Source organism: Vidua macroura, chromosome 3 (assembly GCF_024509145.1).
Source record: "Vidua macroura isolate BioBank_ID:100142 chromosome 3, ASM2450914v1, whole genome shotgun sequence".
Lineage (NCBI taxonomy): Eukaryota > Metazoa > Chordata > Aves > Passeriformes > Viduidae > Vidua > Vidua macroura.
The window spans coordinates 55,511,705-55,572,652 of record NC_071573.1 but is presented as its reverse complement, the minus strand read 5'-3'; the positions used below and the strand labels follow the sequence as shown (position 1 = coordinate 55,572,652).

General features: G+C 37.9%; 1 protein-coding gene across 1 annotated transcript; it reads right to left on the bottom strand.

Annotated features, from left to right (window-relative positions):
* Nucleotides 1–9,914: 9,914 nt before the first annotated feature.
* On the bottom strand, nt 9,915–48,861 carry NOX3 (NADPH oxidase 3). The gene is made up of 13 exons (XM_053973711.1): nt 48,817–48,861; nt 48,050–48,145; nt 47,737–47,847; nt 45,876–45,960; nt 37,143–37,288; nt 33,943–34,124; nt 31,072–31,201; nt 27,828–27,920; nt 26,539–26,792; nt 22,914–23,076; nt 15,698–15,844; nt 12,286–12,410; nt 9,915–10,041 (listed from the first exon to the last, which is right to left on the bottom strand). The coding sequence occupies exons 1-13, from the start codon at nt 48,859–48,861 to the stop codon at nt 9,915–9,917; spliced, it is 1,704 nt and encodes a 567-aa protein (XP_053829686.1).
* Between the last annotated feature and the right edge of the window lie 12,087 nt (nt 48,862–60,948).

Here is a 60,948-nt window from a genome sequence, read left to right as displayed (position 1 = left end):
CCTCTCCTAAATCACTTTTGTTATCTACCATGATTCCCAGTGTGTATGGACAGAGAAAACTAGATCCAGTTCAGAAGGAGGGACAGCCTAGAGGTTCAAGAGGGGTTGACAAACTGAAGAGCTCAAGACCTTAGGCTTTTGACTCCTTTGGTTGTCTTGAATCCCAAATCAAAATTCCTATCAGTTTTCTACATGTTATATAATTTTTCCAGAACTAAAGACATTGCCAGAAGCAAAACTTTCCTTTGTGTGACGCCAGATAGAAAGCTATTTCAAAATCAATGATTCATCAGGGGAACATATTTCTGAGTGAGCTGTACAAACTCCTGAGCTGCAGCGATGATGTCCTGAATGTGAGTCTGAAAAGAATACTCCCTGCTTAAATTACCAGTAGACATCTACAATCATTTTTCTACGGCCAGGCATGGCACCTCTATGCCCTGTGCCATGCACAAAAACAGCTAATTCACATCTGGGACATTTATGGGCCTCAGAGATCACTCTGAAACATCTGTAAAGGAGCTGCTGCCATGTTAATACTCCCTCTCTTTGTGTGACATACCTGAAAAAGTACTATTGCTCCACCTATTTTACAGCCTCCCACAGCTCATGTTGCCCTACCACCCATTCTGCCACTGAGCAAGACCTTGTTGTCCATATTTGCTCCACTAAGGGACTGATCTTCATCTCTTCTAACTATGACAGAGGATTGCCAAAGCCATGCTTGTTTTAATCTCTTAAGCTGGCTCAGTTTGCTTGTCACAATAAATGCAAACACCAGGAAGAAGACAATAATCCCACAACGCAGCCTGAGTAAGACTTCCAGCTACTCCTGGTAGAAGGAAGAACTATACTTTAATGAACAATGGTCTGTAGAAATGCTGTGCCCCCTCTTGCACTTCCCCTGCCTCTCCCTTTCCTTTGACATCTTTCCAGTTACAGTTTGCTGATTCCCAACACCATGAAAGCCCTCATGCCTTTGACATGGCTTAGTATTGAAAATACTAATCTATATATGTCACATATTTATGTCACATGGATGTCTGCATCACATTGAAAGTCAATATGATTTAGTCTCTTAACTCAATTCCTTTTGAAATGTTACCTTTGATGATCCCATGCATTTGATGAAAAATCCAGTTCTAAATATAATTTTGATGTTGATAACCTGGAAAACTAAATGTTATGATTTTCAGCAGCTGTAACATCATTTAGAGACTTTAGCAGATGTGGGTTTTATAACCATATTCATCTGATCATCTCCTCCCAGCCTAAACATACACTGAAATCTTACTCTTGTCTATTTCTCAAAGCAAAATATCCAAGTAAGAGCATCAAGGAATGCAAATGAAACATACAGGCTTGTGAAAACACTGTGATGGACAATGTCCCAAGTTAAAGTCATTTTGCTAAATGTGAAAATAACTTGCAAATACTGTAGATTCATAGTTATCTTAAGAATGGTCTATGCTTTTTCCTCCTCCTAAGGTGAAGAGGTCTGCCTGGTCTAGGCTTGGTTTTTATTTTAATGTTTTCATATTTATATTCTTCCAGACATCTGCACACAAAAATCATTCTGCTTAAAAAAATGGCATAGTTCACACTGTCAATGCTGTTTTTGGACTTTGATACTTGGATATTCAAGTCCTTTGCTGAAGCAGCTATATAAGACTGAGCTGACAAAAATACCTTTTCTAGATCTTCTAAACAGGGATGTACAAGGAATAACTCTGTGAAGATAATTAAAGGATGTTTTTTGCAGAAAGCGCTTTTGCAATATAAAGTCATTCTGTATTTAAATACCTCTGGGTTTAGGGAGATTTTTACTTTAATTGTTTATTTTTTTCCCTTCCTATATCACAGTTTAATCGTGTGCTCCATCCTTTTAAAGTGACTGGGTGGAATTTTAAGTGGCAGCATACTAAAAAAGTAATTCAGCTGTGGAGCTGCTATAATTCTGATGGTTTGGGTTCAACCCTACATGCAAGCATTAATTATCTTCAGTTCATGAAGCAGGCTTTCAATGGCTGAATTTCTAGATTGATATTGTCTTTTGGAATAGTTTTCATTCTTCATCTTAACAGTATGCTCCAGTGTTTTGTGGCAGCTAGTGGAGTTGAACTTACTATGTAAGGTATGAATGACATTCGCCTCCCTCAAATTTATTTTATTAAAAGTGAATTTTGAAAATGCATAGATCCCTTTCCTCTGATGAGCCTTGGATCTTTGTACCCTAGTTAACACCAATCAAAAGAAATAGGATAAAGTCAGCATAATAAAATGTCTTCTGTTCTGTTCTCCCCATCACAACTGCAAATGTTCATAAATGTTTTCTGATTGATTCTGCAGAGGATGAAGTGTTCTAAATCCTTCCTTCCCTGGCATTAATATAATAGAAAATACTAGAGAATAGAATGAGAAGGAATGAATTTACTCTTGTAAATAATATTATTGAAGACACAGCTTTACTATACTTTTAAGTTGGGCAATAACCAAATACACCAGTCTGGATGACTGTGGAGCCAACAAGTGAAGTGATAAAGAGTCATGATGAAGACTTCTTATCTGGTTATGTTAGAATTTGTTTTAAGCTGTTAATAGAGAATAGACATAAAAAAATAACTGGGTACCCCTTTACAATCCTAGAAAATTATTGAAGTACAGGCAAGGTGACAGAAATCAGAAAGCAAACAAATGTGGTGTTGCCTCAAAATGGTCATAAAGATGATGAGTGCATCCCAGGAAGTTGAAGTAGAACATTGCTTATTTACTTAGCTTTATTATTTTTATTGTATATTTTTGACAAGAATTGTTTAAAGAGGAGGTTTAATACTTGAAAATTTTCTGATATGCCCTACTTGAAAATGAAATCTTGGCTCCCCTGACAGTGCAATGCCATCCTGTCTGATATTTATCTGGATCCTGTTATGGAACGCATCAAGCATTTTCCTGTGTTCTTTGCTCAGAGTAGGATCAGGCTTGGGTCCAGCATCAAAATCTATGTTCAGATATTTAATAATATTTTTTAGTAATAACCCCAAACTTTGTTTCTTTTCTGATAAATATTTTTTGTTTGCTTTAGATCTCCTATTTTAACACAGAAATCATTCATTGTCTGCCAGAGGATCCACTTTTCATGTGCATGCTTTATATCATAGATAGAATTCTTGGACTAAGCAAGTATGAATCATGCTGGTCCTGACAATCAAGACACTTGCCTTTCAAACCATGCTGCTCAATAACAATAGAACAGAAAATAATTCAAATCAGTTTTGTGTTCATTCAGAAAGCTCACAGATATTTTTAAGGGTTATGTCAAATATATGTAATACAGTCTATAGGAGAGGGAGATTGCTGTAACAGTTCAAGCTATGGTCTTTGTCCTGAAAGCCTGTTTAATCCTTGTCCTGATATTCTTTTGAGAGCTTGAGGCAAACCACTTAGCATTTCTGTGGGTCAGTTCCTCAACTAAAACTGGAAGTAATAAATTTTCCACCTGCTAATGACATTGTGAGAAAACATACATTCAAAGCATTTTGAACTCCACTTAGACTTTATTCATGGCTGTCTATACATATAGCAATAGGACAATCAGCATGTAGCAAAGCAATGGGTATTTCATTATAAACAAGTCAGACAGTTTAGAATTAATTTTTTTTTCTTTGAAGTACAGTGTTCAATATTTGCAATATATCATTCAGCACCAGTATTGACTAACACCCAAATTCTGCTGTCCTCATTTTAGCAAAACCTCTTGTTAATTTTGTTGTCTGTGTTCTAAAGTTTTGATTCTGCAGAATGCTGAGCAGATACAGTTTCTTTTAGTTTTGCTAAAAGTACTTTCAGTTCAGCACCTCCCAGAAGCAGACCATTTTAAAAGCATTTTCAGGCTCCTTTATGAAAGCATAATGTTATAGAAGGATGGTAGACTTGCTTAGATAGATGTTGGGTGGCCAGCATTTGTTATTATGCTTGATGTTTCTTACTATAGAAACATCTTCATAATGCCAAACACATAAGAAAATAGTTGATGTACTTTCCTGTCAGAGAAATTGTACTTGGGCGTGTTTGTATTACACAAAGTCCAGTTTAGTCAAATCTATCTGTTCTCTCCATGATTTGTATTTGAAGTAACTTCAGTGTTGACCAGTATCACAGAATACATTTGTTTGTTTTGTTCTCAAACCTTTGATATTAAATTCAAAGTTGTCCAACTGTGCCTCTTAACTATCTTCTTCTTGCCAGTGTGGTAAAGAATCTAAAAAAGGGTGATCTTAAATGGCTAACTCTGTATTGGTATGCATTCTGCATAGCCCTCTGAATTTTCTTCGCAGCACAAAAACTCAGAAAATTACATGGATATTTTACTAATATTAATGAGAAAATAGTGGGCATTCTTCAATCGAAACAATTTTATCTAAATGTAATGTAATTGTATGGTAATGTATAATTATATAATTAATGACTGTGATATGTTGCAGGTTGATTACGTGCCTGAGACCTTTTGAATTCATCTTTCCTTTTTTAAACCTTGATGAATTCCTAGAAACATGAGAACAAATACATTGTGCTTGTTACAGTAAGAGGGAATTGTGTGTGTGATATCTAAAGCAGATAGGTATCTGCAAATTTCCTGTGTGCATCCACGCTGCAACTACTGTGTGTTAGCTTGGTCTTGTGCACACATCCTTATCTTTGCTCACAAAGTCTCATTTTGTTCAGTTTTTTAACAGTAATGATTTCTGTGAAGGTTTTTGCAGCCTTAGACAGCAGCAGGAGGAAAAATGTTGCTTTTGTGCAAAGAACCTGTCTCAAGCAAGGACACAGGAGGTTCAGTGTTTAAGGCAGTAATACTGGGGAATGGTCAGCAGTACACTGAAGACCAGGAATTCTGCCTCAGAGAACAGGCTCTTATTTGCCCCCTCTCCTCCTTATTTGCATATATCCACAGAATAAAATGTTCAAATGTTCAGATCTCCATATTCATCATTTGGCCAAAATAAAAGAAAAAAGCTCTCCCCAAGCCCACTTTTTTTTTTTCTTAATAAAAGCTGCAAGACCAATAAAAAACAGGCCTTTTATTAGAGTGTGTAAGTGCAATCTTATCTGTGTACCTTAAGGCGAGCGTGATTGTAAGTTATCTTTCATATTCAGAATTACTGTACCAGAGAATTGGTCTCTAGACAAGTATCAAGACAGTCTGGTAGTGAAATAGCTGAATAATAGAGATCAGCCTTCAGGACCCAGCCTTGAGCCTGACATCAGTCCTCTGTGCATGATCTTCAAAGGAAACCATATTTAGTCCTCTAGGATAGTAAAAAGGTTGTTTGAAGTTAGTAAAGCACATGTGTAAGTATTGGCAGGCTCAGGGCTTTTATCCTCAATGAATACAAATGTCTTACCATGTTAGAAGCCATTATTGTTTAGAGATAATAGATGCAAATATTTGAAGCTGATAGCCTTTGAAAAAATATGCTGGTTAAAGTGGTTCATTATACTATACAACTTTTGTTTCCTTCTGTGTATTCTGAAAGGATGCTAATATATCTTTTAAAGAGTTTAAGCTTTTTTTGTCCTTTCTTACTTTTGAGAAAAAGTGTGTTTCCATGTCAACTAACACATTTGTTCCCATATATTAAGACCCATTGTGTAATTGAGATTTTTTTCACTGCAAGATATGACTTGTTGAAGGACAAGTAGACTCCTGTTAAATAGACCTAACCGGTTAGAGTTTTAAAATGGAAATCATCAGCTCACTCTCATTTGAACATATTTAGTAACATGTAAGTAGACATTCTTAAAAAATGTGGCTGCAGCTTTAATGAAACGGACACCCTGTTTTATTCTGCAGAAATGGAGGTTTTCTCAGACAATTAAGTGATCACACAGGAAGAGTCAGAGTTGCTGCTGCAGAATAGAGGATCTGACTGAGGTGGGAAAGCCTCAACTTAGCCAGGTTCCAGCACTAGGAAGGGTTAGGACAGCCAGTCCTTGATAGGGTGTCTTCCACCTTGTAAGTGGTCACCAAGGTGACTTCACACGTAGTACATGATTGCCTGAGAAGTGTCAGGAGATGCAATGAAGTATTGCACCTTCCAGCCCATCACCTGCTATGCTGCTTTGACCCTCAAAGGTTTGCGTTCCTCATTACTTGGTTGACTATGCATGTTTCATTTAAGCTTTTTGTGTTTTTAGAGCGAGCTGGGTGGAAGCATTGTCACTTTTTTCTTTTTTTTTTATTCTGTTCCTGAAGAAATTCAGGTAATTTTCCATCAAGAAAAAAAAAATCACTGAAATGATTAACCAGTTGAGATTATAAATCTACCATATAATTTAGTTTATTACTTTTCTGAAGGCAACTAAGCTGCCTTTAAGGCAGTTCTTATAAAATCTCCTGCTAATCAGAAGCACTCAAACCTTTGAAAAGTTTGTCACTTTTTTGCAGTTAACAGTATTTTCACTAAGCCATTTGATTATACCTAAAAGCAGGAAAGAAGCAGGAGAGTCCTTGTAATAGTGTTGATATGGTACAGACATCCTATGATGGATTTTCTGTTAAGAGTGACAGTTTCTCTTCAATATTTTAGTGTAAACTAAGGAAAAAAATTACTAAAATAATTTCTACTACAGACAACTTAGGAGAAGGGGGAGAGGGGGGAAAGCCAGAACATATCAGCCCATGTATTTCAATTTACAATTCCTAGTGAATAAACTTAAATTATCATAACAAAACTTCAATCATTATAACAGCAGTCTTTTTATTGTAAGAGCCAAAGTAATTAATCTGTATATTTATGATCCTTGTCTATGATTAGTTTTCTGTCACAGGATGTGGTGAGTCTGTGCTGTTATGACTATATTTTATTTAATAATATTTTCCTACACAGTGCTGAACACTTCCTGCTGAAGCAGCTGAATGGACAAATCCATGAAGATATCTTTCATTTTCCCTGACAGTGAATGATGTTTCCATATATAAACATAATAATAGAGTCGTTACATATGCACTCACATTATCATAGCTGCTGTGTGCTCAGTGTTATTCAAAACAAGGCAGGAAGCCAAATTTTTCTAGTTCCCATTTTGATTCAAATTGTATTTGTAATAAAGGGATTTTCATTCAACCTAAATGCAATTTCATCCTTGTCCAACAAACCTCCCCACTTTTTTTTTTATTATTATTATTTTTCCTTTATTCTAGGTCACTCAGTCTTGATGCAAGAGAAATTCTCCTCTGGTGGTGATAACAGCAGTGCTACTCAATGAACTATAACAAGGGCTCTAAATGCATCTCCTGCAGCATACCACAGTGATTTGCAAAAGTAGGAATAAATCAAAGCAGTGAAGAGATGCCATGTTGAGCCAGAAGCTAAATGTTACATCTTGTTGCATGAGGCTGGGGGGAGAACAGATCCTGTTTTTCTGGCAGCACAATATCTTTGTGCTTGTTACCTCCGATCCAACCCCATTAAGACAATCATTCAGAATCTGCAGGAAATTGTCACCTCTTTCTTTTATGCAATGGCAGCTGGTATTGGTGCCTACACACATTTCTCATTTCCTTCAAGATTTTCAACACACATTAAAAAAAAAGAGCTTAATTTATATTAGAAAATGTGTCAGCTTACCCTGAGGCTCAGCATGGGCACCAGGGGAAAAAATAAAAGATAAATGCCTCTAGGTGAACTGGCAGAGGCTCTAATTCTCTCTTCACTCTACTGCTAACACAGTATGCTCTGCATTAATCATTTCACATAGGCAGACATTTAAAAAAACTTCAACTATTTTAAAACAAAGATGCGTTGCCCTAAACTTAACAATAATAGAACTGTGTATTGTGGAGCAATTTCAGTTCACACATGCCATATCCCCTAGTAGAAGGCGTATAAAACAATATTGGAGTCTTCTCTGTCATAATTTTTATTGTTCTATTTCTTTTGTCTATACAGTTATGTCCCCTCTAGTGGGTATTTTTTGTCTTTGCGTAAGGATACATATATAATGTTGTCCTCTGTCATTCAAATGCTGACAAACACAGGATGTTTCCTATCTCCCATTTTTATCATGTGCCTGGATAAATGCATTATGTGGTCCTAGTGAACTGTTACACCTCAGTCCAGCTCAAATATGGAGTGTTTTTACTCTCTGTGCTGGGATAGAGGGAAATATTTTTTCTTCCTTTTTTAGCTTATGGGAATGTTGTGTGATGGGGAGGGAGTGGATGACCAACAATCAAATGAGGAGGTGGTGGACTGGAGCAACAAATAAAGTGTACAGGATGATATGAACAGGAGAGATGTCACAACCAAAAAAACAGGGCAGAAGGGCTCTCCTCCTAGGTATCCACACAAACTAGAAAGTGTCTACAGAAAAGGAGGGTGGGGAAAGCTCTAACACCTCTTTTGGAAAATTCACATGACTGGATGCCTTTTTGAAGTGCATCTACACTAAGACACATGGCATGGAGGGGACACAGGAGATATTCAATGCCTAGAAGTTTCTCATGCAGTGTGGTCCTAGAGAGAAGAGGGGTCCAGGGGAACTAGAGGATTTTCAAGAATCATCTTCCGCAAGTTCAAATATGATCCCTCTTGCGTGGACTAAGCCAAAGATGGTAGGAGATCCATATGGTTGAACAATTCCCTCCTGACAGAACCAAAACACAAAGGAGGCATACAAGAGGTGGAAGCAAGGACAGATGATGGAGGGAATATAAAGACAATGAGTGTGCAGGGATGGGGTCAGGAAAGCCAAAGCCCATTGGGAGTTAAATCTGGTGAGGGAAGTGAAGGGTGATAAGAAGATCTGCTGTGCATGTATCAGTAGCAAATGGAAGGCCAGGAAAATGTTGCTTTGCTGCTGAATGGGGTGGGGAACTTGGCATCCAAGGCCGTGGAGAAAGATAGAGGTATTCAATTCCTGTTTTGCTTCATTCTTTACAGATAAGGCTGACATTCAGAGATGCCTGGCTTCTCAGGCAAATGGGAAGATCTGAAAAAATTCATGCTTACCCTCAGTGAAGGAAGATCAGGTTAGGGATATTTTAAGCAAGTCCATGGAAACTGATGGGATTCATCCAGAAGTGCTGAGGGAACTTGCCATTCTTTATTTTTGAATAGTCATGGTGATGGGAGAAGGTTCCTGAGGAATGGAAGAATGCTAATGTCGCTCCTCTCTTTACAGAATCAGCTCTGAGCAAGAGGTTTGGAGTAGAAGCCAGGGGTGCCTTCCCACCTCAGTCATTCTATCATGAAACTTTTTTCCACAGTTACAGTTGCATGTCTCACGAGATCCATTTGCTGAGTGTAAAAAATTTCCGTAGTTGCCTTAGCCTATTAAACCTAAGTACATATTAGTTCATGGGATACACAGACACCATTCCCATGGAAATGTCAGGTTTAAATGGTGCATAACTTGGTAAGGCAAAACAAATTTGCTCCTTTGGAATTTGACAGAGTGTATAGAAATAGTATTACTGTGGCACAAAAGGTAATGCAGATATGGATGTGTGTGCAGTGGGAATGTAAAATCAGAAAACCAGGAAGGAAATGCTTTCAATGGGCATGATTTAAACAGCAGGGATGTATTGCCTGCAATCATACACAACAGCAAAGTACAGCTCTAAATGTCCATTTTACTCATACCTTTTTCTTCAAAGGTTATGGTTTGTGTGTGTTTTCACACAGGTGTAGAGGGATTCACAGCATCATTAAGTCAGCAATGAAAAGGCTAAGGAAGGGGTCCAAATCTTTAACTGGCAGAGGATGGCATTTTTCTACTGAAGTCAATACACCTATTTCAATTTGCAATTCTTAATATCTGGCCTGAATGCTGCAGAATGAGTAGAGGATGGGAGAAGATGGGGAAAGAATACACAGCCTGGTAATATCTATTATACAGTTAAGAAGTACAGCCTAGAAACTTTCTTTGTTGTAGTGAAACTGAACTCCTCTTGGATCAACTGATGAATATGAGTGGCAGGTCTTCTGCAGGATCTTAGAGAGAGCCTTGGGTCCACAGAAGAATACACCAATACTGCTGCTGGAATCACAATAACAACAACAAGCATGAGAGTAGCAAGGGAAATGGATACACTGTGCTTTTTAGCTGCCTTCAGCTTTGCATCTTTTCAAATGGTTTTTTGAGAAATACATTTGAAAAATCTTGTGTTACTGTATACTTTGTGTTATGTACTGTATAATTTGTGCTGCTATATTAGAGTATAATAATTTTAATACTTTAATATTTATTATGTCTCATTACATTATTTATTAGATTGCTATATTAGAAGACACAAAATGTTTTAAACGGTAGCTCTTTGGTTTTGATCGTCATAGCTTTTTCAATCAGAGGGGCAAACATACTGCTTACACTGAAAATTTTAAGTGCTTTTTCTCCAGCTGAGTTGATTTTTTCCTAAAAATTATACAAAATGCTGATTTACTTCTGAGTTTTTTTCTCCTGTCCTCCCCCACCCCCCCTCCCCCACCCCCCTGCCACCTAGTCTAACACCACCTAGTCTAACACTTTTCTGTCCACGGCCAATTTTAAAATAGCTGATTTAATAACACCATTTGTAAATAGTTACTTCTTATAAAATAAGAACATGACTGATGTAACAAACAATTGCGTTTATACCTGCACAAGCACGTAAGGAGCTGGTAAACCTGGTTGCCTGCTAGAAACTGCCTAAAGGGTTTGCCTGCAAGTACACTACACATATTAAAACACGTATGCAGACACAGATTCAACATGCTCTGCTGCTGGGGAAAGCTCAATCTGCAGAAATGCAGAGGAAGTGACATGTGATAGAATGAGTTTAAAAAGGTTTGCTCATGTAAAGGAGGGGCTGTGGATATGATTTTGGTGCTCAAGCCATAGCCCCCAGAAGTCATGCCCAAATTGCTCTGGTGCTCAATTGCACCAGGGTTGACCTGAAGTGGTGTATTCCTGCTAATCTGCTAAAAGACATTGTTGCAGCCAGGGGGAACTGTCAACCTAGGCACAGGGACCCAAAATTTAGTCAGATCCTAAAAGCTGATTGTTTCATCACACAGTAGAAAGTCTTCTTTTTGACTCTTGGATCTTCTATAATTCAAAGCAAGAAAAATCTTCCTTTTTCAAAAGGAATCCTTATTTCATGCAAGGTTTTCTTTAAAAAGTTCAACATTGACCATAAACATGGGCATCTAGGCTCACAAAAAAAGTGGAGATTTTTCTGTCAGTTTAGGACAGGCTTTCTATGGAACTACCTCAAGATCCAGTAGAGAAAGCTAATGCCCATATCCCCCTTGAGCAGCAGAAAAACTTTTTTGTCTCGTCTGTACTTACAGTTGCAGAAGTAACTAGTGTTAAAAAATAATGTTTCAACTATAACTTTAAAAGCTCTGTTTATATAGTAGAATCCCTATGAAAGGTCTTTCAAAAGTCATATTTTCTATTCTTGGCCTTTTTATGATTTTAATCTTCCATATTTCCTGATTGTATTTATTTTGACCTCCATCAAGTGAATTCTCTATTACTGTTATTTTTGCAATTTTATGGTATTCTTGTAGCTTACTGTATTCTCTTTGATCTCCTCCCTTTCAGCTTTTTCTTGGGTCTTTTTCATCTTTTAAAAGAATTTTTCTCCTTTTTCTTTTCGTATCTCTGTCTTCCAAGTGCAAGCCTTTATTTTGCATTAGCAGTTAAATGTTTGGAAATCACAAAGTCACAAAGATTCTGGAATTTTCTACTGCTGAACACAAAATATTTCAAATTCTTGCTTCAAAGGCTTTCAGGAACAAAGAAGCTTTTCTCAGACCACTAGCAAATCCACCAAGTTCAAATGAACTGTCTTTGCCAGCAGAGATGAACTAATAACAGAACAGCATAGTCTTGCAAGAGCAGCCAAATATGTTAGGGGAACAAACATATCCTTGACATCATAAGAAAAAAATCACAGTTTATCTCTTTAATAACCATCTTCAAGGGAAATTAATGCTACTTTGTCCTTTGTGCAGAACAATAATTGGATTGTGTGTTTCAATTATATCTGGACAAAGGCCAGGATATTGAAATACTTCTAAATATTAGATTTTCTTGTCCAAAAATTAGATTTTATTGGCATTCTCTTTCCGAGATTTCTTCATTAAAATCTTCATTAAGCATAAATCTTCTTTCCACACAGCAAAAAAGAAGAAATTGTTTTAAAAGGGTCATTTAGAAAGGTTTGCTCTCCCCTCCTCCCACTGTTTATGCTGAGAGAAGAGTTACCTAACAAGGTTAGAAACCAGCCTGCCTTACCTAGGATGATTTTCAGCTAGTTGCTTGAACTCATTGTCCCAGTTTGGCCTTCCATAACAGGTTTTCTGTCTCAAACCAGTAATTACATCCATCTTGTCATCACAATGCAGGGCTATGTGAGTAGCCTAAAGGCAAATTTACAAGATAATAATTTTAGTGTCAAAAACATATATTCCAAGTAAGAGGCAAAAGCAATAATGCTGGGAAATATGGAATGAAGGAAAGGACACTCTGCGATTATCAAATGGGAGGAGAGGAGAGAGAGAAAGAGAAGGAGAGGTAGAAGGAGAGGAAGAGAGAAGATGAGTATTTGAGAGTTCACAATATTACTAGAATTGTGGAAAGCTTTTCCAAAAGCACCTAAGAGCCAAGTCCAGAGCATTCTGGTGCTGATGGAAAACACAATGGATATACCAGCTCAGCAGGGGTAAAAATAGGGGTCCAGTGGAGTATCTCAAAGATGATGAAGGGTCTGGAGCACCTCTCTTATGAAAAGAGACTGTGGGAGCTGGGCCTGTTTAGTCTTGAGAAGAGAAGACTGAGAGGGGATCTCATTAATGCAGCTGTCAGGAGGATGGTTCCAGACTATTTTCAGTGGTGTCCAGTGGCAGGATGAGGAGCAATGGCCATAAACTAAAACACAAGAAATTTCATCTCAACGTGAGGAAGAACTGCTTTACACTGAGGGCAGCGGAGCACTGGAAAAGGTTGCCTAGGGAGGTTGTGGAGTCTCTTTCTGGAGACATTCAAAACCCACCTGGGCAAGTCCCTGTGTAACCTGCTCTAGGTGACCCTGCCTTGGCAGGGGAGGTTGGACTGCAGGATCTCCAGAGGTCTCTTCCATCCCTAACTATTCTGTGACTCTGTGTAAAACCCTCAATGCTTTGAATTTTCTATTCAGGTAGAGGCAGGTGCAGAAAGTGGATCACCTCAGGTGAAGTGAGCTTCTCAGCTCCCAAGTGCCAGGAAAAAAATCCTTATTTTCATGGGCATTTACTGTCCTTCAGTTCCTATACTACACCTATTACCATGCTATCTTAATACTTCCCACGTGCATTTAAAAACAAAAACCACTCTCACTCCTAATTGCTCTTGTGTAGGAGTGCTGCTCTTGTGTAGGAGTAATATGCTTGTTTCCACTACAGACTACCATCATTGCTGTCACTAACAAGAAATTAACAGAGGAAAGTGAGTTTAAAAATGGACTTTGCATTTAGTCCAGGCCTTAGCATGAACTAAGTATCATAATCATCTTTTGCAGAAGTGGTTGCTAAAATTTAGATCCATTTCCTAGGAATACTGTATATTTCTTCTTCTAATGAGTCTTACATATTCCTTACCAAAACAATTACTCTTGTCAAGCAAAGTTGTCACAAGAGGTCGTGTTTCTAAAAGCTTCTTCTTGTTAGTTTGAGCCATTTTCATGAAGGATTTGGAATAGTCTAAGAAAGAACTTAAATTGTTTGGTAAGAGTGGGAGGTAGAAAACCGTGGAATTTTTGAATTATTTGCAGCACAGTTGTCCCATTGAGAAGATGGGCTGTTCTCATTAAGTGGAAATTTTGCAGAATTTTTGGTATTAGCCTTTGCAATAGCTCACAGTGCTAAGGGTGCCTAGGAGTCTCAGGGATATTGCAGAGAGCTTGTCCAAGCAGAGATAGATCATGTGCTTTATCTGCTTAACCATCTGTTCCCAACATGGAATCTGCAAAGAGCTTAAAGCATTGAACAAACATGTCTGAGGAGTAGACATGTGTCAGTAAAGGAGGGTGTACTAGAAGGTTTAAAATGCCCGTTCTCCTTGAGTTCAGCTTCACTTGACTACTGGTCATCTATATAGTGAGATGGAGAGAATGCTGAGAATGTTGCTTTGTTTTTTTTGCTAAGGGAGAAGTAAAATATCATTCAAATATTACTGGTGCAGAGTGATGAGGGAGTGATGAGGATTTTAGTAAATTCCTGTTCATCACTTGAGGAGTGATGAACAGGAATTTACTAAAAATAAGTAAGTCCTGTAAGACTAGGGAGCTTTGCATGTATCTGAAGAAGATGATTTTACTCAGCATAGTGCCCAGATCAGAGTGGGAGAAATAGCCCCTGAAGAACATTCCTCTGACAGGGATCAAGAGAGATTATGGGGTTGAAGAGAGGAAGTCCCTTCAGAAAAGTGCAGGGCACACAAGTGAAGTGAGACAGACACCCCAGCAAGAACAATTGTCACCCTACCTGACTTCTGGCCTGATGTTTGCCCAAGAGGGAAGTGAGGTGATAGTTGAAAGATAAGGGCAACTTTGTGGTTTTTAGGTTCCCCAATAGCTTCTTTAACAGCAGGTTTTAGGTAATACCCTGTGATATTGCTAATGCAGAGCAGTAGTTTCTATAGCTGGCATCTACTTCACAATGAGAGTAGATTTTTCTGAATACAGCTTTATGCACATACCTCATTACTTGACAGAAACTCTAAGGAAAGCAGAAAGAAACAGTGGGGGTTTTGTATCAGCAGAGGCAGAAAAGGAAAAGCTCTATGAAATCTGTATTTTTTTCATCTCTACTAGGCAGTCCTTCATTCAATAGAGACAGCAGGAAATAAAACAGTAGAGCAAAGATTTCCCTGTTAGAGTTTTTCTGGCAGGTACCTCACTTACCACTGCATGATCTGAGTGATCCATTAAAAAGGGAAGAGAGAGAGAGAGAGAGAAAGAAAATCAACACATTTGTATTTAAGTAAAGACCTCCTTAGAGGTTGAATAATATTGACCCAGTCTAAGAATTAAGTGCCTAAGGTGGTATGATCCAATGAAATTATGAGATGGCAAATTTAATGTCAATCAGAGAAAATGTCTTTTCAAACAACGTGAATTAGACCATGGAGTTGGTTGCCAAAATTTTCCAAGTGGAGTACTTTTAAAAAATGCACTGGATATATGTATATATATATATATATATATATATATATATATATTTATGTATATATATGTATATATATTTATGTATATATGTATGAATTACTACAACAGAAGTTTTATTAAATAATAAGAGTAAATGAAACCTACATTTTTTAGACAGTCCTCCACATTTCAGCACAAAAATGACAGAATCTAATGAAAGACTGTTCCTGAGACATAGACAAAATATCCCTTGATGAGCTCCTGAAAGCTCTATGCACTTTTCTGTGAGATACCTGGTAACCATCTCTGCCCAAAACAAGATATGATTGGAGGAATCACTGGCTTGATTTCTTCATTCCTGTTTTCCTAAATGTGAGATGCAAACAGACATCTTAGGATCTTTATATTTACAGTTCTTTGTCTCTCTGCTTCATCCATCATTTATTCAGCTGTTCCTGTTCCTTGTGTTACCATACTGGAAAAACAAGGTACATTAACTCTGACTTTTAACAGTTTCATTATTACCTGACTTTCATCCCAGCCAGTAAGAAATATATGATAGCTCAGAAAATCATTTTTCCATTTTTCAGCCATTTTTGTTTCCAAATGGTACAGAAGATCAGCAAACCACTCAAATGCTGATGGGTCTCGACAAATCCAGTAAAAATAAACCTGTCAGATAAAGTAAAGAGATTTAACAAGTAGCAAACTTTCAATAAAACTTCCTAATTACTGGCTCAACTCATTAACCATATAGTGTGTGATTCTTCTCCACACTAAATTTATAGTAAACATAATTGAATATAATTTTGACATTTTAAAATTTTGATTGTCATCTTAAACTATGAGTGAATATATTAATGTGCTAGTGAAAGCAGGCAGTGGATAAGCTTCCCATATATCCCTACCAGTGCATCTCTGCATTGACTTGTAATACCTAGCCCTTCATTTCTTGCAAATAATTTGATGATTATTTGAAATTTTGTATTTATTTAACTTCAGTTTTATTCAGCATCAAAGCAAGGAATTCCTTGTTTCTCAAGAGTTTATGCCATAGGCTAACTCTTGATGTTGCCAGAAAGTACTTATGGTCTTCAAATCATATGCCCTGTATAAAACAGGTGAGAAATTTTCCCTATTTCTTTTTCAATGTATTTCATGTTTAATTTGGAGCATCTAGTTCCTAGAGAAACCTGAAACTAAATTTGCAATTGCCAGAGGGGTAAAATGAACTGCTATCCCATGATCGGTTTTCTATTGTTTGAAACCCTCCTCTCTATCAAAAACTAACACAACTTCTCTCATCCGGATTTTGCTAGTTTCACTTTTCGTCTTTTTTGTTTCTTGTCTATTGGGTTGGAGAGCCTCTTAGCAAAGTTTCGTTTTACAGGTAGAAGTTAGAGGATGGGATCGAGTCATCCTATAATTGTGTCTATGGCAAACCAAATGCTCCTGGGATCACTGCCACCGAGAGGCATCCTTTAATCATTCCTATGGCTTATTTTTCCTACGCTATTGCAGTAAATAAAAAACATAGCAGAGTTTGTTGGTTTTTGCTTTTTTTTTAAAGAAAGAAGCTAATTTATTAATATCTTGGCATAAGGTAATGCTTGCATAGGAAAAAAATCTTTCAAATAAGACTGTTAGTTATTGTCCATATGATGATGAGTTTCTATTTCAAGAGTCCTTCCTCTGGCATCTACAGCTGGAACAGTGGGAGTCCACAAGAACCTTTTTGTGCCCAGTTTTTATAGCCAGCTGGCCCAGGGATCATTGTGACCACTCCTACATATGCATGATCTATTGTGATCTCTTGTCTTAACTGCATATAAAGTATCTTCTGACTAATTAGCTATTTCTAGAAGGCTGTCCTACACGACCACTTCTACAGGAATGGTTTCTGATGACCATTTGCAAATGTCTTGTCTGTGTACAAGTTAATAAAGTTTGCAACAGAAACTGCCTCAGGACTGATGAAATTCCCTTGTCAGGATCTTATCAATGTACCGAAACTCAGTCACTCCTAGGCCCATCAGGAATTACCTTAGGGAGTCTTCAGCACCATCATGATTTCCCAGTTGGAAATCTCCTCTAGCAATGCTGTGCTGTGTAGAGGACTGGGACCAGTCCACCCCCTGGTTCCAGCTCAGTGCCTTGTATGAAGCCAATACAGATGTGGAGACAACTCAACTGTGAGTTCCTGTACAACCCAGAGGATGAATGTCTGAAATGCCCAGACACTACCCTGATGGCAGTCTGAAGCACAATTACAAGATAAGTCTGCAATTCCTATTACTCAAATTCTGTATTTCTTGCCACACACTCTACCATTATTTTGACCAGATGATGCCAAACCTCGAATGGGCCTCTGCAGGCTGTGTATTTTCATAATATATCCAAAGAAGAAATTGAAAAACATAGAGGAATTCTAAAAATACACAATTTCAGATGTGGAAGGAACAGCAGGAAGGACAATGTATGAGTTTATAAAAACAGAATGGTTGGAACTTATTTTATTGTGACTGGGATTCTGATTTTGTTACAAAATCCTTTTGCTTTCTCCAACTCATCTCCTTCTCTGCTCACCAGGCCCACTGTCTTTTGTTGTACTGCAATATCAGAGGTGATATGGAAGTTATGTTCCCAAAGCAATCATTAACCCTTTTCCACAGGATCAATGAGGTAAAAATGCGTATTGGACGCTTCTGAAATGAAAAACCAGAGAAAGAAACCAGAAAGCTATAAAGAGATTTCCCAAAGATATATTATATTAGGTTGTCAGACTTCTGGTAAGATGGTGGGAGAAAAATGTGGTAATACCATGCTTCAGTGGAGATTTGGTGAAAGACAGTAACAGTAATTTCAGATGTTTCCTAGATCTGAGTGTACTGTAAGAGACCATCTGTGGTTTATGTAAGAAATATAAATGATGTATGATCCCAGAAACAGAGATAAGGCATTCAGGGTTAAGCAGGGTATTTTTACAGCCCAGTAATAAGACTGTCTATGGAACTTTAGTACTAACCATCTTGGCTGTTTGCTTTTTCTCCTTCTGTTTCAATATTTTGCCTTAAATATGACCTCATTGCTTTATGGAGGGGGGCTGGTGCCGATTTACCCTGGCATAGGTTATGAGGAAAAAGCAAGCCCACTGATGTTATAGAATTTCATATTTGTGGCAAACAACAGCATTATTTTAAATTACCAAAACTAAGTAAGGTTTATAGCCTTAACCTCTATGTAGCTTTTTTGTGTCTGAGTCCTAAAGTCCCCATTTGTTCTATATACTCAACACCTCAAAAATCAGCCCACTGAGTGCTGTCAGTCTGTATCACACCATAGCTGTTGATTTGTAGTGAGAAATTTCTTCCCCCAGACTCTACTTGATCATCTTATTTCTCAAGTTTTTTCAGCAGTTCATTTTATGGAAATGTATATTTAGTACATGTGTGTGGAGCGGAGATATGTATTTCTAAATGAGTAAAGAATTGTTCATCGGGTAGCAACTGGGAGCATGTGGGCAGGACTGGGAGATTAGCACATTCAGGGAAGAAGGAAGAAAAGCTAGCCAATGAGTTGAGACAATACAGTCTTCGAACCGGGGAACTGGTTTCCAGAACATATTAAAGGAATGCTTTTAGCTGTTTACACGCCTGGCTGTCACAGGAACAGCCAGTCCAACTGGTTGGAGCAAGTCACCTCTGGCACACTCCTCTAAGGAAAGGATGGAGCTTTCTGAAGCTGCAAAAATTCCTTAAGCTCATCCCATGGCACCCATTGCATTGCCTCTGATTTTCACGTTAAGAGGTGGCATGCATTTGGTGATGAAGAAAGACTGTCATTATTAGAAGTATTTTTGGCTGTTATAATCTTAGAAAGAAAAGAGATAGTGAAGAAGTATGGCCTATGGGTAAAAGGAATTAGTTTCCCTTAGATCAAAGAGGACTTCTAGTCTAATATGTTAAAATAAATGGTGTTTACAAAAAAGTCTTCCTTTCTTTACACTGGCTGCCCATAACATAGCACAACATATTACATATATAATTAAAATACAATGAATGCACCAAAAAATTAATCCTTGTTAAAACAGTAGAATAAAGTAGCTCCAGTGTATTTTTATAATTAAATATTATTCTTAATCCTGCTTTTTTCTTGTAAGCCTCATACTATTAACTGACAGCAATTATTTAGGACCCTTAAAAATCTGGTTTAGATTTATATTTCATTAGTCTCCACCCACCCTACTGCCATCAATTGCATTTATCAGCTTGATGGCTTGCCCAAGTAAACTGTCTTAAATTTTCCAAATGCTCTTTTTGCAAATTGAGTTAGATGCAGTATTGCTATTAATCAGATCAAAGAAGGGGTTTGAATATTTGCTTATTTCTGCAATGCTCTGCTACCTTGCAATTCATGGATATTTATCCTTCAGTTTCCCACATCCTGTATTTTGTACAACGAACAAGAGCAAGAGCTGTGTTACCTCTTTCCTGTAAGGTGAAAGAAAATTCTTTGTAAATCAGCTTCCATCATGAGGAAAGTCATTAATAATTATCTGTTGATGAGCATGCATCTGTTTCTCCCTGCTCCCTGAGGGCAGAGTTGGAGCTGCAGCTCTGGGCAAAGCCAGCTTTTCACTAAAGGGCTGTCCAAGGAGGACACCCCTCATCCCTGACTCTTGCTGCTCTCTCCTCGGCATGAATATCCCTACAAAAACCTCTTACACCTGCAGGTGGGCACCTCCCAGCAATCATCCAGTCTTTCATGCTCTGTGGACTGTAGCATGCAAAAACAAACAAACAAACAAACAAACAAACAAACAAAAAAACCTCAGAGGTCTTGCGGAGGTGGGGGTTTGGCAGCCTGCAGGAGGCACTGACTTATGGTGGCAGCAAACAGCCTTTCCCATAAATGCATAACAAGGTTCAAAATCATATTCCTAAATTTGAAGCAAAAGGCTTAAACTGTTATCAAAATAGGTCAGAGAGATGGTTACATTTGACAGAAGAAAGAGCCTAGGTTTTTAGGTCTTCAAGACAAGATTTTTGTGCAGAAGGACTAGAGACTGGGGCAGATATTTTCCTTAGGTGTGGAAGTCAGTCCCAAAGCAAATGGAAGAGGCTGATTGTGTTTTCCTCTCAGTATATAGCAGAACTTACTGCCACAACATGCTATGGTTGTCTAAGGTCTACATGGATTCAAAAAACAATTAGACTACTTAATGGAAGAAAAAGCCACAAAGGGATATTAAAAACAGAAGTACAGCTCTTGTATCGAGGCGTTACTGAGCTACGAGTCGCTCAATGGTGAAGAAATGTCCTGTAAAAACCAATCACCATCTGATTTTTCTGGTCTGTATACTTTTCGCTAGGTGTTCATGAAGAGTCACTGTTGGAGACAGGATATGGGGCTAGATGGATATTTGGTGTTACTCAGTAGGACCTTTCTTATGTCTTTTGTAGGGAAGAGAAAGTGGATGTTTAATAACACTAGAATCTGATGGATCAGTACAATTTTATCAATTTCAGTAGCAACTGATCTGAAAAATGGGAGCACTAATGTGAAAAAAAAATCATATTATGCATAACTAAAGCCAGTAGAAACTTTCCAACCATGACTGGTAGTACGTGCAAAAAATGATGGGGAAATGAGGGCTCTAAGGCTATTTAATTGTGAATAATCAATTAGATAAATGTGTACTCCTTTTGATTTGTTGGGTTTTTTAAATTATACAGCTGCAGACATTTGGAAACTATGAGTATTTATATCTCAACCATATGTGGGCAACACTAAGAAATATTAGTTCAATAACCGTAATGATAGCTGTACTCAAATCAAAATGAAGTTGTTAAAAAAAGAAAAACCTCTTATTTATTTCCTTAATAGACATTTCTATGGTACTCATCATGGCAAAAAGAGAGTGCTGAATACTTTGAGGAAGATTAAATTATTTGTAATTATACCACAAGTGGAAGCTTTTAACCAATAGAAAAAAAAAAAAAAAAAAAAAAAAAAAAAAAAAAAAAAAAGTGTAGCTACCCTGAGATTAATCGCTCTCACTGAGATGACTGCTAGATTTTTTTAAGTAATGCTGTGAACTTCCCCATGACCTTTCATCCACACTTTCAAAATATTTTGCAAGCACTGATGAAATTTAGCCTCATAACACCTGTGAAAAATAAATATCACTATTCCCACTGCACCAATAAGGAAGCCAAGATATAAAGAAAAGACAAGTAGAAATCTTGATAATTTTGTATTTTACAGGAATTCAGAAAAACTGAACTCTATAGCAGAAAACCATGGCAGTTTACATGATGCATTTATCTTTGCAGGCACACTTAGATGAAATTCTCCCTAATTCTCCCTATGAATGAACACCCTCAATATTCTATTCTATTGAAATCCTGTTCTTCCTTAAGATAGCAGCAATGACAATAATAACAACACTTTTACTTGTATACATGTAGAATATACATAATCCACATATATCAAGTTTGTATGCATATGCGTAGCTCTCCTTCCAGTGGAAAAGATCATCCTGGTACAATCGTAGTGTTTGCAAATGCACTTCTTTTTTCAAATAGCATGTATTTCCATTTTTATTTCCCTCCCTTCTCAGTGCTTTTTCTGCCTCAAAGATCCCCCCTGGCAGTTTGAACCTGTCCTCAACTCCTCAGTTGCTAAAATCCCAGATGCTTTTTCAGTGGCAGCTCATCATTAAGATGCCAGTTTTAACACTCTTTCATTTAAAAAGATCAGCCCCTTGTCCTGCAATCAGCTCCATATGTATTGACCCTTTCAGAGATCTGTCCCTTCCAATGCAATTTCAATGTTTGTCCTTAAAGTTGAAATTTTGAACAGTTCCTGATTCAGCTGTTACACTGGAAAATGGCCTAAAAGCTATAGGGTCCACAAACTACAAACTACCACTTGCTGTGATGGATATGGAAGAGAATGTTTAATGCTGATTTTTTTTCTGTGCTACCTTCTTGCCCTGACCCACTTCACCTATTATCTCTTCTTCACCTATACTCCCCAGTGCTGCCTCACATGCCATTAGCAGAAAGTTAGGTTAGAAAATTATGAGTATATTAATTAATTTTGTGTCATCTTTACATTCTAGATCTGAACATATTTTTTCAACAAAATAATTAAAGTGGTTCGAGGGAGTAATATGCATCTTGATATATGCATCTCATCCGGAGCTAACATGCCTTTTGTATTCCTTCTGTGCTGGTTAATATCCTGACTTGGCAATGTGAGAAAAGCAGCAAATGGTTACTGAATGCAGCCTTCTGGACCAGGACATGCTGCTGAAGGACCCTCGTAAAACTTGCACCTGGACAATGAGCAAGTGCTGCCCTTCACTTCTGATTGAGATGACATTGCAGGATTTATTTTTTATAAGAAAGAGGATAAGTTTCTCTTGTAGCTCCCTAATTATCTGTCTAGCTGTGAAAGACATTCCACAATTATCTCCAGTTGCTATTGAAAATCTAATCCTTCAACTTTTACTAAAAACATTGCAGCTTGGGCTACCTTCTTTCTTAGGGAATGACAGTGAGTTCAGGAGACTTCACCCCACAACAGTTCCTAAGGCAACTAGAAAGGGAGTGATTGCTTCTCAGAGCAAGTTAAAGCACTCAAGTGAGCCTCTAGCTTTGAATTGCCTCTCTCCCCTGGCTAAGTAGGCTCACTTGTGGAACTTTTTAATGAAGCAATAAACTTTTCCACCTACCTTCTGCAGTGCCAGTACTGTATTAGGGTTGCAGCATTTGTACCAAATGGATTTTAAGATAGAGGCAAATGGTGTGACTCCAATTCCTGCTGCAATGCACACACTGACTCGGTAGTGGAAGATGTCTGTGGTTGCAGATCCATATGGTCCATCCACAGCCAGTCTACAGCAAAAAAACATTTAGTCAGGAGTCTACAACACATAAAGTGACAGAAAGGTTAACATTTGTTGGGCTACACATTGTCAAAACTGAATTTCTGTTAAAATAAAAGAGAAAATACATGTCTAAGATGGCACATAAATTGCCTGTACAAATACATTTAATTTTCAGTGAGTGCCATTTAATAGCAAAGCAACTGTCTTTTTCAAAATGAGAGAACAAGAGCACCCATGTGGATTTGGGGCCTGGCCATCTATTTAAGCATGCAATTGCAATTTTCTGGCTTTCTGAAATGTGATTAGTCATATAATTGCATGTCCAAATTTAGCTGTGGAATTTGCATATTTAATTATGAATTACTGAAAAGCATCCTGTTTCAGAGCTTTATTTGTTATATTGTACATATCAAAGTAAAGAGGAACAGATTATATTAATCATTTTTAGAAGTTCTGTATTTGAGTTAAAGTAGTAAAAGAGAAGGCAAGAAAAAGGTCATCATATGCAAAGGAACTACTATTTTCTCAGCTCTTTCTGAAAAAGCAGTATTTCAGGAATACATTTTTGGCATAATACTGTACTTAGTATCTGATGTAAAGGCAAAAATGCGTAAGGAGACATGCTTGTTGATATTACTGCCTCCTGTAATCAATGTTGCTGATGCCAAGAAATTAATTTTGGTCAAAATTAGAGATGAAAAATATTATTGAATAATAAGATTCATTCCTTTAGCAACATGAAATGTAAATACGCAGAGTACTTTGGAGTGCTCTTTCCAGCCCTGTCTTTATACAACATACATGCTCAGAAGATGGTTTCACCGACACCCAGTCCTTAGAAAAAAAAAAGGTCTTTTCTTCCCTTTAGATTTTCTGTTGCTTTGTACTCTTTACTGCATGAATCATCCTTAAAATTTATCTTTAAATAGTACAAACAAATAGGCACACATAATTAAAATGAAGTGTTTTAACAGGATAAGAAAGGGGGATGCCCAAGCGATGCTACACACAAATATAGGGGCACAATGTATCTCAAACCTTATTGTTACTTTTTTAAAAGCCCTAAAAAATATTTGCCATTTAATTTCAATATTCAAAATGTCCTGCAAGTGCAGTAGCAAACAAAAGAGCTACTCTGGCATAATTGCTGGAAATCTGACCCTAGACATTAAGAAATTTTTTTTTTTTTTTTTTTTTAATATATACAGTTATCTAGATTATTGCCCAGCCAGTATTTTTTGAGCATTCAACATTCCTGTAAAATAAGGTTAATTTATGGTATATACCTATAGTGCCTAAGAACAGAATTTAGATTAGCCTTCTATGTAGTTCAATGTGAGACTGGAAGCAATTCTCATTGTTGTCAGTAGATTGAGAAAAAATTGATCTGGAAGAAATTTCAAGGATTCTCTAGTCTGTTGCTGTGCTATAAGACAGGTTCAATTATTTCTGAATCATCCCTTGAAGAGATTTGTCTTGTCAGTCTGCTCCTAAATCCTCAGGTGACAGAGATCCCATCACTGGTTTGAATGCTTTACTCAACCATAGCTATACAGCTTAGCCAAATACAAAGCCTCAGAGAAGCAGGGAGGAGAAAGAGGAGAAGGAGAAACTGAGCTATGCAACTCATTCATTTGATCTAGATAAAGTGGACAAAGGTAGGAAGATAGTAAACAAAGTGACAAAAAAATGTTACATTTACATTTGCCGAAGACATGTAGAAAATAGGGCTATGGACTTTCTCACTGGGGTTTGGGCTGTCCATATTCTTCTTATCCATTTCATTTGAAAAGAAATCAGATTTATGGGGAAGGCAGGAGAAATATTTAGTTTTGAAAAAGTATCATTATCAGATTCTGTGATCAATTTTAGAATTTAAACATTTGCTGATCACCATGATGATTGTGTCGTACTCCTGTCTGTAAGAACAGTTAGATTTTGGAACAATGTATTAAACTGGCAATTAAGTCAGCCAAAATCCTGAAGAGACATAACATGGAATTTAATTATTTTCACATTAATAGTCTATTCTATGTTTTTAGCTCCGAAATTTGTCAGAAATCACAACTATCTTTGCTACTTATATGTATGTATGAATATTTCATTTTCATCCTCTTTAAATAATTAAAAAACACACACTCTATTCTTAACCCTACCTTATTATTCTGTTGCTACGTCTTCTGTCTTCTGCACAGTGTCTGCTATATGTTATTTTTTAATATAGTCACCAATTTGGTATATAACTTTAGATATTGAAACTGTGAAAAAGACCAGTTTTTTGCTTTATTGCTATTAACTATTGAAATATTCTTTTAGTATATTGCAAGAAAGAAACTGAAGGATGTCATTAGGCACCCTAATGAGATTAAAAAGATGAGTGTTTATGTATGACAGTACTGTTAATTTCGACCCTGCATTTTGGCAAGCAACATTTGAGAACTTTTTTTCTCTTCCTCATTTTTTACACTTGCTGTCAATCACGTTGAACAATTTTTTCTCCAGTTCTGTTGAAATGGCATACTTCTCATTCCATTTGACTTTAACAAAGGCACTGATTTCATTTCTAATTCTTATTAACTTATACAATGTAAGGACTGGACCAGATTTTCAAGTCTGCGCCCAACCTCCAATAAACCTCTGCAGCTCAGTGGTGTCTATGAGCTTTCCAGGGGGAAATCAGTCCCTGCAGCCCCAGGCCCTACACACTCCACTAGAATTTAAATGATCCTGTGCTGGGCTCTTCTTTGCTGAAAATCTCCCCTATTCCTGCAAGCAGTGCAGAAGTAGATCTGCTTGGTTTGAATCCATTCTGTATAGAGCCAGGTCCTTGGCTGGAGTAAGTCAGGATGGCTCCTTTGACTTCAGAGGATCCCTACTAACTTGGAACAACAGAGAATCAACTTTTTGCTTGTATTAAGATGCCAAAAATACATAATTTGAATACAAATAATCTTTATAAAGTGAAGCAGGGTTTGGGAAATAGAGATGAGGTCAAAGGAGACTGTCGGAAAGAAGTAAGGTTTAGGCAGATGTTTCAGGAACCGCAAAATATCTAAGTAAATGAAAGGGAAAAACTGGAATTTTGGATACTAAGTGATGGATACCGTAAGCATAGAGGCAAAAAAATCTAGCAGATATCTTCCATTGTCATTTATTAAACAACCATCTTCCAAGACAGATATCTTTAGGTATAGGTGCTAGACATCCAGATGGTAGCAACAGAGATAAGGATATTGATATGGGCTTTAAATCTTGGATTAGTCATCACATCCTCTTGGTAGCTTCTGGCCACAGTTCATGGCTATTTGTTTGTGATGTTTTTTTGCATGATGTTCTATTTATGAATCCAGAACTACAATCTAATAATGTATCCTAAAAAATGCATGCAAAATTAATTAAAGTTAAAATGTTTACATTTATTTTAAAATGTAGAAATAACATTTTAAAATATATAGTCTCTTATTCAAACCTTGGTAACATCCACAATTCCTTCAAAGATTTTTCCTCTGCTCCAAAGGCCTTGAAAAGGGCTGCAGTCCAATCCCCGACGAGCCGTATGTGGATGCTGAAGTAGTCCTCCTCAGGAGCTGAGGTGAGGGTGAAAGGGTGCCACTCCAGCTGTGAGACAGATGGGCACTGTAGAAATATATATTGGCCAGCTCCCATTTTAAAGCCATGTTTCTTCATGTGGAGCTCAAGGACTCCAGAGGAATGTGTCACCACCTAAAGAATGATAAATGGACAAATTTTATTTCCATTCAGAAGGGTAAATGTTTGTTTTCATTAGGTCACAGATATCTTAACCTGCATGTTGCAGTGTTGTTGCCCAATGGCTTGAGAGCATGTACAGTATGTATTGTGGGACAGCTTGACTTCTGAGTGCAAGATGAGAGGAAAGGCTGTAACAATTCAACAGTTTGTCAATTTTCTTGGTATAACCTGTGCAAAAGTATTTCTTAATTGATTAGAATAATTCCTTAATTCCTAGTTTTACCCTCATGTAACACTGCTAACTCTGTGGGATTACAAAGAAAAAAGCACAGTGAGCTCAATTCTAATACTCTTTTATAGAGAGGTAATCTCAATTAAGCAGCAGTTTTGTATGTCACACATTATATAGTGAGATTCGCAGATCACAGCCACTCTGTGAAATCAGCAGCAAGACTTTTCCAACATCCTGTTCCACTCAGACAAGATACAACTGTTCCTGATCTCTGGCTTGATACACGTGGACTCAGGTGCTTCAGTGGCAACATCCTCAATCTATTCTGATGTGAGTTAAATAGTCCCTTGGCACACAGCTGGGGGAAATTGTTACAGTGGTATTAGTGGAGCTTTCGACTATATATGCTAACTGATCATATAACCCTTCATCTCCTTGGAAACCTCCAGATTTTAAAGTAAAAACTGTATGCTTCTACTGAAGTCAAGGCAGTCTTTGGCATTAACTGCAGTGGAACATGGTTTTAGTTCATTAAAAAGGGAGACCACAAACAGATGTTTGCGTTATGGTGGTGTGAAATCCAGTAGTTCATTAATCAAGTTTGGTCCCATATGGAATATTGTTATGGATTTGCTATTGGAATAAATGCAAAATGTAAATCAATACTTGGCTGAAAACATGGTAATGATTGAAAAGTTGCTGAAGCTAGGAGTGAAAAATGAGGTTCCTAATATACACAAGTTACCTAAAAATGAAAAAAAAGTTATTGATATAATGGGGATTTATTTTGCAGATATGCGAGCCTTGTTACATACCTTAGTAATGATAACTTCCTGTCGAAATCTCCAAAACCTAACAATTCTTTCACAGATGTACAACACCATAGGACTTAAAACCCACTTCCAAGCCTGTAGAAAATTACATATTAAAAAGCAGTGTTTATTTGAATGTCTACAAAAATGCTTTGCTTTTCTGGTTTAAATCAGCAGGTAGCCTAAAATTAAATTACTTGATTTTCTGTAATTTTTGGTTTGTCTTTCTCAAGAGAGTATTTGTGTTGCTGCTGTAGCTGTTCTGGCTTTCTTGTGGAATAGACATATGGGACTCCCTCACAAACACAGTCCAAAAGCAGTGCTAATATCTATCTGTACTCTGGCCAAGAAGAATAGTTTAATATCTTTTCCTATTAAAAGGCAAAGATTAATCTATTTAGGTGTTGTTACATATAGTTGTCATTGGACTTGAAGCTTTATAGATACATACAGTTATACAATATTACCCATAAATTTACCTTTTTTTTTTCCTCAAAGTCTAAAGTATTTCAAAGCAGGTAGATAGGAGTACGTATTATTGTCAGCTGTAAGTTTTCTGATGGTGTATGAGAAAACATTAAGTCCCAAATATTCAATTAGAGAAATGGGATACATTTCCATTTAATCCATTAGTCAACTCTTTATCAATAAAAGAGGTTTTTTTGATCTGGGATACTGAGTTGGTCATACTTTTAAGTATAGCAGATGATTGCTGTGCTTGTACTTGCTAATCCTATGTACTGATCACTGTAACAATCAGAGGCTATTCAAATATTTGAGCTGATCATTTCACTAAGTTGCACTGACAGCTGAGATAATTAGATATAATTGGATCTTCATGATTTAAAAAGAATGTTTTTTTTTTTCCCAGGAAGAGATACTATTTTGTTTTCACTTCCCTTAATTGCACCTCTCATTCTAGTAAACTGGATACTCCACAATCATGTGACTTTTAAAATTGCCAAAGAGTAACTTTACTTGCTGAAACATTGACTTTGCTCCACAAGCTGGGTAGAGAGGGTTATAAAGTGTCTTTTATGAGAAGCAAGCCATAAAATTATGTGTCTTCCTTAGAAAGTGCTAAGAAGATGGAGTGGCAATTTCCCAAGGTTAATTCTTGAAAATTAAATTTAAAAAAAACATGATTTAATAATGGGAAGAAACCAGCATAAGCCACAGGATTCTCAGCTAAAGCAGAAACTCAACACATCCGTTGTCCCTAAATACTAGAGGTGTCTCTGCGCAGTGGGTAATCTCATGTCTTGAATATATTTGCATATATCAAGGCACAATAATGATAAGATCTGTTTTTCCTCCCTTCCATTTGTGCTACCTGTAAATAAAAGCATGTGACAGGAATGATAAGATTGCAGACTACCCTGTGCGAGAGCTCAGCTGGGATTTTAAATGTGCCATCTCCCCAGTGCAATGGAGCATTCAATCCAAAATGTCTCTTGGCTGGTTTGGGGCAATGGGGCATCCACCATGGACTCCTAAGCTACACAGCTCCTGGCTGGCTAATCAGAGCATCAGTATTCTTGCCCAAGCAGTGTTTCCTCCTGTAATGAGAATGAACTGACATGGGGCGGTGATGGCTCAGGCAAGGCTGTGAGGACAAAAGTCCAGACACCTTGGGTGCAAGAGAAATGATCCATCGTCCCCAGTAGGAGCCAGACTGGGCTGCTTCCTACCTGCTGAAATATGGAGCAGGGGAGCAGGTGTGGCGTGACTGGGAGAGGGCCTCTGTTGTGGTAGCCCTCCCCCGGGAGCCCTAATCAATGTGATGTGCCCTCTGGTCACTTCACAGTGTCCCAGCCATCCCCTCCCTGCTCCACAAGGCCATCCCGTCCCTGCTCCAAGGCTGCCCCACCTGCACTAGCCCCTGCCAGTGCTGCACAAACCTCACTGTGGCTTTTTAGCCTCTGAGTGAATCTGTGCTATTTGTCTGTGGTGTCTAGCAGGTATCACGCCATAGCGCATTACACATCCAGCAAGGCACTGTTCGTATAGATGATCTATATGCCATATGGTATTATCACAATTCATTTAAAGTAATGTGACTTTGCAAGTATGGCCCTGGGTAGGCAGGAAAGTGTGACAAAATAGGTTTAACACAGAGAAGTGGAAGTTCTTTCCAGTTAGTTTTATGATAATGAATGTCAAGACATGCTGTTGGAAGCAAGCTTGCGTCTGTATTCATGGTGCGTAGCCATGTATTGATTTTTATGGTGACATTGTAGCTGAAATTTTTAGAGAGGCATTCATTTTCTCATTAATATGCAGGTTGGATAGTGGCTAACAATAGTTTAGTTTAAGAAAAATCTATGTCAGCCATTAAAAGAGCTACCAGACACTGAATGCTAATTTTTCTCCTTTAGGATTTCCTTTGGTATGTTTTTTTCTTTTTGGAAGAAACAACAGAAACTTGCATATGAGCAACCTAAATCTTGAGCTGAAAATGTTAAATGATTTTGTTTGTATGCAAGACATCTGACATACTGTACAAGTCTGCTACTTAATTACCCCCTGTGGATTTGCAATCTTGTTCTAGCAAAATCACCCTTCCGTGGGACATTTTTCCTGCCTTTTGCCTTTCCCTTTCATAATTCATTGTTTCAAATTCTCTCTTTTTTACCTAACTGAAGACATCAAGACTGGACAGTATGAAGCGTGTGCCCCAAAGCAAGGACATGATTTTCTCTGCACCTTATTCTCCCTTGGTATTTGAATTACTCATACTAAAGTACTGTTAGTTAAAATAATAATATTAATTTGCATCCCTAGCTTTACAGGTCTGTTGTATTTTATGTATCTCTACCCTCATAAGGTTTTCACTTGGAGTCTGTCTTTGTGCAATGAACTCATCAAGGATGTTGGTGATACTGAATTATTAAAAATAACCATATACAACAGATCAGAGTACAATTTTGATATTCATACCCTTCAAAAAGAGTGTTAGTTAGTGTTTTCTAGCTAAAGGATCTTCCAGAAATAAAAATTGCTGTTAATGACACCAAAATTGTATACAAAACTCTTCACTGCACGCGTTGGTACTGATTACAGAGGAGGTTGGGAGCGCTATCATAATACACAGGGAGAGATCCTGGAACAGGAATATGAAACGACTCTCTGAACATGACACTAAGTGCCAGTCACTGGCACATGCTCCAGTCCCCTGCTCCCTAAGACATTTGGCCTCCCAAGAAAGGACAGTAAGTTAAAAGCAGAAGACAAACATCACTCTTACCACAGGTTTGTTGCCAGAAAACTCTGGCAAAGGGCACTGAGTGGCATTCTCCCATTCCCAGTAGTGATCTTTGCAGTAGGTGACATTGTGAAGCAGCAGACTCTGGGGTGTCTGACCTCGGACAAGCTGACTTAAAACAAAAATGTTCATCAATGATATGTTTCTTTCCAAGGTTTCTGTGTTTCTCTAGGTTTTGCAGTAATAATCAAATGCCAGTTCTGAGATAAATGAAAGTTTGAGAACTGGCCATTTCATTTCAAACCTGTTCTGCTCTCCTGTTCAAATTATCTTTCCTTTAGTTTTGCAGTGAATTTTTGACCAAAGGCAAGAAGTGTGCTGTAGTATTGGTGTCCATCAGCACAGCTGAAATGGAGAGAGCCCTTGCATAGAAAATTTATATTTTACTGTATGTGACAGAATCTGATTTCCAGGTTCTTTGGAGTAGGCTCTTTGACCTCCTCTGTATTTGAGCATCTGGTACTGTTTAGTAAAGTGATAGAATTTAATAGTGACAGACTTTCTCTTTCTTTTACTGCTTTCTAAATGTATTTTTAAAAGCTCTGAATAAAGTTGGAGGAGTGTAATTAGATGTATACTGTCTAAATATACCAAATTCTAGCTTCCTTACTTCTAAGAATGTCAGTGATGTGAATTTTTTAAAATATATCAATCCTTACTGTTCAGTTTAAATGTGTTTCACCTAGTGTTGATTATGGCCAGAGAAGGAAGATTTCTATGGGGAAACTCTGTTTGTTTCATATTGTTTCTCTGAATTTTCCCTTCCATACTTAGTTTGCCTCTGCTGCCTGTTCAGACAGAAAGAAAAGAAGTTAGTTTTGAGTGAGGTTTGTTCAGCCACCTGGGAAGGAGGAAGAAGTGGAAAGGGGATGAAACGTTGGGGTTTGACTCTTTTTCATTAGCAGGGGATGTTCTGGGGCAGGAGGAAGCTCTGTTTCAGTGCACTCCCAGCCTGGAGCGAGCAGAATGCTCATTGAATGGTATTGATAGGGCTCTTCAGCCAGTGCCCCAGTTCTAGGGCAGTCTCTGGCTGAGTAGTGCTGGTCAGATGGCTAGACAGAGATGGCTTAGAAAGCTGAACATTTTAAAAGGTTCATTATAGTTGTTAGAAGTTAGATTCTAAAAGTTTTGCCAGAGAGGGAGAGGGGGCATTTTAATCAGGCCAGGATAAAGTCTATAGTGTTTGCTTGCAGCTCTGCCTTTGTAAAATGGGACTAATTAATTGGGCCAACTTCAATACTCAAAGCCAAACTAGATGTGACAACTCTCAAACCACTAGGAAAGAGGTAGGGAAAGTAACACACCACAAACCATTGTGCTGGCCTGTTCCCTGCCTCATGATGAAGCATCCATGTACCTCCAGAGAACAGGCGCATGGCTATGTGGGCTTCCACTGTCAAAGAATCGTGGTCTGTACATACTTTAGTGGTGGGCAATAGCATCTCAATATTTTATGAAATAGACATAAAAAGTGTATTATGATCACAAGGACAGGCTGATAGGGTTTTTAGCAACCTGGTCTAGTGGGAGGTGTCCCTTCCCATGGCAGGGGGGCTGAAACTAGATGGTCATTAATGTTTTTTACAACACAAACTATTCTGTGATTCTGTGAACACCAAATGACTGCCCTTGAATATGAAGATCTTAACTACATCTTGCAGCCATGTGCACACAAGCTAGCCAGAAGGAAAAGATCTATGGAACAAAGCAATCACTGTTGAGGGTCCTTCACAGGACATACTTGAAGGCTACCTATGGCTGAGGACTAGGTCTGGCTTGGTCCTGTGAATGGATTACTTGTTAGCTCTTGGAACGCAGCAATGTGTTCCTGTCAGTGTATTTCCACCCCAAACACTGGGTTATGCAGCCCAGGGACTGTACCATGGTATGAGCCAAGTCCGGGGAGTGAGGAAGACCATGAGATTTACCTCAAAACTGCACTCCCTGAATTAAAATGTGAATGTAGATTAATATGAATGCTATCACACAGAAATGAGAAAAGGAAGTGGAGGATAGCACACAAGAGAGAAGCAGATGATGCCAGTGGAGCTGGAAACAGAAGATGGAAATGTTTTCAGCTCTAAGGACCTTGATGCTCTCACTCTGTATTGACAGACAACTTATCAGTCCCTGAGCTTCTCAGGGAAGGTCCCATGCATCTGCTGCCCCTCACTGTAAGAACCAGAGTCCTTTACTAAGAGGAGAGACCTTTCTTCTGTGCTGAGGAACAGGGAGAGAAACAGTGACCAGGCAGTCATCTCTGCCCATAAAAGTCATCTGGCTGGGCTAGTCATAAGCCTGAGTTGTTTGTTACTGTAGTCATTTAAACCTGGTTTGTAGTATAGTACCTAGCACTACTACACAATATGTTTGTATGGTGAGGAAATTTGGGGCTCTGGTCCTTCCAGAGAAATGTCAAAATCACTTTACTCAGGAACAGGAGAATGGCCACAGAGACACCTACTGTAGGGTAGATGACATGCTAAAAGATTCTGAAGCTTCTACAAGGTCTCTTGCAAAATGCCTTACAAGAGCTATGCGTAAGGTCTATCCGTTACTAATTTGAACCCACGAAGTTTTGATTCCTGATCTTTAATGTCCCCAGTTCCCAAGCATGAAAGTTGATTCATTGATAAGGTACTGCTTGTAAGATGGTAGAAAAGTGGGTGAATAAACCGAAGGATGCTTTCATTCCTCAGAAAAGCGAAGTATTTTAATTTCAGAAATTTTTCATTTTGTAATCTCACCAAAGATCCCAGCAGTTTGTTAGTAGAAAAGCATGGGATTGTAGATTTGGATGGTTCATCTTGAACTGTGTACATATACGCCATGGAGTTTTACACAAATACTTACCCCATACCATGGATTATTAAACCAGTGAAGAAAACCACAAAGAGGTGGTGGGTGTACCAGAAAACCTCATAGCATGACCTTCTGATGAGCTCAGTGGACGAAGTCATGATCAGAATTAAAGCCACTGTTATCACAACTCCAGTTATTCCAGCTATTGTGGTTAGTACTTGCCCTGTTATGTTCTACAATAAGAATACATTATTAGTATTGGTAGTAGTAGTGATTTGTGTTATAACTGTTATTTTTATTACTATTTCTGTTACTTTTATTATTGTTATTGTTGCTGCTATTCCACGTGAAGCCAAAATCTTCAGCATAGGAACAAAACCAGACAAGACATGGAGGCAAGGCAATCCTTCATTTTACCACAGAACCGCATTGAAAGACATCCCTCTGCTCCATTTCTACTCGGGCTTATTCCAAACATATTTAAATATTTGCTGCCACTTACTTGTTTCAGGAATTGAAAGGAAGAAATTAGACAGTCTTATTTGTACTTCGATCAATTTTACTTACACACTTAGTGTGTCACAAATAAAGAAAAAATATTAGAGAAATGAGAAGATTAAACCTAGAAGTCTAATAAAGAAAACAGCACTAGAAACCAGCTTATTTTTATGAAGTGATAATGTGAGCTGCTAAGACACCTGCAACTGTAAAGGTGTGGAACTCTTTGGTGCTTACTTTACTTCCAAGTTTGTGGGGCTGTAGCAGCCTGGAAGTGGTACTCAAAGATGGTATACATTAATTTACCTAAAAAAATACATCTTGTTTGCCTGTTCCTTACATTTATTTGTAGATACACTACATAATACTTAGGTTTATTTTTAAAAATACATATTTATATTAACACAATGAAGAAACATTAATATGCTGGGCTGGAACATGTTCCTTCGTGTTCATGACTCACAGATGTCAGCACAGGTCTGGTATATCTGTCTAAACCCACCAAAATAAACTGAAGTGAGAGTGAAGATGTATTTTGAACACAACTGTCAGATGTTGATTGCAGTTATAAAGTGCAAATCATGAAGAACAGCAGTAAAAAATCTCACACACAAGATGAGAATCAAGCTAAGTATGCCATCAGAGTGTAAATTAAGTCCCTATTTGGCCTACAAAGCATGTATATCTGTTTTTCCAGTGCTGATGCACAGGAATGAAGAACTCAGCACATCTTCTGGATTCTGATGTTGTTCTACAGCTTAATACACTAGGAGAAAAAAAACAACCCTCTATTGTATTTGTAAAGTGCACTCATTTGATATGGAAATCCTGGAGGTGATAAAATTCCACAATACCATTTTTACAGTTATTTTTTATAGTAAAATCATTCTTTCAAATGCACACACTTGACAGCATACAGTACATTTTCTAATGGGTACCTGTGAAGAGCATGTTCAGATCCTACTACATATTAACAGGATTGATCTAGGTGATATTTTGAACATTTCCACTACAGTGGCTAGTTTGGATATTGAGATGAAAAAAGGAAAAATGTCAAAGACAGTACATTGCTTCAATGGCAGTAGGATGAAACTGAAAAGAAAGCCTGAATTGTTGATCTCAGAACTTTCTTCTCTGAAGTTAGAAACAATCTTTTGTTTGCTTCCTTTCATAATTTATTAATTCTGAGTTTAGCTACTGAGACACAAGTGAGCGATAAAAAAAATATAAATATTAGAGGTTAGAGTAAAATCTAGGCTGCAAATTGAAAGGTAATTGTGGAGTGTATTGCTGTAAGAAATCTGAGAAAGAATCTCAAAATATCCTAACCTTCTTCCTCAAGGGTATTTAGAATCTTAATGCTAATTAGAGGCCTACCTTACAATTACATCACTATGGGACTGCTTAGTGGAAAAAAAAAAAAAAGCTTACTGAAGTAAGTTCCTGTTCAGGGCTGGGAGCTTTGTTCTGCTCCTGGGGAGCATCTCATGGCCATGCAATGGAAGTGGTCACTGGGTGTACTGAAAGACTGGGAAGCTGAGCCCTTGGCTTGCTGTCCTGTTCTGATAAACCTGACTCTTTGTCAACACTAACATGAAGACTTTTGTATTCATAACACTGACTGCATAAATTTGCTTGATTTTCTTCAAATTTTAAATTGTTTTCAAATGCTATCTAAACTGGAAAGTAAGTAAGAAAATGGGACAAGCCTTGCAGCTTAAAAGCACTGTTGAATCCTATCAATGGTTGTCCAGCCGTCTTTTCGCTTGGTTTCTTGTTTCAGTGGAGCACACCGCTATTCAAAAGAGCACCAATCCATGGTGTTCAGTCCTTATTTCATATTGACTGTGTGGGCATTTTCTAAAGAGCAGGGCAATATATGTGGGAGTCTCACCAGGGCCATTTCAGCCCTGTAATATGTAACTATGAAACAGGAAACACAAGGAAACATCTAGCATAAATGTGATGTGTGCTATAATGGAATATGGGAAGAAAAAGCTGATTAACTTTTGCATGGTTTACATGCATTGTCTGCATGCTCAGCTTTTTTTTTAATGTTATGAATATTATAAGGGAGAGCTTATAATGCTGTTGTGGGTTATCCAAGAAAGTGGACAGGGGGCACAGTCACTCTTTTCCCCAAAACAAGCAGAACCATTTATGGGTTGAGGATCCTGTAGCTCTGCTAGGCTCTGAAGAGCACACAGCAGCTCTAGATTCCCCCTGCACTGCTTCTTGTGTGCAGCAACCCCCTGGATGGTTTTGAAGGTGCTCTTCCCTGAGCAGCCACACTCAACACGTAATGAGGCAGAATCAGCCCCCAGATCGGGAAGGTGCTGCACCACCATGGGGGAATAGCAAATGTGAAAGAAATATTGTGAAGTGCTATTGCTGTTTGGTTATTTTTCTTTCTGAAAAGAAGTTGTGCTTGTTCCATGTATTGATAGTTTAGTTTAGTTTTTTTTTTTTTTAATTCTTTGCAGGTTTATTTAATTGCCTACTCTTCACAACACTCCTTATCCTCCCCCCACCAGCTGTCTCCTGACAAACTAATTAAAATACTATAGACATTTCTTTGAGCTTAGTAACCTGAAAATTGCAGCTCTGAGTAAGTGTTTTCAGCTGAAATTGAGGTTAACCTTTGGCAGCACCTTCTCGCTCTGGTTAAAAGGCTTTGAAATACAGTTTTACCGGCAATAGAATCCACACAGGAAAGCTTTTTAGATGAGGAAACCTAAAAAGTGACATCTTACTGTTTCATAGGTCCTGATTGGGTTCAAGTAGCTTTCATTTGGGCTCTTGCCAAGACCAGAAAGTTTATTCCGTAACTCGCCAGCTTCTTTTGACTGGCTGGAATGATACCGCTCGATGTTGATGGAGTGGGCAACAATATGGATGGCTGCAGGAGAGAAAGAGTGGTGTGAAATTACAGGCACACTTGTATGTGCCCACAGTGCCAGAAGGAACTTCATTATGCACACTGTGAACTATTTGAAAAGCTCAGGCATAAATTGAGAGTTTTGCATGAATTAAGCTGACAGTAAAAAGAGAATTTTATCAACTGCATGTCTAATATGAAGTGACTGCTTCACAGTGGAGAGGATAGGAACAGCACCAGGCTCACCTCCCAGCTTTACAGTAAAGTGCCCTGCAGTCTCCAATGTCATCAATGGAGGACCTCTTGAGAGTTGATATAAAAGTGTATGCCTCTTACTTTAAGTTGTTCAAAATTAGGTAAACTCATTAAAATTCCTATTTTTAATTAATATACTAGTATGTGCTATGGCCTTGCTACACAGGACACTAAGTTGACTGGTTTTGGCATGGACCACTTTGCAATTTACACATTGCTTTCAGAATCTGTCCCCTATTAACAAGTAGCTGTAGCAGCTATGCAGGGGAGCCTGGGGAATCCATAGGAACTATGATTTAAAGGGAGAAGAGCAAATCGCAGTGTTAGATCTGATTTGTCCAGAGTATCATATTTTGCCTCTACTTCTGGCCTGCTCCCAAAAGGTATATGAAATGGTCAGTTTAGAAAAATGCCTTAGATTGAAGTAAAAAATCCCCTGTAACTATTTTCTTGGGTGGAAAGAGTATAACTTCAAGAGTGGAAAAGGAAGGACTTTGTTTTATTGTTGGCTTACATAGATAAAGTTGTAATCAAGCTAGGGGCAGAGTTTCATTTTTCAATATGAGAGACTCTCAAACCATTACATGCAAGTTGTAATTAATGCAGGATATTAAATACCAAAGGATGACAAAATGACAATGAAAGATAATTATATGTTTTACAGCACAGCTATTTCTAGTTTTTATAATTAGCTTTGTGTTATTATCTCTCCTTCAGTGGTTATCTGTTTCTGTCCCTGACCATTTAAAAACCATTCTAAAAGGCAGTATTTGTAGTAAACCAAATATGATCTTCTTCTCTTCTCTTCTCTTCTCTTCTCTTCTCTTCTCTTCTCTTCTCTTCTCTTCTCTTCTCTTCTCTTCTCTTCTCTTCTCTTCTCTTCTCTTCTCTTCTCTTCTCTTCTCTTCTCTTCTCTTCTCTTCTCTTCTCTTTCTTCTCTTCTCTTCTCTTCTCTCCCTCTCCCTCTCCCTCTCCCTCTCCCTCTCCCTCTCCCTCTCCCTCTCCCTCTCCCTCTCCCTCTCCCTCTCCCTCTCCCTCTCCCTCTCCCTCTCCCTCTTCTCACCTTTTTTTAAATTGTGACTATGTGGATGAAAATAATGTTTTACTATACTAGTTACTGTTTAATCATAGATGTAAACACAGGATTAAATGCATAACGACCTTGGTATTGCTGGTCATTTATGTGCCTAACCACTTAGTGAGCTCACTCACTCCACATGCTGGAGTCCAGCTCCTCTTCAGCACCTAGGAATGTCTGTGTCCATGGGAGCATGAATTAAAGAAGATGCTGGTCATGGAAATGGTTAAAGCAGCCATTGCAAGGAGGTAAAACATTCCCCCTAACAGTAAGTTATCCCATGGGTCCATACTGAAGAGAGGCTATTTTCACTCTGTACTTCTGAGATGATCCTTCTAAAGCAGTAGATGTACTGTGGTTGGTTGATTGTCAGGATGCACTTCATTCAAAATGTAATGTTAACTTAGGGACTCCCCCCACCACTTCTTGACACCTCATTGCCTCATGCTTAGATATTCACTGGGAGATGAAAGACCTATTTAAAAATCCTTGTTACATTAAATTTAAAGTAAGGCTTTAAACCAAATCACATGTCCTAGTCACTGGGTTCACTGGTTATTCTTTTGAGCTGTCTCTTGATGAAGCCCTTAATAAAAATAATCCAATATTTATTGACATAGGCATCCCAAGTGAATATCCTGAGCACCCAAACTGCAAAATCAACCTCCCATTTCTCCTGAATCTTTGGCCCAGTGAATAATAAATTATTTCTACAAGCTGGAATAGTTCAGCAGGATGGAGACCAAATCCAAATGGGTATGAACTGCAGAGAGATAAAGTGAGCCTGGAAATTAGAAGACAGAATCAAGCCATCAAAGGAATGAGACTCTAAAATAACCTTTTGATAAATGGGATAATGGGATCAAGCAATCTAAGCAGCTTTCAGCCAAAGGTTGTTCATTTTATGAAACGGTGCGCATGACATGACTGTGAGCATCAGAGGGTACTGGACTCAGTGGCCTGGCATGTCCTGCACGTGTTGTTATGGGTCAGGTGCTGCATGTGAAACAGCCTTGCCAGCATCAAGTGAAAGATGCTTCCTGCAGCCTGTGCATGAGAGTGTGCTCCCAGCACCCCAGCAGTGCTGGGAGCACTGGAAGGAAGGTGACACTGGACCACAAGCAGCAAATGGATTTAGACTGCCAAAACCCAAGAGCCCAAGCTCTGAGCTGGATGGTTTAGGTGGCAGCTGTGTGGGGGCTGTGGCAATCTGTTCTCCAGTGTACAACTGATGCATAAACAGTATATAATCACTGTTTATATATTTAAGTGTAACAGCACATTTAAGTGCTGAGTGGGAAGGGGGGAAGTGTTCCTACAAGGGGCTTCTTTCAGAATAGATGTGTTGGCCTGGTAAGGATGTTATCTGATCCAGCTGGAAGGGAACCAAGTCGCTGCTTGATGAGGACCTGATTTCTTTGACATCTGAAAGAGCTCACTCGTAGGAGAGGAGTGTGGGGTAACAGATTTCTGTCTCTGGTAAGTTGTGGAGTTACACACTGCACATTGTCTGGTATGGGCTAAGAGAAAGAGGAAAGAAAACTTTCAAAGGATGGAAAACCCTGACAATGAGTCTCTAAGTAGACTTCTACCAAGTAATTTTATTTTGGCATCTATGAATGATTACTGTAACTTGGTCCTCTTGCCCTCTATACCTACAGGATGCTCTTTATAACTCTGGTATGATGTAATAATCCCCATAGCCTAGGCACCAGGAGAGTTTCACACAGTTAGGATCCATAGTGCTGTTTTATCAAAGCTTGCCTGCAGTCTGCCAGCTGCAGGTTTTGGATTATCTTTGCTCATTTAGAATTGTGACATTGACTAATTGTGGAAGTTTGAACCTGTGTTCATAGCACTATCTTCTTTCACCTTCAAAACAATAGATTTTTTTAAGTGATACTGCAGATTATAAAATATTCACATGAAATGATGACATTTCTGTTGTTTAGAAAGCTACAAAATCTTGTACTTTCCCCAAAGTGCAGGATTCTACATGATTTGCATGAGTTCTAGTCATGTCAGCAGTGATAGGATATCTAATGCTATCTGGTAGATGCTGAGTGTTGAGAGTGAAATGAGGTGCTAGTTTTCTCCAGACAGACAGACAGAGTTCCACATTCCCTAACAGAGCATTTCCAGTCTTGCACAGAAGAAAAATGGGTTGAATTGATAGAGTTTCTCAAGAAGGTCTTGAGATTATAGTTGGTGAGGAGCACTCATGTTGCAACTTTCCCCTGGAAGAAGAGATCCAGTTCCAGCAACCTAGCCTAGTAAGGCTTTTCTGCAGGCTATCAGAGGACGCTGTCTTTTCCGTGTGCACATTGTTCTGTTTCCTTGTGCTTCTGTCAATGGAAACATCATCATAGATTCTTTGGGATCTACCACACCTTCCCTTCTGGGTGGCATTCTCTCCAGCTTTCATCTGATAGGTAGAGTATATTACAAGTGTAGAAGACTTCCAGAATGAACAGGAAGAGAGAGAGTTGTTGTTGTTTTTTGTTGTTGTTTTTATTTTCAGTAAGCTATTCTGTGGGAGATGTTAATGTACAGGGAATAATGATACATTGAAAAATATCACAATCAAACTAATGATGTACTGAATATATTGGTTTACCTGAGTCTCCCATGATCTTAGATATTGCCTGGACTATTATTAGATTAATACTTCTGACGGGTTTTTTTTCTGCTGCTAGCAAAAAATGATGCAATCTAAAAATGAATTATAGCTGGATGGTAGGAGTAATGCAAAGATATAATTCCATTTTCAGTGTGGTTCATTTAATGTATAATAGTTGTAGCAGAGTAAAAATTCTGGCACCGAACACATCGCCATTAACTAAAATATTTTACATCCCTAAAGTGCATTTTCTGAAGGTCTTTGCATCTACAGTGTATAGAATTTACTAAGCAATTCCAAAATTACATATGCAGATTTCTGAAATCTGAGCTTACCACAGTTGGTAGCTCTTTCCTCCACACCACTTATCTGAGTTAACCATGAGGGCAAAATTTAAGAGACTACATCTCAGAATTTTCGGTTCAACTTTTTCCTCATTCTGCATGTCCAAATATAACATATGGAATAAATCACCCAATCTTTTAAACAAAGCTCTTTTTTATAACAGTTTATGAAGAATGAAGGATTTTTGTTTTTAATGACATCTGGAATCTCTGAAGCACTTAACATGCATTAATTTGTATTTGACCCTGAGATGTTCTATCTAGTCTACCTCTGAGATGAAATAAAAGGCTTTGTTGGAAGGAGAGAGGGAGGAAAAGGGTTGCTATTAGATCATGGTGTTTACTGTACATATCCTTAAATACAAAGAGATCTAATTAAATTATCTTGAAAGTATGGTCAATTTAGCTACTCTTATTCAGCCAATTGTGCCTTCAGTGAAGCATGCACAACTTTCATTGAACTAAACAGAAATTTCATGTGTTTATCTGAGGACAAGATTTAACTCTATCTTTTTCTGCATGCCTGTACAGGATAATAATCAAATTGGATCTTGCTGCTAGCAGTTAAACATTTTGATTAACCAGCCTATCATGATAAAGTCAAAGGGTCAAATCCTGGTCTTTCTGCCCACAGCAAAGAGAACAACTTCACAGGCAGATAACCCAGGCATGGAGAATTCTGCCCCTGACCAAAGCTGGGGTTCTTTTTGCCACCCATTGTCTTCTGCCATTCCTAGTTATTCAGAACCCCTAATTCAACTTCATGATGTCTTTGTGGACTGTATAAAAATTAAAATAGTGACCACACATGTGCTTGCATTTTATTTTGTTTTTAAGAATGATTATAAACATCAAAGAACATGACTTGGACCATTTTCTATCCTAGCTGGGAGCTTACAATCTTCAGTTTAATATTGTTTCCTTCCTAGTACTTTCACTAAGTCTGGATTTAAACAATCTGACTAAAAAACAAAAAAAGACATTTAATGGAAGTTTGAATTTCTGTAATTTCTGGAAGTACAACACTGAGGTATCAGCTAGACCTCTTTTGAAGATAGGCATCTGCTTCCCTGAAAACTTAATAATTTACACAAAAATGTGGCTCAGGTCACCAAAGCCATTCTCATAGTTTGCTGAAATGTTGCTAAAAATGGAAAGGTTTCCTAGTAATTTTAGCTATAGATTTTTCAGTGATTGTCAGAAGCCAGGCACACCTGGCATCACTATACTTCTTTCTGGTCTTTGCATGTTTTTAAAGAAGAACACATTGCTGGAATTTTTAAGGAGCAGGAATCAACATTTCAAACAGCCTAACTCCAATCAACCTTGCTGTCCTTCCCCTATTTTCCCTTAATTGCTTAAATTTTACTAATATCATAATTCAAAGATTGATGGACCTTTCTGCAAACACCAAAAAAATGCAAGTAATTTATTCTTTAAGATAAGCCTAACATATCAAAGTAAAGAAAGGAAAATGCCCCCAACACTCCCCACTTCAGAAAATGTACAAATAGGCTTTTTAGAGAGGGTAAAAACAGTACAGTAAGAAGTAGGTGTTGTAGAAAATACTATTACTATCTCTTGTGGTGTCTTTAAGTTTCAGGCCACTGTGTCTCAACTGAAAAGTCTCTTTCCAGTACAAAACACAGAATTATTTGCACTGATCAAACTGAGAGTGCATGAAACTCTGATTTTATTCTAGCAGAGTTATGGGTCTATAAGGAAGATTTATTAGTGGCTGAATAACTTCCAGACAGCTCTTATCACAGACACGCATGCAGAATGCAGGAAGCCAAACTAAGCAGAATTCCCTTTACTGAATTTTCGATGATGCCTTTGATTATAGATAGCATTGTTTACTCTCTCTCCTTCCTCCAACTTCCCTCTTCCACTAGTCTCTAATTATACTCCTTTATGACCTGACCAATTAAAGCCTGCTCTTGAATTTGTATTAGAGATGATGAAAAATTAAAGGTACAGATGTACTCTTTCCAAGGCCAGGCACACCTCAGCTGAGCTAGCTGCCTGTTAGGAGCCAGAAAATACTAATGTTGCACTGACTATTTTTAGCACACTATTAAATAAATATGCTGGAATAACACCACCTGGCAAGCCAAGATGAATACATGTTGCTTTAATAATAAAGGAGTTTACAATTTTATATTGTGAGGCTAAGCTTACTGATCTGATCTTCAAATTGGTTTAACTTTTTGCTACCACATTTAGTCTATTGATCATACAAGGTTGAACATCCATTTAACTGAGAATTACTAAATTGCAATAGACTAATAGGAGCTATGTTTTTGCGTAATAAAAGGCAATATAGCTAGTACTAGGATAAATAATGTGTCAGTTGAGAGGAAAACGGCATCTATTTACACATCATTTTAACACTGTTAGATTTTATTGAAAAGGATTCAGTGTACTTGTGGGTACCACTCTGAAATGCTGCTTTTCTGTCACAATGTGTTCTGTAGACTCTATTTTTCTATGAACTTAAAATTGAATTTCAGGAAATTGAGTTTCTGGCCATTCTTTACACAAGTCTAACGCTATTCAGTGATGTAGTGTTTTTCTAAATATGATAAATGTTTCTCACTTGACTGTTATGGAAGCAGGAATTCATAGGTTGTCATGCATTGTTTATTAGACTTCCTTGTGTTCTGTTTTCTTTCTCAAAATCTCACCAACTACTTTTGTATTTTATATTTTAGGAAAAAAAAAAACAACAACCTAAATAACAACCCAAAAATTAACCTTTGATTTCTCCCTAGAGAGTGATTTAAATGAGAATTATATGATCATGCTTTCTGTCATTTCACATTGGGTTCTCTGTCTTTTTCCTTGAAATTAGTGAAACCATTAAAGCAATCACTTTTCTGATAGACTTGCACTTCCCAAACTGTCCACATTAATGCACTAGCAAGCATTTTAATATTAATATAAAACCAAAAACATAAAAGGTTTGACTGTGAAGTTTTTCTTTCTCTTTGGAACATGACCTATTATAAACCAAGAGAAGTTGGTTAATTTATATTCCTAGGTTGATTTATTAATTAAAGAAGCAATGTTGCACTCTGTAGGAATCTGTTCTGTAGTGAAATTGAACTCTGATGTATGAGTGGACATAACAGATAAGTAATTAATCAGAACACACTGTAAGATGAATGTGTATATCCTGTAGCCTTCCCCTTGGAATTCTTTATCATGACATACAGAAGACAAACTTTAGCTATTGGTTCCTGTTGGCAATCCTGACTTCAAATTCTTGTCTCACGGCATGAGGACATTAACAGCCTAGACACTCAAAAGTAGCTCCCTCACTCAGGCTGAAAAAGATATTGGGACCAGAATCCACCCTGACAGCCTAGGGGGTAGAACATTTACCCTGCAATGTCTCATACTTGCAAGTAGCCCTGATTAATTCCTCTGTCTCCTTCCCATTTTCTAAGAGAACTGTCATCTATCTATCTATCTATCTATCTATCTATCTATCTATCATCTATCTATATCTATCACAGATACCTCTCCATCTCTGTGTGCTCATGTACTTCTTCACACTGGCTTTTGTTGTTGTACATCCTTTTTCCTCAAGCTATCTCCTGCTCCCCTCATGTCCTTTGAATTCCTACAGACTTCTCCAGGTCCTTTTACTACTTAGAGAACAGGAAGGTGCCACGTCTTTTTCCCAGCCAGGTGAACAAGCACCTCAGTAAGTCACTAGGACCAACAGAATAGATAAATTTTGATCTCAAGTTGTTTTCCCCTCAAGGGGGCCATTAATTTCCTGGATCAGTCACCTACTAAAAATAAATATCTAGAAATCCATTGTTTTTGAGACACCTGCCTCTCTCAAATTCAGAATAAATTTAGTACCTGGTTGAAAAATTAGTGAAGATGTATTGGTGGGCAGATTTGTTGTGCGACTCATAAGCATCATTTCCTTACAGAATCAGACAGTAATGCTATGTCATCTCCCCAAACATCTACCCTCAGGGATTCAATGAAAGTTATTTACACTAAATTTTAAGGACATACAATTTGTTCAGATTAATTAAGTGGCTACTGGTGTTTACTATTCAGATTGAAAGTTTATTTCCTTAACAGTCAAACTCTTCTCAAGCAAAAAAGATTACAAATGGTTAATGGTTAAAAGATGGGACTCCTACACACATTTAAAGCTGCAGTCAACAAATGATTGCACTAAAATATCACATCTCAGGGCTGATGGGGATTGTAGCATTAGGCAGAATCACTATGAAATTCAAAGCAGTTCAAAGGCAAATAAGGAAAAAAAACAAAAAAGCTTACTTGCATTTAACGCTATTCCATAGGCAACCATCTTGTGAAATGTGATGTTTTTGTCAAGTTGTCTCTTCAATGCTCCTCCACAGTACTTGGTGAAAAAGCAGAACTTGTTTTATATTATTCCTATTGGTGTTTACGTCTCACATTTTGGAGAGGAGAAGAGTTCAGTACATTTGAAAATAGAATGCTGAAGGAATTCAGTGGAAGTTTAGGGTTAGTTTTAGGACTCAAGTAACTTTCCTGAGTGGCACTCCAGGGTTTCTCAAGTTATTCATCCTATATAGGGGCTCAAAAAAGGGTTTGATAAAACTCTGCCACACTTAGCTGTGATTTGTGAGTGGTTTATCTGAGCTGACATTAACTCATTTGCAGGTATAAGGACACCAGGCTGGGCCACCACTGCTTTGTGAGCTTAGCATAACAGAGCTGAAGTGCTGGCAAAGCCAGCTTGCAATGAAAGCATTTTCTCTGCTTTCAGGAAATGCACACCCCAGGAGGGTGAGGCTGTCTAGACCTCAGGTGGCTGCATGCTGATGTGTTACTGAGCCGTGCTCCCATTATTGGAAGGGCTCGGCAGTGGTGTGCTCACAGCCAGCTGGGCGCCCCAGTGCGGAGCCAGCCTGGGGCCAGGGGCCGGCTGTACTGAGCCAAAACTGACATGCTCTGCTGGAACCCAGACAGCACTCATGGACAGAATTCAGTCTCTGAATGGTGGTGTGGGTGTCTGGATTGCTCACATGACCTGGCATGGTGCCATGCCAAAGATCCTGACATGTATCCACGTTGTTTTCCAGCTAAGTATTCAAAAAATCTGGAGCACCACAGCATGTGATGTCAAAACACTACACCTCCTTGGAGAGGCTCTGGATCCAGCCCGGTGCTGGCCATGCTGGAGCAGTCAAGTTGCTCTGTACCATGCTCCTCAAGAGCAGAATATTGTCCAGAATAGCCAAATATTATCTGTGAGAAGAGTTCCAGTTCTCTGCGCTTTTAACTCAGCATCTAAGTGGGCATGCATATATCCTGTGCTGATTCACAAACTGGTTCAGAAGGCCAGGACACCTTTTCTCCTTTTTTTTTGTAAATGTTCAACTCCTGAACTCAAGCAATTATATAAGTGTTGATTCCCAGCCTAAAGACTGCTCAACATCTAAGCCTAAAAATCACAGAAACAAGAAATGGCAGAACTGAAATAAGAACCATCTTACTATAAAATAGCATTTCTAAATTCCTGTTGTTCCTGGAGTCATGAAGTGATCAGCGATTTTTTACCCAAACATGTGGCATTGGGATTGCTCTGACTCTAATAATTCAATACAAGTTGAAGGTATAGCTAATAGAAGCCTTAAGTACTTCCTATGCGTGATTCCAAGGTCAGTGTGAATGCCTGTTACAAAAATGCATTTACCTCAAATGAAGACCTGAATGGTGGCCACTCAGACAGAAGCATTTAAACATGTTCATTGTTATCCTTAGAACATTTTTATCTATCTGGACATTTTATTTGTCTGATTTTCACTTTGCATCTACAGAGGATACACATGATGGATATGAATTTTCTCCATTTGGCCAAGTGGCATTATTACGTCCCTTTTTTGTGGCTTCTCACTTTTCTCTTCATGACACCATGCTATGCAGCAGCTGCCAAAATCAGTGTTGCATTTAGAGCACTGTGTTAAACAAGTCATTTGTTTCTCTTCAGTCATGAATACTGACAATTTAAATGGTAATAACTAGGCAATAGTGTACAGGCTTCTCTATCAAAAATTAAAATTCCTTGGAAAATGTTTGATATGGATAATACTGCTGAACTACAGAAATAAAAAAGAGAGAATAATATGGCTATTTGAGAAATGGTACTTACAATGCTTGCTCCTCTTAAGAATGAAATAAGGTTTCTACAGACTGGTAGCAGGATTAGCATGCAGTTAAAATTAAGGCACGTTGCAGAAGCTCTTGCCCAAGCCAGGGTTGACTATATATATAACAGCATAAAGAAATTAAATTACAAGCTTGGTATAGGAAGAGAAAAATAAAGAAAATACTATATTAATATAATGCTCTTATATGGGAAAATTACTTTTGAAGCATCAAAAATTTTATGAAGGATGTAAATAAAATTAGACTATGAATACATTCTTCTTGTGAAGCCCTTTAACCATCAAACTTGTACTTACTCCCAGCATAATCCGTGTATAAATGTAAGCATTGTCGTCTTCATACCAGTGGAAGGTATCAATGAACAAATAAAAGTTCAGTCCCAGCCACACCAGCTACAAAGCAGAAACACTACAGGTTAGTGATATTTACAGTATTTTTTAATGCATATTAAAAAAACTGGCTGTGGTTATAGTTTTAAGAGAATCTGAGAGATGTTTCAAAATCAGTGTGCAATGCAGTTCTTGATCGCAGATGATAGAAATCAAAAATGCCTGCTGGAATGAGGCTGTATTTTAGCAAATTCAGGGTTACAGTCCTACCCCAGATCTCAAGTAAATTATATCAATGATGTTTGCTGTGTCACGGTAAACTTGCTTTTAAGCACAGGCCTTAACCTGGTCTCTAAAAAGGAAGTAAACACTAAAATTATAAAATCACAGAAATGGAGGGAATTAAGAGCTAAGGAAATTCCTTTCTCTGCTTCCCATATACAATTCACCAAACTGTCTGAAAATAAATCAGAATATAATTTCAATTCTAATTGCAAACCCCTGCTCCCTTTATCTGAGGATTAAAGCACATTGACTTAAAAATAATTAAAAATAAAACACCAAGACTTTAAATTGTTTTTAAGACTAGTTATAAAAAGGCTGCTGAATATTTTATAGCAAGCTTTACATTAAGCTTGGGAGTATTACTGTAAGCAAACCATAAAATGTCTTTTAAACAAGCTTAAAATATTTATATATATCCAATTAGACTTTTTAATGCTAAAAATACTCACTAATAACAGCACTGAGAGTTTTTCATTGAAAATCCAGCATCCCATCCTGAGTGTCTCTCTCTATGCTAGCAGTAGCTGACTCTTGCCTTTCAGTGTAACTTGAGTTCTCTGTCCATTCCTTGGGCTTTTCTACCGACTCCTTTTGTCTTTAGTTTTTAATAAGCACCTAGTGGGAGCATGAGTTCTCTCTAGGAATTTTCTAATTAAAGACTGCCTGACAAGAACAGATCACCCAAGTGACATGTCTCATGATCTGTGTAAATAAAATGCTGGTCATTGTCCAGTCCTTTTTCTCTCCAGAGTTATTTCTCAGCAAATGAGAGATGCTGTCATTAAATTGTCCTCTTGTACTAGCATGTATTTGGGTGGGGTTTTTTTTCCTTTGTTTTTGTCTTTTGAACAGGTTGCAACATTTCTTCATGATTTGTCTTTTAATTCAGTAGCAAATGGCAGTATCCCTGATGTGTGTATAATATGAGAGTGTGTCCTGGTGAGGGCACTGCATTTACCCTTGGTTCCCCTTGCCAGAAGCTGTACAAATTCTGCTTGTAGTAGTCTCATTCTTTCTCTAGTAAAACCATTTCCTTAAGGCTTTCCTGACTTGCTTGTGAAGGAGACCTTTCTGTGACAAAATAACTGAAAATTTCTGAAAGTTGAAATGCTATCAAGCTCAGCTACTTTTTAAACCAGTGCTAATGGCTGTTTATATGAGTTAGCAGAATCATGGGACTGTCTTACAAATGCTTTGAATGCAAACATTTATGAGGGATTTACTCTGAGCTTTATTTTTCTTGGATGGTGAAATTAAGTATTATTTAACAAACTTCATGACAAGCCATGTGCAGTAATTGGCTGCTGTCCATTATGTAACTCGATATAGGCTGTCCCCACAACCACCCCCTTTATAGTAGCTTTGGTAGTGCAGGGGCTAACAAGCTAGTGAAACTTGCTGTGTTTTTCAGAGGTCAAAAGATGAGGAAACAAGGGAGAAGAGAAGAAGAATGTGCAGATGGTAAGGAGAAATACTAGTAAGGTCAGATGCCAATTTTAACTACTTAAAAAAAAAATAGGAGGGAGAGAAAATCCACTATCTGGATTAGCTGCACTTCAAAGGGAAATGCAGTACTGCGATGTTCGTCTTTGAAGTTCAGCCGATCCAGACAGCAATTTTCTAAACTGAGTTAAAACTGGCATCTGAAATAGATTTTTTTTCAGAGTACAGCAGATTCATATGCTGGTTTAGGCTCCAAAATTTGTCTGGATCAGCAGCTGTACTTCAAAGCAGCACATCTCAGTACAGTATTTGACTTTGAAGTTCATGTGCTCCAGATGCCAGTCCTGTTAAAGGAGCTAATGAATCAACTGCATTTTGTCTGTTGAAACATCTATGATTTTTTTCATATATAATGGTAATATGTGTGGTCTCGAGTATGGCATCTCTCAATAAAAACATAAAGTTAACAGAAAAGCTCTTTATTACTTCATTTTGTACAAAGGAACTTGTCAACATCATTTTATTACACTGATTTGCAGTGATCTCAGCAAATTTCTAGCACAAACCATTCAGACAAGACTCAGGAAAGGACATTTTATTGATTAAAGATGTAATGGTATTCCATTTTGTTATTGTTTTATCATTATGAGCTACAACTGTCCTAAAAAAGACAGAAAAAGGATTAAAAGGCGTTCATTCCAGCAGTTGGGTAGAAAGCAGTACTGGCCATGCTGAGTTCCCACACAAGAGACAAGCAACTCTCTCATTAGCTTAAAAGGTCAGTTTTTGCATGGAAAGAGGTTTATGAGGTGCTGAATTGTTCCATGTAAGTATCTCAGCATTAATGTCAATGTTTGTATCAATTACTGCTACAGACCTCAATCACTGTTAGTTCTATTCTATTTGACAGCAACCTCTATCTGAGGTTGTTAGTAATTTTTTCAAAGTACTTTGAACAGTGCTTACCCTTTGCAAGACTAATTATTAGCGTGAGACTGCACACACATACCTATAGATATTTCATTTTGCTATGCTATCCTATTTTTATTATTAGATATGCCTGCCTTGTTTCTCAAAGGCAAAATCATTTCAGTTATCTCCGAACTCTGCCCTAGCCCTTTCACAGTTTTCCTGTGTGCTTGTCTGTTAGTAACCTGGATGAACTTAATAAGCTTCACTCTGCTACTTTCATGGACGGATAAACAAGTGATTCTGAGACTCAGAGTGCTGTAAGTTTGCAGACCAGCTGAAGCCATTTAATTGCTGACTGTATTAGAGGATATGCTTTGTATTAGTCTGTACAAAGTGGTGGCACTTCTGTGTTCTCTAATTTTTGCATTATCTTGTCTTAATATTTCCCAAAAATGTTCAAGAAGTTAAAGGCAGATTTGTCTTTGATGAATGAAGAAGATGAGCAATATAATGAATAAAACATTCACTTTTGTGAATAGAGAAACTGCTGAAGTTAATTAGAGATCAAACCCTTCCCCTTTTTTTTTTTTTGTTTTGTTTTGTTTTGTTTTGTTTTGTTTTGTTTTGTTTTGTTTGGGGTTTTTGGGAGGGGGTTTGGGTTTTGTTTGTTTGTTTGTTTTCCCCTATGAAGACAACTTTGAGGGAACAGAGGTCAAAGTACATATTTTCTGTAGTGCTCTGATTCTAGCTTTACAAAAGAACATTGAATTTCCATAAACAGTGGCTGAGTGACTAGTAGCATTAAAAACCAGCTATATAATTTTTAGAGATTTTCTCATAGTGAGGCTTTATTTTTTATATTTAACTGCCTCATTAATGTTAATGGATTTTCTTTTTCTTTTATAAACTGCACTCACATTATGGATGGGGGAACTGTGTTGCAGTTTGAGAACATTCACAAAATCCCCAAAGCTCTAAAAGACTAATGTAATTCCAGCCTTGTCAGTGCCAGAGATTCAAAAATCATCAGAATGCTCTAAAATTTATGAAAGTAAGAAATAGAGAGTCTGCAGTTTGGGGAACAGTTCTGAGGCTTCAAGGGCATCTGGCTTCTCATTTTCAGCTTTTTGTCAGTAACAGTATGTTTATTTTTTAATGAAATATTAAAAATCTTGGCCCTAAATGTGGGCTTGAGCAAAAACAACAACAACAAAAAAAAAACTGCAGTTACCAAAACACTTGTGATGCAGCTGGCAGAATTAGCAAGGGTATTGCAAGTATTGACTATATCCACAAACTCAGTCATTTGTCACAAGGCACAAAATTCAGAGAAAAATTCTGTTTCTATCCAGAAAAGCAGAACAAAATTTCATAATCCCATTAAAAAGAAGAATAAAAGAGTTCTGGTTGTAGATCCAGCTCCTCTTGAATTCCATAAACTAGTGCAATAAAACAGCTCCTGTCCCTCTGTTAGCAGACCTGATACTGGCATTAGGGATATCTCACCGGATAGGCAGTGCCAGGATCTGGAATCACAGTGTATGCCAGGGATGCCTGCAGAGTCAAGAGCAGGAGTCAATAGCATGGCAAAAATGGAAAGGGTCTGCGATCAGAATCATGTTGGAGGCTAAAAGGGAGTTTGTCACTGACCACTGTGGGAACTATAGTTATAGTTAACTATATAGTTAACTATAGTTATAGATAACCAGTTCCCAGACAAAAAATATTAATATTTGAATCCATATATTTTTGTTCTCAAGGGACTCCTTTATTGCCATGTTCACACTGTAATCCAAATATATTCAGGCGCAATTTCTGATGTTCAAAAGCTATTTGTTTCAGTAAGTGCCAAAATCTCCCAGCTCTTGACTATGCATCTCCAGAAATAAAGTATCATGCCTTCCTAATTACATGTGCAAAATTCTAGTTTTCCCACAAGAGCTGTTTTACACCTTAATATCAGGAAACAATCCTTCAAAGCAGCTTAAATCTTGTACAAATAGATGTGTCCACAGGTTACTCAGAAGAATTTTTCTTTTAGCTGTTTTTTAGGCAGCATACTGTGGAAAACAGTTTAAGGATGAGTTGAGAAAAGGGAAGAACAAGGAGCAGAGGAAAAAGGGATGAGTAACATCCATGATTTACCTCCCCCAGAACCAGGGCACCACCAATGGAGAAATTATTGAGAGTGACTCCATATGGGTATAAAAGGGTTGTTCAGGTTCCACATCAGCACACAACCAATTCCTTAATATTACTGCACATATCTAATCCTCTCCATGCTCTCCAGTGTTGGTCAGATTAAGGATGAGACCTGGTGACAAAGGACATGGCAAAGCTGAGGAGCTCAGACCCCTTTTCACATTAGTTTTTACTGGTAAAACTGACTTTCAGTTATTCCAGGCCCCCGAGACAAGCTGAAAAGTCTAGAGTATAGAAGGTGTACTTTTGGTGAAGAAGAATCAGGTTAGGGAGCATTTGAGCCAACTGGGCATATGCAAGTCTTCAGAGCCTAATGGAACACTTGCAGGAGTGCCAACCTGGCTGCTGTCACTGTGAGAACGCTCTCCATCATCTCTGAAAAGTCAAAGCCACTGGGTGAGCTCCTAGGGGCTGGAAGAGAGCAAGTGGTCAGCCTCAGCTCAGCTCAGTCCCAAGGAAGACGATGGACTGAATCTATCTGGAAACCGTTTTGAGACAAGATGGGAACAGTCAGTATGATTTTACAACGAGCTGGGCTACGTAGTGCATGAAAGACGTGTACTCCCTGGAATGAGTCCACTCAGGGCCGCAAAGATTATTAAAGGCCTGGAGCATCCTTCATGAGGGGAAAAGCTGAGAAACTGTTCAGCCTGTAGAAAGAACAGCAGACTCAGGGGGATCTTGTTGGTATGTATAAATATCTGATGGGAGGGTCCAAACTAAATGAGCCAGACTGTTCTCAGAGATACTCAGGATCAGAGGCAATGGGCTCAAACTGGAACACAGGAAGTTTTGTCTGAACATCAAGAAACTTTCCCCTCCTTGGAGATACTCAGAAACCATCTGAACATAGCCCCAAGCAACCTGGTGTAGAGGATCCAGCTCTGAACTCTGAGAAGGAAGTTGAACAGGGAGATTTCCAGTGGTCCCTTCCAATGTCAGACATTTTGGACGTCTGAATTTTCCATTTAGTTTACCAGAACAAAATGAAGAGAGCGTTCTGAAGTTTCTTACCCTAGACTATGTGCATATTTAATTTAACTAAATTAATTTGTCTTTTGTTAAAATTTTCATGAAGAAGTTATTAGATTAGTCTGATTTTATTTCTGGCTCTAATTCAGAACTTTGTGGTCTCATTAGCAATCCATTTTTATGAGGAGGATATGTTTTGGAGTGCTAGATTGAGTATTTTCAGTGGAATATTTTATGGCAATTTTGGTTGATGCAGTGTTTTTTCACTGGACACACCAAAAATAGTAAGAAGGACTCATAGGTATTTAAGAGACTTCATATATCCTTAAAATAAATAGCAATGACACAAATAAAGACTTAAATTGAATTAATATAAGGACTTGTGTATAGGTATGTTTTTATGACTGTGTGCTACAAATCATTTTGCTATAAACACATCATCATGCAAATTCCTTATTTGCATAGTAGTAAAATGACCAGAGTTGGTAAAACGGCATGTTATCTGAATGGTTTTCAGTGAATGATTTCTCCTTATTTAGACTTTATATTTTTTCCTAAATTCATTCTGAGATTATTACTAAACCCTGTTTCATGTTAAATTAAAAATTAAATACAGTTTGCCCAGCATAGGAGCATTAAAAGGTCACTCCTATGTACTCCTTAGTGTCAGTAATCATATGCACATGCAGGAAGAGTAACAATATGTACAACCTTTCCAGATGGCTGTTCACAAGTGTGCACAGAACAAAGGTCAAGAGCTAAGAGTTCACCCAGTTGAAAGCATTTTTCTAGGATGTTCAAAGTGGAAATTGTATTTTAAAGTAATTACAGCCCATCATTTTTAACTCTGCAGTATAGAAATATATAAAAGCATAAGCTGTAAGTGTTCTGGACTTATTTCTCTGCCAGTAAAATGTTATTTGCCTCTATTACCTGAAATTCAAATAAGTTGGTGGCACTGTCTATAAAGTATCTCCCTGTTGTGGGAAGAAGCCATGAAGAGGCATAGACAGGGGTGAGTAATGAGGATTGAATATATGAAGAAGAGGTGAAGAAACAATGAATAAAGAAAAAATGGGAGGATGACATATTTAAAAAGTATTTTCATGGTTTAAGCAACAGGGCTCTTGTGAGTGAAGGTTTCCAACTGATGCCGTTTGCCTTTCAACATTTTCTCCCCACATATTTCTCCCCTATCCTAAATCTATTCTAAAAGCAGTGGTTTTGCAACTAAGAATAATTAGTCCTATGCCAGACTTCTCTAATGTCGCATGCCAATGTGCCAAGTAGGTAAGAAGCCTTGCAATTTGTGGCACATTTGATTTAACTTGCCATGGACAAAGAAATAAATGAAGTTTTAGGATAAAAGCCTTAGTGGCTGCACATGTTTAAATCATCTCATTATTTGGTCCTTGCATTTAAATTGTGAGTGGTTCCTTCTAATAAGACCTTGATTTCATTCATTTGCACCTGTAATGGAGTAATTCCTAATCTGTGGGGGCATAAGGCTAAGCATGGAAAACAAAGCAGCAGACCAGCTCAGGCTCTTTTTTCACCTCCCTTCCCCTTTAGGTGTGGTGTGGGGACTTCTTCCTCCTATCCACAGCATACACAGGCTGGCCCAGTGCCATGCTTTATGAAGAAAGAACACAAGCAGCAAAATCAGCTCCCATCTCCTCCAGCCAGTCAGCAACCGGCAGTGTCCCTGCTGATGCAGCACCTCCAGCAGCACCACCCCATTGCCCTGGCCCCACGGCCTTACCCGCTCCCCACCCCCCACCTGCTGTCCACCAGCATCGCCCCTCACCAGGATTCCAGGAAGTCACCCCTTACATAATTTTGCTCCTAATTTACATTAACGTTGCAAGTTCTTCTAGGCTTTGAGATGCCTGCAATTTCTATGGAACTGTAAATTTGCCTTATTGTAAGTATGAACATAAAGGTAATGGCAAGGACGTGGTGATTATAGTATTTAATCTATGCCTGTTTATACTGTAGTTGCAACTTAAGCTAATGAATTCAGTTTCTTTAAAGGCTTTCCCAACACAGTGCTTTAAACCAGAAGAGATTAAAGTTGGTTTATATTCAGATATTGCTCATTTCAGATCTTGTAAAGGTTCTAACAACTGCCTATGGTTTGAGAATAAAAAAATTAAAAGACACTTAAAGGACTATAAGTAAACTGCTACTAATTTAAAAGTTGAGCAACATTTTTATAATGTATTTTATAGAAATATAACCTTGAGGGAAACCTATTTAAAATCATGCTAATTTTAAAATTGTTTTAACAGCAATTCAGTTCAAATGTTCTGTTTCATTTACTTCAATATTCATTTCATTGTATTTGAATTCTATGTACTTTATAATTTTTAATTCCTATAATGATATAATTTTATTATACAATAATGTATTTTTCATTCAAAACATACACTCATTTTTGGTGGTTCTTGCCATGCTAAAAATGCTGTTCAAATACTTCTATTCAGTCTTAATATCAAACTCTGTAAGACAAAGATGAAAGGGAGATTAAGTGACTTTTCAAAGAGTAACAGCAACTATGAACAGGTTGTGGCTTACAAGCAGTTCATAAGTCTTTTGCTATTTGTATGCTGTTTTGAAAAAAGCTAAAACATTCTTCATATAAGACATTAAAACTCCACTCTCAATTGTTATTATAGTAAAGAAAATGGTAATATGTAATCACTATGTTTTTAATGTGATTAGATAGATCACTTGAGAGAATGACAGCAAGAAACAAAAATGAAAATGACAAGAGATTTATTGCTTAATTTATTAATTTATTATTTGTCTTCTAAAGATTTTTGAGCTCATGTAGTGTTAATACTTTTTAAATGGGAAACTGCTACCATAGCTTGTCAGACCTGCTCCTGCGTCCCTGTCCTGACATTATGGCTCATATTAGGATATGGCTCATATTTGGAGACTGGGAACTTTCCCTGGGACAGGGTCTGCTGTGTAGGGAGCGTGTCTATCCCCTGCCCAGCCTGGGGAGGAAATGGCAGACACATTCACATGCTGTTTCATCCTGCAGCCTGGGCCATTTCAAACAAAATGCACTCTGAATGTCTGTTTATATATGTAAGAATAAAATTGTATACACAGCATGAAGCTTTGTTTCCTGGCATGCAGCAACTTGAGAAAAGTTTGTGGTTTTGAGCAGAAAACGGACTCATTCTGAAGGCTTATTACAGTGGGCGAGACAATGGCTAAATGGTTGTGGGAGTCCTGAGTAGGAGTAGGAATATGTCTTGCTTTATAGCATTGGTAAAATCAGTAGAGGAAAATGCACCAGAACCAGTCGTCAAAAATCATGTAGAAAAATTGGTAACAGTAGAGAAGATGGCCACAAAGATCAGGGCTGAAGATAATGCCATCCTTTGAAAAACTTCAATTCTAAATATCTTTCACCCTTTTCCCAGGAGCAGTGTTCAAGAATGTCAGCTTTCAGTTGACAAATAAATGAACCACATCCTAGAACTTCTTGTGGTGACAGCCTTGAGAATATAAATCAAGGGTAAACTGATCTAGTGATGGTTTCCAGACCTTAAAGACGTCACGGGATGATTGCTGAGGAACATGAAGTGTCCTACAAATATGAATGAACTATCAAACCTACAAATGACAGCCTACGGTACATTGAAAACTGAAACTGCATGGACAATGCTCAATAAAAGTAATTTCAGGCACACCATATAAATCATTCTGTGCACAACAGTATGTACTGCTATATTTAATCAAATAAAATAATCCTTAAAAATAAATGTTTGGCATAAAATTCTTACCGTATTTCTAAAATCACAAGTAGCTTTCCTCAGATCATGCTTCCAAGACAGATTAGTCAGGACTGTGGTAGTGAATGAACTTTCCATCACAGATGGCCTACGTTTGGTGACATCACAGAGTAGCAGGCTGTAAACTGAGCCTGTCAGAGAATGGGCGTATTTATTAAAACATGTAATTTATCCCTGAATGTAGATGCTGAACCAGACTGGTGTAAATTGAGTGAGATGGGGCAGAAGAGCCTACAAGCGAAAAGCAATGATGAGGGTAGATAATTAAAGCTCTAAAGGAACAGATTTTGACTTACACCATCCCATAATTTGCTTTTCCTTTAATGACTTCCCTCTGTCTCCTATACATGTAAATTGCACTATCTGAATGTCCACTGAATGCTAAATTGTACATTTATTTTTCTACTTCATTCTCTTTCATCCAAAATCTGGTTCTCAAAGCCATTAGAAAATTTATTGATTTTCAGTTTTCTACCACAGAATAATATTTGGTCCAGTCTGTACTGGTAAAAATTACGGCATTATGTTTGGCAATATTTGTTCACTCTGATATTTTATATTCAAAACCAACTAATGTTTTATATTTTTTGAATTTTCCATTTTTATTTTTCTCTTTGAAAAGAAAACTGTGAGGAATTACATTAAAATAGTCAAACCCAGATGCTTATATTTTGTATAATTAAAGCAGTTTAACTGTCTTAAGAAGCTCTGGAGATGAGTTTCATGAAAATTGTTTCCTCACACCATTTTGAATATAAAACATTTCACAATCTGAATTTTTTTTTTTTTGCAATGCTGTTTATATACAAAGATAACTGATCATTTGATATGACTGATAAATGTGATGCCTCTCACTAAAACTGTGTGGCACCTATAGTCATCTGCCTGATAATGATTTCATAATTGTGACTCTATTTTTGTTTATTAGTTTTGGCTTTTATCCATGAATTTACAGATATTTTGATGAGTTTTTTAATGTGAAAAATACCTGCAAGTAGTCAAGTGAGGAAGTTACTTGTGATTGGTGTGGATTATTTTCCTGTTGGTATTGAACTGATCTTAGACTTTCTGTCTGAAATTTCCTTTCTTTTAAAAGAATGGGCTGAGGGTGAGCTGGTTTGTACTTTATCTACTCCTTGCCCAGCTGGCAGTGGAGGATGTGAACCTGACCTCACCCTGACCTGATCAGTGTCCTGCTTGGGACAATGGTTTAAGGAACCTGTCTATACAATATCCTGGTTTTGGCTGGGATGGAGTTGATTTTCTTCCTAGTAGCTGGTAGCCTAGTAGCTGTGTTTTAGATTTAGGATGAGAATAACACAGTGATGTTTTAACTGGTGCTGAGCAGTGCTTACACTGAGTCTAGGACTTTTCAGCTTCTCTTAAGTGCCTTGCCAGCAATTAGGCTGGGGGTGCACAAGAAGCTGGGAGGGGACACAGCCAGGACAACTGACCCCAACTGACCATTGGGATGGATATTCCACAGCATATGGTGCCATGCTGAACAATAAAACTGGGAGGGAGCTGGCTGTGGGGGGTGGAAACCTGCTGCTCATAAACTAGCTGGGCATCAGTCAGCAGGTGGTGAGCAATTCCACAACTTGTTTTGTATATTCTTTTAATAATGTTATTATTATTTTTCTTTTTTTTTTTTTGTCCTATTGAACTATCTTTATCTCTACCCACTGGTTTTACCTTGTCTTCAATTCTCTCCCCCATCCTGCTGAGAGGGAGTGATCATATGACTGTGTGGTGTTTAGCTGCCTGCTGGGATAAACTGCAAAAACAGCTCAGGAGTTAAGGCTGATGCTAAGAATTTTTCAACATGTTAATTTGGACATAAAGCCAGTTTTCTGTCCTGAAGAATTAAGATCAGAAAGATACAGCCACCCTGTACCTAGGCTAAAAGCTGTTTGCACAGGTCCTCTATGAGCCAAAATGTCATTGTGAGAGGAGGAGCTCAATTTTTTTGAATTTTCAAGACCGTCCTTCTTACCCAGCACCTACCTGCTCTAGGACAAGGAGGGATGGAGTCAGATTGCAGTGGAAATGGGCTGTGCAGTAGCACAGGAAAGACGTTTGTGTAAAGGAGAGGGACTTCCACTTTCATTTTTACATGCAATTATTTTGACTTCCATTATTCTTTTGCCAGAGAGGGTTGCCTTATGTTCAAGATTGCCTTGCAATAGAGCAAAAAACCCCACAGCTTTCATTTGTTGTGCAAATGAGCACACCTATCTGAATATGCACCATGAGGTGAGTGCTTCATCAAGCCTTAAAGAAAACTGGACACATCTCATTGACTCCCTCCAATGGAAGGAGGTCTGTTTGTATCTGGCCAAAAAAGCTGCCTCAAAGGGACTGGGTTGAACTAAATGCAACACTTTGAAAAACAGTCTTGAGGTGATGGAGCAGTAGGTTGGAGAACAGGCCATGCAGGAAGAGTTTGACCTTTGTTTTGTTTTTCTTAAGATGCAGCTCTCTTCAAAGACAGGACAGAAATGCCATGAATTTCTTGCATGTAGTTTTGAACATGAATGGATAAATTGGGAAGGCTAAAATGGCCTAAGTTATACTGTTTTTTGGTGGCTTGTTTTTGAATGACTTGTCAGCTTTATCTTTCTGAGTCAAAAGCAATGATGCAAACAAATGTGATATATGATGGCAATCTATGGTGCATCTGTATCTACCTGTAGCTTAATTTCTCTATTTTCTGTGCGTTTATAGTGTGACTTCTCAAGATCCTAAGTGGAAATCAATCAGCTCACAGGTTTGACAGGAATAATAGGAAAGGACAAATTTGTATTATGGTGGAGAGTGATAACTAGGTGATAGGAACAAAACAAGGGGACAAAGTATCTCTTGAGGGCAAGCTGCACACAAGCCCCTAACCAGCAGGGGGGTTAACAGGCCCAGAATGAACAGAGGCAGGAAAACATAAACAGCATTTGGCCTCTGTTGAAGTTCTTGAGATTTGAAATATTTGGATGATGGAGTAGCTGCTCTCCCTGATGGCAAATGGTTGACAGGGAGTGCTAAGCCGGATTCTCCTACAAAGGAATGTTTTCAATGTAATAGCTAGAATGGTGCATATATTTAATTAATGGGTACTGTTTTCAATGTTGACAGTGAATACACCCTTTAGTCTTTACTTCTATGCCTTTCATAAATATAATGTGAAAAACTTGCCGTAGTTGGTTTTTTTTCAGATTAAAAATGGCATTTGCAACTTACTTTTAA

Coding starts and splice junctions, on each gene's coding strand:
- NOX3 (XM_053973711.1), bottom strand. CDS start 48,861: ATGGGATGCTGGATTTTCAATGAAAAACTCTCAGTGCTGTTATTA. Junction 34,125..37,142: donor CAATCAGGACCTATGAAACA/GTAAGATGTCAC, acceptor TTCTTATTGTAG/AACATAACAGGGCAAGTACT. Junction 31,202..33,942: donor TTAATAATCCATGGTATGGG/GTAAGTATTTGT, acceptor TTTTGTTTTAAG/TCAGCTTGTCCGAGGTCAGA.